The following is a 72,089-nucleotide window of genomic DNA, read 5'->3' as shown; positions in this document are numbered from 1 at the left end:
AACGAAGAAGACAGGAGGCAAGGCGTAGTGTGGACAGTAATACACTTAACGGAAACGATAAAAGAATGAAGAACGACGCCGAGACTGATGCAGACAAACGGACGGAACGATGTCAGGAAGGTGAGGATCAGCGGAGATGGAGGCTTCTCTTCCCTGCCTCATGCACGTTGGCCTATCATCAGAAGCTGCTGTGGACCGTCAAACTCGGAAGAGAACACCGCAAGTTCGAGCCCCTGCTGAAGGAAGGTGTAAACAGACCTTACTTAACGGTAGGTTCTAGGGAGGCAGTGACGTTTCTTAGCCAGCAAGGATATGATGGAATTCTTATGGAAATACCGGAGGGGAACGAGAAGCTGACGAAGGTAATTATCTATAAATACCCTCAGATTCTGGACCCCGAGTTTATACTCGACGACCAACGATTTGTGTGGGCCAAGCGTCACCTTATTAAAGGTGAAGCTAGGAGTCAGGTGGTGGCTCTAGTGAGAGGTGACGTACCCGAAAAAGTGTTCATCACCGGGGCTGGCTACAGGCATGTAGCAAAGTACGTGGAAGAGCCCATAATATGCCTGAAATGCTGCAGATGGGGGCATAAATCCTGGAGCTGTCAAAATGATCCACGATGTCGTTTCTGCGGAAAGTCTCACCTCTCTACTGTGTGTAGAAACAGACTGAATCTGGGTGAGAAAATAGTTCCCAGATGCTGCAACTGTGGAGGTGTTCACAATGCGAGCTCGGCTGTGTGTAGCAAGAGGCCGAGTATGGCTGTTCTCCGGCCGGTGAATGTTACAGAGCAAGCAAGAGCTCTTACCCAGACACCGGGAGCACAGCAAAACAGTCTGCCCCAAACAGTGCCAGTGAACCGGACGAATGCGTGGGTAAAGGAGTCTCCTTTACTTAGGCAGGCTCCAGCAACAAGCAGCCACGCCACCACTCAGGACTCCGGCGGTGACAGTGTAACGGTGAGTGAAGTGGCTACTGTGGCTCAGAGAGAGGGTCATAATAATATGGTCAAGGAAGTGTGGGCTGAACTTAAAAAAGTTGGTGAGTTCCTCCAAAATCTGGGGCAGAGAATCGAGTCCATCGAGGCTAAATTAAACGTTCAGGAGGTCAAGGAAAATCACAAAACGGTGAAGGATAGTCAGGATATAGTGGTTGAGGACAAAAATGAAATATTGAGTGATGAAATGAAGGAAAGTGAAGTGTGTGTGAATGATGGTAGTCGTAGTGAAAGGAAGAACCCTATAATTACACATGAAATGAAGGAATCATTTGGGCCAATAATGGACATCTCAGGGCTGAAAAAATCTCTTGAGAATCGCAATGTCGCTTTTACTGGTGAACTTGGGAGGAGGTGGGAGATGTTATACAAGGTATGGCTATCATTTAGTGAACTTATTGGGGATGACTTAGGCAATGAATTGATTAATAATGGATCACCCTAGACTGAAAGTGTTGTCATGGAATGTTAATGGTTTGAGAAACAGGGTTACAGATGTTCATTGTTATGTGATGGGAAATGATATTGATGTTGTAGCTCTCCAGGAGACAGGGGATAGGAATGAAGGATTATTGAAATTAAATGGCTATAAAGGGTTTCACCTCTTCGCTGCAAATAACATCAGAGGCACGTCGATTTATGTTAAGAACTCCATACCAGCAGAGTTAGTAGAACCGCCATCAAAAACGCAAGGTATAGAGAGTGTCTGTGTTAAATTATCATTAAGGGAAGGGGAATTTATTGTAGTTAATTTGTATGTATCCAGGAACTGCTTCGACGCTAACTATTTACCTGACTGCATTTATACTAATCCTTCACTGGTCATTGGGGACCTTAATGCTCGGCACACAAGCCTTGGGACAGTGGGTAGCATTAGTACTAATGGGGTCAAGTGGTTACAGTTTCTACAAGATCATCCAGATACCTGTCTATTGGGAAACAATGAACCAACTCACATCAGGGGAGGACGGCTTGACTATGCCTGCGTTTTAAACTCTCAGGGGATTATGGGGGAGGCTCGGGTTGTTCGGGAACTACTTAGTGACCACTTTGCCTTGAACGTTGAATTACCACTGGGGAAAAAACAAGTCCACTTTCAAAGGAAAAGGCTAAATATTAAGAAAGATATGAAAAATTATTTTATTCAAAATATGGGAGATTGGTATCAACATTACACGCCGCTCTGCGTTGATAGTTTTTACGAGGATATGGTCGAGAACATAGAGAAATTAGTACAGAGGGAAAATAACGGGGGCAGGGGAAGCAAGACGCACGGACCTAAGAAATTTAAATATTCCAATGATCAGCAAGTCAAGGGATGGGAGAGAATGCTACGGGGTGCGCATAAAGCATGGTTAAAAAATGGAATGAGGGATGAAGAGAAAAATACAATGTTGGAAGTGGCTAGGGAATGCAGTCAGGTGAGGAAGGAGGCGCGGGACAGATACTGGCAAGACTTTGCTCAGGCCATTGGTAATACTAAGAACCTTAAAGACATATGGAGAGCAGTAAATAAAGTCAGGGGTTGTAAGACCAAATTCATTGCTCACTCAGATCCAGGGAAAGTTGCTAATGAGTTAGTAGATAAATGGGCAAGTGCTGCTGGTATGGAGTCCTTACCTGCAGACACGAGAGTCACCATTGAGTCATGGGAAAATATTAGAAATGGAGTAACTTTATGTGCCCTAAATACAAGATCTATAGCATGCACTGAGATAACCCACGATGAGCTACTGGATGCTATAAAAAGTGGCAGCTCCACTGCTCCGGGAAAAGATGGAGTAACGTATGACATACTTAATTATTTAGCCGGTATGAAACCTAATCCCTTACTTGATTTGTTTAATATGAGTTATAGAGAGGGAAAGTTACCAAGAAAATGGAAAGAGGCTGTCATCATTCCTATCCCTAAGTCAAACGGAGGCTACAGACCTGTCTCCTTAATATCCTGCTTTTGTAAAATGATGGAAAGGATTTTGTTAAATAGGCTACTCTACCTTGTAGGTGATAACATGTCCAATAATCTCTTTGGTTTTATCAAAGGCAAAAGTACTGCGGATTGTCTCTTAAAGTGTTTGTCTAATGTGGATGACAATTGTAGAGTTTTTGTTGATCTACAAGGAGCGTTTGATAAAGCCAATGGGGAAGTAATCTTATACGAATTAGCCAATCTGGGAATAACAGGGAGATTGCTACACTGGATAAGGGATTACCTGCAAGGCAGAAAAGGTCAGGTGTATTACCAGGGATACATGTCTGAGGAACGGAGGTTTCAGTTAGGTACCCCACAAGGGGGAGTATTAAGTCCCACCTTATTCAATGTATTAATGAACAGATTAGCATCAGAGATGTATCCTCCAGGGGTCACGACGATCATATATGCTGATGACATTCTTATACAAGGCACTTCTGGGAACAAAATTCAAGATGCTCTTAACATACTTGGTACAACCTGTCACAAGTTAGGCTTAGTTATAAATGCAGATAAAACCAAATACGAGTATAGGAAACGAAGAAATATAACACTTACTCTAAATGGTGTGGAACTGAGCCGTGTACAGAAGTACAAGTATCTGGGCATGTATGTTGGATACACATGTGAGAGTAAAAATGCTGAAATAAATCATATCAGCACCTTATGTAAAGCCCGTCTGCATCCTCTAAAAGCACTGGCTTTTTCTGGTAAAGGTGTTGGGGTACCTATCTTGCGGATGTTATACATAAGCACTGTTCGATCCCTGATAGACTACGCAGCACCCGTATTGTCTTACACAGGCCAAGGCAGAATTCAAAAAATAGAGCTGATACAGAACGAGGCTATGAGGATTATTCTTGGATGTCAAAGAAATGCAATGATTGAAATAATGAGAATGGAATTAAATTTACAGAGTGTGTGTGATAGAGTCCGTGACATTAACACTAGAGTATCTATTCGTTTCATGCGGAGAAAAGGAGGGGATAAGCTGTTTGAGAGCGTTCAGACCTGCTTGAGTGACGTACACACTTCCAGGAAACTGAGGGAGACACGCTATACGAAAGGATTAGCTCATGACCTCAGGGAATACGACGTACTTGACTGCTGTAAACCCTCTCGAAAGTGTAATATGTCTGCTCCCTGGAAAGTACAGAAAATAGACGTCGAAATTGTACCCCTTAAGGTGAAAAAGATTCATCATGAACCGGGACAATTACGGTGTTTGTATGGAAGCATGATATCTCGGTTACCAAGAGGCAACAGTTTACATGTATATTGCGACGGGTCGGTGGCGGAGGATGGCAGGGCAGGGTGTGGTGTCCTAATAAGGGATTATACGGAGTTTGGGACTGTGGACAGGATAATTGAACTCCGGCTTAGTAATTATATATCATCCACACAAGCTGAACTACAGGCCATTCTGGCGTGTTTGGAGGAAGTACGTCATGACGACAAAAATGTTTTTGTATTTGTCGATAGCCGAGGAGCACTGGAGTCCTTAAACAGTCGAAACCCAGTCTTCATGTCTATAGTGGAGGACTGTAAGAGAAGAATAACTGAGATACAGCTGAAAGGTTATAGTGTGAAATTCATGTGGATTCCGTCTCATGTTGGAATAGTGCTCAACGAGGTGGCGGATGACTTGGCCAAACGTGCCACATCAAAACCACAAGTTGACATTGAATGTGAATTCACAATGAGACAAATAAGAAGCAAAATCAGAAATATTCAGGCACAGGCGGGAGTGGAGAGGAGAGAGATAATGTATGAGAGTAGTCAAACCATGCAACACTACATGTATGTGAGTCAAAACACCCATTTCACTTATGGTAAAAGGAGAAATGCTTGGAGTGACTCTGTGTACATGCGGCTCAGGCTTGGGTACAAATATTACTGGGAATATGGGATAGATGTTCATGGTAATGACACGAAGTGTAAACTATGTGGTATGTTAAGGTCTCACACCCTTGCCCATTATATTCTTGATTGTCCGTTGATTAGTGTATATAGAAACACTGAGATAAGGACTGTTCCTGAACAAATAGCCTGGATGTGTCACAACGGAAAGGTTGATGATATTCTTGAGAGATATAAGAATTTTGCACCAAGATTGTAATATTTTGTTGAATTATCTGCAGGTGTCTTGCAAATTGTCTATACAGTATACCTAGGTCATAAAAGTATTTGTGTGTACGTCTGATACCATACTACTTGTGAAGGAGGAAATGTATATGTTTACCTCTCAGAATGTTTGGTAATGTGTTTATTTGTGATGTGTGTCTATGTATATATTAACACGTTGTACTGAATGGGGTGAGAATAGCTTGAGCTACCTCATCCCTTTGTGTGTATTTTACCTCAATAAACTTATTTCAATTTCAATTCAATTTCAATTTCAATTTCAAAACCATCAGTGACGTCACGAATCGGATCTAACTTTTAAGGCGGAGTGACCGGCGGTCATAGGTCAGCAGGGTTGACATGTCTAATATTTCTCAAAGTTTTAATAACCATTTTTGTGATCGGGAACAGCTTTGCCGTTAGATGTTTGTGTAATCTAATCAAAGTAAAATAATTCAACCAGTCTGGATCAATTAAGTACAACAGAGTTTAATTGTTATAACTTAAACCTGGCTAGTAACTTGGTAAAACTTTGACTAGGCGGAAGGATACAAGGTTCTAGTCTGGGCTAGGCCAGACGAGGACAGATCAGTGTGGTCACGGAAGCAGCTAGGAGAGGTCAAACATCTTACCTCTCCCCTAGACCAGCCAAGACATCCAGCTGGTCGCCCAAGGTATAGTTGCTATTGTTAAGTATAGAAATAGTCTCATTTGCCACTCAGGTCAAGTAGGGGAACCGAACCCGTGTTACAATACGCCGGAGATGACGTGAGCAATGATGGAAGACGAGATTCACCTGTTCTGCAAACAAGCAACCCGCCTCTACGGCCTTCTAACATCACTCCTGCTAAGAGACACCGTTGGTACATCCAGTCCTGCTCTGCTGTGGTCATCTGCGACAAGTTTAACATCAAGACTACCGTGTGAACTGTGATTGATACGAAGGCGTGTGGACTGTCGAGAGCAAGATTAATGGCCGAAGTAACAGTATTCTACAGCTGTCACTTGGCACTCCGCTCTACTACACTCTGTCGTCATTCAGGAGTACCGGATGGGAGTACAAGAGGACCAGGTATTGATGTCTACACATGGGGAGAAGCAAGATCGACACCGTCATCGTCAGCGACTACATTCAGCATCCAGCAGCATCGATTTTTTTTTTTTCTCTTCGATTACTCAATATGAACAATTGATACAAACAACAAAGTGGCTCTGAACATCTGTGTAAAGAACATCTGGACACTTTTGTTTAAATGTTGAAAAACAGATTTAGAATCAATACTTTTTAAATGTTGAAAAACAGATTTAAAATAATTCTGGTATAATATATGAAAATTTTACACTATAAATTGGTCAGTAATCAAAATCGAAGCCCCTGTGTAATTGTCTCAGCCCAGAACAAACGGTTATGGAAAATTATGTTGTGCTATTTTTGCAGAATGTTTGAACACAGGAGAGGCGGACCAATATAAACATTGACACTTCTAGTGAGTGAGAACACTTGGCTGTACAGTCAGCTGAACCCTGTGATATAGTATAGGAATTTTTATTTTTAGATACATGTAATAAACGTTAGGTGTGTTCCTTGATGGGGAGTGGTTAGTACACGGATGTGAACTTGATAGTTCCGTAGTACGCTCCCGGATGACTGAAAGTTCAGTCTGAACTTATAACTTTAATGTTTGTTTGAGCACGGTGTGGCCGGCTCTAGAGGACACATGGACTTGGCTAGTGAAGAGCCAAGAGAGTTTAATAGCTAGTTTTGACGGTAGAGTAGGGACATGTTATTTAGCTATGTCAGTAAGGGTAGGATGTATGTTTCCTGATATTGGAGGATTGCTGTCAGTTGACAGCTGAGAAATTTATGAAATATGAACATGTTCATTATGATGTTGGACTATTATTTGTCAAATTTTATTAGTTAGGTTAGCTTTTGTTTGTGGCATGAGTTGAATTGTGGGTTTGGATACTAAACCTCGTGAATTTTAACAAATTAACAAGGTTTACTAAGTGCTTGTGCGGGGGGGTTGTAACAAACTAGGCTGTTGTAAGAATTATCCAGAGTGGTTTATCGACAAAAGAGAATGGGAAGCTGAGCCGCATGGTGACCTGACCCCCAGGGGAATTCGCGGTGGAAATAACCGACGCTTTGTTCATAGCTGCGTATAATGAACCATCCTATAGTATTCAGCAATTTAGAGAAAATTAGCCTTTATTCATTTTGCATTAAAATTGTATTGTATAATAGTACTGGATACAATATCAAGAGTATTCTAATTATTGAGTTTAAGTCACCATCAGTGACGTCACGAATCGGATCTAACTTTTAAGGCGGAGTGACCGGCGGTCATAGGTCAGCAGGGTTGACATGTCTAATATTTCTCAAAGTTTTAATAACCATTTTTGTGATCGGGAACAGCTTTGCCGTTAGATGTTTGTGTAATCTAATCAAAGTAAAATAATTCAACCAGTCTGGATCAATTAAGTACAACAGAGTTTAATTGTTATAACTTAAACCTGGCTAGTAACTTGGTAAAACTTTGACTAGGCGGAAGGATACAAGGTTCTAGTCTGGGCTAGGCCAGACGAGGACAGATCAGTGTGGTCACGGAAGCAGCTAGGAGAGGTCAAACATCTTACCTCTCCCCTAGACCAGCCAAGACATCCAGCTGGTCGCCCAAGGTATAGTTGCTATTGTTAAGTATAGAAATAGTCTCATTTGCCACTCAGGTCAAGTAGGGAGTGTTAAAGTGATAGGGAGTGAACATATTTAGATTTTGTTTTAGTTTTCTTTTAATAAATTAAATTTGTTATTAATTTGCATTTTATTGTTTCCATGTGTTTTATGTGTATACTTGTCCTGGTCACGTGGTCCACACGAGGCAGAGTTGCATTGGGCGCCGATTCTAACATCGAATCGGAATGATCATTACCGTGTAATTTATTCCACACTCAAGGTCATCGTTTATAGTGGGGATCAAGCCCCTAGGTTGATTAATTAGCGTGATCGATCCAGACCTCGATCATTGCTCTTGTATTACTGGTCTGGTGGTGGCAGCAGAGGTGACTCTAGGGTTTTGTTCAGAGCTTAGGTCACGTCATACTGGGTGTAGAATCCTAAGTCGGTCAATCGTCTTAGGACCACGTGGCGTGGAGTTGGCTTTGGTAAAAGTTTTGGAGTCCCTTGGTAGAGAATAAAAAGTAAGAATACGGGTAGAGGGAGTAGAAGGAAGAAGAGAGAGAGGAACCCAAACCCGTGTTACAGTTGCCTGGTCGTAGAATTCAATTAGCCCTGTGAGGCAGGACCTGCCATTCCTGAACCCATGTTGATGCTGTGTTACATAGTTCTTTCGCTCCAGATGCTCCACTAGCTTTCTTCGCACAATCTTCTCCATCAGCTTGCATGGTATGCAGGTTAGGGACACTGGCCTGTAGTTCAGTGCCTCCTGTCTATCCCCTTTCTTGTATATCGGGACTACGTTAGCTGCTTTCCAAATTTCTGGCAGTTCTCCTGTTGCTAGTAATTTGTTATACACTATGGAGAGTGGCATGTGCAGTGCTTCTGCTTCTTCCTTTAGTATCCAAGGGCAGATTCCATCTATAGCCTTTGTCACATCCAACTCTAGTAAACACTTCCTTACTTCCCCGCTGGTAATCTCAAACTCTTCTAGTGGTTCCTGGTTAAATATTCCCTCTGTGTATTCACCTAGTTGTGCTCACCTAGTTGTGTTCGCGGGGGTTGAGCTTTGCTCTTTCAGCCCGCCTCTCGACTGTCAATCAACTGTTTTTACTAACTACTTTTTTTCTCTCTCTACACACCACACACACACACACACACACACACCAGGAAGCAGCCCGTGACAGCTGACTAACTCCAAGGTACCTATTTACTGCTAGGTAACAGGGGCATTCAGGGTGAAAAAAACTTTGCCCATGTTTCTGCCTGGTGCGGGAATCGAACCACAGAATTTCTTCGCGCCACAAAATTACGAGTCCTGCGCTCTATCCACCAGGCTACCAGGCCCCTGTTGTGTGTGTGTGTACTCACCTAGTTGAGCTTGCGGGGGTTGAGCTCTGGCTCTTTGGTCCCGCCTCTCAACTGTCAATCAACTGGTGTACAGGTTCCTGAGCCTACTGGGCTCTATCATATCTACACTTGAAACTTTGTATGGAGTCAGCCTCCACCACATCACTTCCTAATGCATTCCACTTGTTAACTACTCTGACACTGAAAAAATATTATAATGTCTCTGTGGCTCATTTGGGTACTAAGTTTCCACCTGTGTCCCCTTGTTCGTGTTTCACCCGTGCTGAAGAGTTTGTCTTTGTCCACCCTGTCAATTCCCCTGAGAATTTTGTAGGTGGTTATCATGTCTCCCCTTACTCTTCTGTTTTCCAGGGATGTGAGGTTCAGCTCCCTTAGTCTTTCCTCGTAGCTCATTCTTCTCAGTTCCGGGACGAGTCTGGTGGCATACCTCTGAATCTTTTCTAACTTTGTCTTGTTTAACTAGGTATGGACTCCAGGCTGGAGCTGCATACTCCAGGATTGGTCTTAAGTGATAAAGAAGGTCCTGAATGATTCCTTACACAAGTTTTTAAAGGCAGTTCTTATGTTTGCCAGTCTTGCATATGCTGCTGATGATATCCTTTTATTGTGGGCCTCTGGGGACAGATTTGGTATGATATCAACCCCCAGATCTTTCTCTCTATTTGACTCTTGCTGGATTTCACCTCCCAGATGGTACCTTGTGTTCAGCCTCCTGCTCCCTTCGCCTAATTTTATTACTTTACATTTTCCTGAGTTGAAATTTAATAGCCATTTTCTAGACCATTCCACTAGTTTGTCCAGGTCGTCTTGTAGTCTCTGTCTATCTTCATCTGTCTTGATTCTTCTCATAACTTTTGCATCATTAGCAAACATTGTCTATACCCTCTGGAAGGTCGTTTACATATATTAGAAACAGGATGGGTCCAAGTACAGAGCCCTGTGGGACTCCGCTGGTGACATCTCGCCACTCTGATGTCTCTCCCCTCACAGTTACTCACTGTTTCCTGTTGCTTAAGTACTCCCTTATCCACTGGAGCACCCTACCTTTTACTCCTACCTGCTGGTCCAACTTTTGTAACAGCCTTGTATGGAGTATTGCATCAAAGGCTTTCTGACAGTCCAAGAAAAAACAGTCTGCCCACCCTTCTCTTTCTTGCCTAATTTGTGTTGCTTGGTCATAGAATTCTATTAAACTTGTGAGGCACGATTTAGCATCTCTGAACCCATGCTGGTGGAGTGCTACAAAGTTATTTCCCTCCAGATGCTCTACGAGACTTTTTCCTCGCGATCTTCTCCATCACCCTGGGGAACTGGCCAGGGGCCGGATTCAGGAAGGTACTTACGAAGGTTTTTCTTAGCTACGAATGTTTTCCTTCTTAGCGCCTTCGTGGCTGCTACGGCGGTATTCAGGTAGCTACACTAAGTGGAAAAACCTCCGTAAGTTCATTCTGGGATCTAAGTGTGGTTTCGACCACTCGTAGCTTTACGTAAACTGGATATAACTCATTTTAACTCTACTACATAACACTGGGATTGATTTTAAGATTTTGGAACATAAACAAAAGATTATAAAAATTGAATCTAGTGAAGAGGAGTCCTTCGTGTTAGTTATATATGCATTCTCTGCTTGAAACTTAAAGTAAATATGTCTTTTATGATAGTACAATTAGTTTTATAATAGCAAGATATTATACCCGTAGTTATTAAGTAAATAAACACAGGTGAACATGAAATATGAGAGGTGATGAGCCCTGCCTGATGGGATCATTTACTATCACCAAATGCCCCTGTTCACCTAGTAGTAAGGGTGTACCTTAGCTATACATACCCATTTCTAATTTATTTAGTTTGGTTTTATTTTGAAATTAAATCTGGGTGAGACATAAAATAAAAATATGCTGCACAAATGATGTTAGGTAAGGAGAAGGGTAAAAATGTCACAAACTTTATTCATTGAATACTTAAAGCTATAATTATGACTATATAGATTATTAAAAAAGAGAGAGGGAAGTAGGGGTCCAAGACCTCTTCCTGTTATACAATTTGGGTGTGGAACAAGTAATTATCAAAAGAAGGCACCATGCCGGGAAGGCTATGTAGCAGTAAGGCAGTGAGGTGAGGCAGCTACTTATTTGAGAAATGCTTATTTTATTTACCTTATAAGCTGAGGCAACTTATTTTATTTGAGGAATACTCAGCTGATTCCTCTACATTTAGCATGGAACAAATTTGTGTCCAAGACCTCTTCCTGTTACACAATTTGGCTGTGTGTAACCAAACTAGAAGTGCTCTACAAATCAAGGGACCCAGAATGTGGAATGACCTCCCGAATCATGTCAAAGGCTGTACCTCTCTCAACCAGTTTAAGAGTTAAACCAAGTACTGCCTAATTAACTCCATGTAACCTAACTTACCTCCTAAATGTCAACCCATGTCTTGCTATTTTTTAAACAACGCTGTTCACTAACATGTGCAATTGCTGATTTATGCTATGTTAACCCCCCTTTTTGTATTTTTTATTCCTTCTTTCAGCACAATTTATACCTAATCCCGATTACTATTAAGTTTTAGTCTGTGTTTTTTCCCCCCACACCTTGCCCGAAATGCTATGAGTATTAGTGGTTTTAGGTATTGTATGTACTAGCTCTGCCTATAAATCCAACATTATGTTTGTAAATCAACTGTATGTACTTTTCCTGAATAAAATGTATTTATTATTTATTTTTTAATCAGTAAGTATTAAAAGAAGGCACCAAGCTGGGAAGGCTATGTAGCACCATTGTGTGTAACAATAAACCAAATGTTTTTTAACAAATAATGCACCTGTATGGGAAAACAAATCTTGTCAGCTGTAAAAATATTGATGCAGTTATTTAAATGAAAAATATATTGAAAGAAATATTACTGGTTTATTTTTATCCTATCTTTTTGTACTGTACAGTATATCCAAGGAAGTGAAAAATTGAGACATAATGCACAATTTAATGAATGATTAGCATGGATTAGCAGTTCAAAAGAAATATGACTATTACATATCAACATGAGATCTTAATGATCCATGGTCAACATGATTTAATAAGGATAATACAGTACTGTATTTGTAATAATACAAACTATAATTTAAAATCTTTATTACTGATTTTTTTTATTAAGAAGATTAGGTATACACAGCAATGTGCTGCTACCCTATTCTATATGGAATATTACACAGTGTAGATAAAAAAACTAGCTATAAGTTTATCTAATACTCCCATCTCACAGGATAGTTAGACATACTGTACTGTACATGAAATCAATTTAGAAAATACCAGCCTCAATACAAAAAACAAATCAACTCTGACTAAACAACTCTTCGCGATTTTCACAAGAGGTAAGCACTGAATCATGGAAACATTATATTATAATTACTCTTACCAGTTTCTACAAGACTCCTCTCAAACAATGTATTTTTAAACATGTTTAGGTATACACAGCAATGTGCTGCTTCCCTATTCTGTATAAAGGACCACACAGTGTAGATCAAAAACCAGCTACAAGCTCATCCAACATCCTCACCTCACAGAATGGCCAGTCATACATGGAATTAGGAGAGAACAAAATACTTAATGTTGATCTATTAGCCCCCACTGGCAAAATCTGGGTGCAGCACAAGAATATCTTCCAATATTCCTGAGTGTATTAAGTAATTACAGAGCTCAAAATACCTCATACCATTTGGTATGAAGTCACTGATAACAGGACAATCACAGATATAGTGTTGGAGAGTATGTTCTCTCAAGTAAGACTGAAAACAGATGTTTTTTTCCACCAAGAGGGCTATAAACCCATGGAACCACCTACCCGCTGAAGCCGTAAATGCCAAATTCCAGCTAAAAAATATCATTAAGACAATTGGCGGGCCCTTTAACAAGCCGCCGGCTTTCTGTCCTCTTCGAGGCCACTAGATAGTTAGTGGCCCTTGGGTAAATTCAGTAAATATATACAATAATTGTCAGCGCATCTTCCGAGCAACAAGGACAGCTACACAGTATCTCTTAGAATTACGTAGGTAAACAACAAATGTAACATATTTGTTTACTACAATGTCGGTGCTGGCTGTAGAAGTTGAAAAAACATTGTTTTACTTCGAAATATACTAATTTTATAAGAAAATTCGACGTAAATAGGAGGCAGTAGAGCTCCGATAAGCCAGCGCTAAATCTTCAATATGAAGAATGTTGCTGCTCTCTGATTGGCCAAACGAAACACAGTAGTGACCTCTATCGGCACGCAGGTGAACCAACAAATTTCTTCCTAAGTGGACGTTATTGAATTGCACCTACGCATCTTCTTAGGGCGCACTTAGGAACCTTCGTAGCAAACCCACTTACGAAGAAATACACAGAGCTTCCTGAATCTAGGTCCTGTAGTTCAGTGCCTATAAGGCCTGTTACCCATTTTATATATTGGGACTACATTAGCTGTCTTCCATCTTTCCGGTAGGTCTCCTGTTTCCAGTGACCTGTTATACACCATAGAGAGTGGCACACTTAGTGCTTCTACACCTTCTTTTAGTATCCACGGTGAGATTCTGTCCGGCCCAATAACCTTTGTCACATTCACCTCCAGCAGACACCTTTTGACCTCGTCACTGGTGAGGTCAAATTCCTTCAAGGTTGCTTGGTTTGTCTCCTCATTTACTGCAGGGGCTTCTCTTTGCTCTATTGTGAAGACCTCATGGAATCTCTTGTTGAGTTCTTCACACACCTCCTTGTCATTCTCTGTATATCTGTTCTCCCCTTTTCGCAGTTTCATCACTTGTTCCTTCACCGCTGTTTTCCTCCTGATGTGGCTGTGGAGCAGCTTTGGTTGGGTCTTGGCTTTACTCGCGATGTCAGTTCATACTGTCTCTCTGCTTCTCTCCGCACTCTGAGGTACTCATTTCTGGCCCTCTGGTATCTCTCCCTGCTCTCTGGTGTTCTGTTATTCCTGTAGTTTCTCAAATGCTTCGCTACCTTACATACATGGTTGAACCATGGATTCTTCTGCTGCTTTCCATTTTTCTCCATTTCAGCCAGGATAAACCTGTCTGCAGCTTCCTGGCACTTCTGGGTGACATAAGCCATCATATCCTGTACAGTCTTCTCTCTGAGTTCTGTTTTCCATGGTATTCCCATTAGGAAGTTCCTCATCTCGTCATATTTTCAACTTCAGTAATTTAGTCTTTTCCCTTCCAATCCCATCCCAGGATAGGTTATCCCTACCTCCAGTGTGTGTCCCTGCCTATGTCCACACACTTTACACTTTACTTCCTCTAGATCCCTATACAAGCCGAACTGCCAGAGATACCTGTAGCCAAGTCTTATACGAGCTGTGACAACATCTGTTAGTCTACTGACTTTGTTACTTGCCCCATACACATGTTTTACTTCACACATTTCATTGTGATGAACAATGGACCTGCAAACTGGAACTAGCAGGTCCATTGTTCATCACAATGAAATGTGTGAAGTAAAACATGTGTATGGGGCAAGTAACAAAGTCAGTAGACTAACAGGTGTTGTCACAGCTCGTATAAGACTTGGCTACAGGTATCTCTGGCAGTTCGGCTTGTATAGGGATCTAGATGAAGTAAAGTGTAAAGTGTGTGGACATAGGCAGGGACACACACTCCAACACCATATCTTGGATTGTAGTAAAATTGAGCCTTTTAGAGATAAATCTAAGCTCACTCTGTATGATATGGCAACCTATCTTATCACCATGGATAAATTACCTGAAATCCTTGCACTGTATCCATATTTCGCTTCCAGTAGATGAACGACATATGAGATTCAGAAACAAGTAGTGTATTGTGAAGACTAATAATAATCAGAAGCTCCCTATGACTAATGTCCCCATTGGTCAAACTATTATGTATTAGCGATAAGACCTACCATTAATGTATGATGACTTACTGTAAATATGTAGCTCTTGTAATAGCACTTTCTCTGTAACTAGCTGACATTGAATCTATAAGGTGTGAAGGATTGAAGAAATTGTTTATGTAATAATCTAAGATGAGGTCTGATAAAGACCTTTTGTGCCCTCTGTAATGCTTTTGCGCTACCGCTCCCAGGATGAGTATGGGGTGCACAATAAACTAGCCGCCTTCGGCGGCAACAATCAATACCTCCACCAGATACTCAAATATCAATACACTGTGGTCACTCATTCCTATGGGGGCCTCAAATTTGACTTCTCTTATTTCTGACTCATTCAAGGTGAATACCAGGTCGACTCTAGCTGTTTCGTCATTGTCTCTCATTCTTGTGGGTCTCTTGACATATTGGCTCAGAAAGTTCCTTGTTGCCACTTCCAAGAGTTTAGCTCTCCATGTATCTGCACCTCCATGTGGGTCCCCATTCTCCCAGTCTATCTTTCCATGGTTGAAATCGCCCATGATTAAGAGTCTGGAACCATTCCTGCAGGCAAGTGAAGCTGCTCTCTCTATTATATTATTGGTTGCCATGTTGTTTCTGACGAACTCCTGTCTGGGTCTTCTGTCATTTAGTAGAAGGATGCAAATGACTGTCACTATAATCTTAGATCCACCCATTGTCATAGTTCGTATTATGTAATCTCTGAACCTGTCACAGCCCGGAATTTCCGTCTCATCAAAACTTCAGTCTTTCCTTATTAGCAGGACCATTCTCCTCCTCTCCCTTCCCTCTCTTTCCTTACTATATAAAAGTCCTTTGGAAACACAGCATTGGATATGACTCCTGACAATTTTGTTTCTGTGAGTCTTATTACATCCGGGTTTTCTTCCTGCGCCCGTTCTGCCAGTTCAATTGCTTTGTTTATTATGTGTACTCACCTAGTTGTGCTTGTGGGGGGTTGAGCTCTGGCTCTTTGGTCCCTCCTCTCAACTGTCAATCAACTGGTGTACAGGTTCCTGAGCCTACTGGGCTCTATCATATCTACATTTGAATCTGTGTTTGGAGTCAGCCTCCACCACATAACTTACAAGTGCATTCCACCTGTTAACTACTCTGACACTGAAAAAGTTCTTTCTAACATCCCTGTGGTTCATGTGGGTGCTCAGTTTCCACCTGTGTCCCCTTGTTTGCGTCCCACCCGTGTTAAACAGTTTATCCTTGTCAACCCTGTCAATTCCTCTGATAATTTTGTAGGTAGTGATCATGTCTTCCCCTTACTCTTCTGTCTTCCAGTGTCGTGAGGTGCATTTCCAGCAGACTTTCCAAAGAGTTATGCTCTTAAAACTACCACAAGGACCCTTGCATCTTGTCATCAGCAAGACTGTTCAATACAGTTTTATACACCAATCCTCGCGACGTTGAATACAAGACAGACACACTAACGCTTGTGTCTACCGTGAGTGAAGACTCTGTGCCTGAAGGTATATGAATGTGTAGAGTACTATAGAGTACTATAGTACTCTACAGAACTCTATTACTCTAGAGAGGTAACGACTGATAACAAGGACTTGAGTGGGAATGGTTTTCGAGCGTGTATCTTCTAAGCGTGCGTGCGCACGGGCTCGCGCCTCCACCTGGTCTCCAAGGCGCCGTCTCCTCCCACACCTCTTGAGCCTCTTATATAAGACAGAGGGAGAGGAGAGCTCGGCCATTACGCTCTCTCCTCTCCCGGGCCTCACCTCTCCTCTTCCTCCTCTCTCACCCAGTCAGCCACTGGCAGCCAACAGGTAAGGTCTCTCCCGCCCCTCCCTCTAGTGGAGCCCTCTAGTGGTTCCCAGGCGCTCTAGTGGTTCCCAGGTGCTCTAGTGGTTCCCAGGGGTTCTAGTGGTTCCCAGGTGCTCGAGTGGTTCCCAGGTGCTCTAGTGATCTCCAGGCGCTCTAGTGGTTCCCTGGGGCTCTAGTGGTTCCCTGGTGCTCTAGTGGTTCCCAGGTGCTCTAGTGGTTCCCAGGTGCTCTAGTGGTTCCCCAGGTGCTCTAGTGGTTCCCTGGTGCTCTAGTGGTTCCCTGGTGCTCTAGTGGTTCCCTGGTGCTCTAGTGGTTCCCAGGTGCTCTAGTGGTTCCCTGGGGCTCTAGTGGTTCCCTGGGGCTCTAGTGGTTCCCTCGTGCTCTAGTGGTTCCCAGGTGCTCTAGTGGTTCCCAGGCGCTCTAGTGGTTCCCAGGCGCTCTAGTGGTTCCCAGACGCTCTAGTGGTTCCCAGGTGCTCTAGTGGTTCCCAGGCGCTCTAGTGGTTCCCAGGCGCTCTAGTGGTTCCCAGGCGCTCTAGTGGTTCCCAGGTGCTCTAGTGGTTCCCAGGTGCTCTAGTGGTTCCCAGGGGCTCTAGTGGTTCCCAGGGGCTCTAGTGGTTCCCAGGGGCTCTAGTGGTTCCCAGGCGCTCTAATGGTTCCCCTGGCGCTCTAGTGGTTCCCAGGTGCTCTAATGGTTCCCAGGGGCTCTTTGTGGTTCCCAGGTGCTCTAGTGGTTCCCAGGTGCTCTAGTGGTTCCCCTGGCGCTCTAGTGGTTCCCCTGGCGCTCTAGCGGTTCCCTGGTGCTCTAGTGGTTCCCAGGTGCTCTAGTGGTTCCCAGGCGCTCTAGTGGTTCCCAAGTGCTCTAGTGGTTCCCTGGTGCTCTAGTGGTTCCCTGGTGCTCTAGTAGTTCCCTGGTGCTCTAGTGGTTCCCAGGCGCTCTAGTGGTTCCCAGGCGCTCTAGTGGTTCCCAGGTGCTCTAGTGGTTCCCCAGGTGCTCTAGTGGTTCCCCTGGCGCTCTAGTGGTTCCCTGAGGCTCTAGTGGTTCCCCTGGCGCTCTAGTGGTTCCCAGGCGCTCTAGTGGTTCCCCTGGCGCTCAAGTGGTTCCCAGGCGCTCTAGTGGTTCCCAGGCGCTCTAGTGGTTCCCAGGCGCTCTAGTGGTTCCCAGGCGCTCTAGTGGTTCCCCTGGCGCTCTAGTGGTTCCCAGGCGCTCTAGTGGTTCCCTGGCGCTCTAGTGGTTCCCTGGCGCTCTAGTGGTTCCCAGGCGCTCTAGTGGTTCCCAGGCGCTCTAGTGGTTCCCAGGCGCTCTAGTGGTTCTCCTGGCGCTCTAGTGGTTCCCTGGCGCTCTAGTGGTTCCCTGGCGCTCTAGTGGTTCCCCTGGCGCTCTAGCGGTTCCCTGGTGCTCTAGTGGTTCCCAGGTGCTCTAGTGGTTCCCAGGCGCTCTAGTGGTTCCCAAGTGCTCTAGTGGTTCCCTGGTGCTCTAGTGGTTCCCTGGTGCTCTAGTAGTTCCCTGGTGCTCTAGTGGTTTCCAGGCGCTCTAGTGGTTCCCAGGCGCTCTAGTGGTTCCCAGGTGCTCTAGTGGTTCCCCAGGTGCTCTAGTGGTTCCCCTGGCGCTCTAGTGGTTCCCTGAGGCTCTAGTGGTTCCCCTGGCGCTCTAGTGGTTCCCAGGCGCTCTAGTGGTTCCCCTGGCGCTCAAGTGGTTCCCAGGCGCTCTAGTGGTTCCCAGGCGCTCTAGTGGTTCCCAGGCGCTCTAGTGGTTCCCAGGCGCTCTAGTGGTTCCCCTGGCGCTCTAGTGGTTCCCAGGCGCTCTAGTGGTTCCCTGGCGCTCTAGTGGTTCCCTGGCGCTCTAGTGGTTCCCAGGCGCTCTAGTGGTTCCCAGGCGCTCTAGTGGTTCCCAGGCGCTCTAGTGGTTCTCCTGGCGCTCTAGTGGTTCCCTGGCGCTCTAGTGGTTCCCTGGCGCTCTAGTGGTTCCCAGGCGCTCTAATGGTTCCCAGGCGCTCTAGTGGTTCCCAGGCGCTCTAGTGGTTCCCAGGCGCTCTAGTGGTTCCCTGGCGCTCTAGGGGGGACCCTCACACCCCCCCCCCTGGATGCAGCCACCCACAACAGTTTACTAACTCCCGGGTACCTATTTCCTGCTAGGTGAACAGAGGCATGAGGTGATAGCAAACGCGCACAACCATTTTTTCGTCCCGGGTAGGGATTCGAACCCAGGATTCCCGATGGTGGGTCGAGAACGAACACAGCTGCCCTACTTGTAAATATCTGTCGGTGGAACGTTTGAAATCGAACTGTTGAGGCCTAATCGTTCACAGTGTGTACCTTTTTTCGAACACTTACCGCCAGAAAATGGAACAGTAGCGAGGCAACTCTCCGTGGGCGGTCGGGAGCCGGTCGGCCGAGCGGACAGCACGCTGGACTTGTGATCCTGGATTCGATCCCAGGCGCCGGCGAGAAACAATGGGTAGAGTTTCTTTTACCCTATACCCCTGTTACCTAGCAGTAAAATAGGTACCTGGGTGTTAGTCAGCTGTCACGGGCTGCTTCCTTGGGGTGGAGGCCTGGTCGAGGACCGGGCCGCGGGGACACTAAAGCCCCGAAATCATCTCAAGATAACCTCAAGATAAGGTAGAAGCTGAAGTGCATTAAATCGAGCCTAGATTTATGAAGCGTTTGTGCCGCCTCTGACGAAACCTGTTCATCCCTCCTTCATCATGGCGGCCGTGTTGACATTTACTCAACAGTTCACGGGTTTGTAAACTTCACAACCCCGAGGTTGTTATTGTTGTTGTAAACAACCTCGTGGCCCTTCAGAGCTCGTAAACTCTTTGATGTAAACAATGTCGCTGTCACTGAGGGAAGATGCAGAGGTTTCGTTACTGGTTGATGCTTTCCTGAGTCATGTATAAATTTCCCCTATTTATACGTCCTCGGGGTAGGTTAGTACTTCATTTTAGGGCCGTTGGGAACGCTGGAGAGGATGGGCTGGTCTGGGAGGCTCTTTGTGGCTCTCTCAGGTTGTAGGAGGACAGGTTGTGGGAGGACAGGTTGTAGGAGGACAGGTTGTGGGAGGATAGATTGTAGGAGGACAGGTTGTAGGAGGACAGGTTGTAGGAGGACAGGTTGTAGGAGGACAGGTTGTAGGAGGACAGGCTGTAGGAGGACAGGTTGTGGGAGGACAGGTTGTGGGAGGACAGGTTGTGGGAGGACAGGTTGGAGGAGGACAGATTGTGGGAGGACAGGTTGTAGGAGGACAGGCTGTAGGAGGACAGGCTGTAGGAGGACAGGCTGTAGGACAGGTTGTAGGAGGACAGGTTGTAGGAGGACAGGTTGTAGGAGGACAGGTTGTAGGAGGACAGGTTGTGGGAGGACAGGTTGGAGGAGGACAGATTGTGGGAGGACAGGTTGTAGGAGGACAGGCTGTAGGAGGACAGGTTGTAGGAGGACAGGTTGTAGGAGGACAGGTTGTAGGAGGACAGGTTGTATGAGGACAGGTTGTAGGAGGACAGGTTGTAGGAGGATAGGTTGTAGGAGGATAGGTTGTAGGAGGACAGGTTGTAGGAGGACAGGCTGTAGGAGGACAGGTTGTAGGAGGACAGGTTGTAGGAGGACAGGTTGTAGGACAGGTTGTAGGACAGGTTGTGGGAGGACAGGTTGTAGGAGGACAGGTTGTAGGACAGATTGTAGGACAGGTTGTAGGAGGACAGGTTGTAGGAGGACAGGTTGGAGGAAGACAGGTTGTAGGAGGACAGGTTGTAGGAGGACAGGTTGTAGGAGGACAGGTTGTGGGAGGACAGGTTGTAGGAGGACAGGTTGTGGGAGGACAGGTTGTAGGAGGACAGGTTGTAGGACAGATTGTAGGACAGGTTGTAGGAGGACAGGATGTAGGAGGACAGGTTGTAGGAGGACAGGTTGTAGGAGGACAGGATGTAGGAGGACAGGTTGTAGGACAGGTTGTAGGAGGACAGGATGTAGGAGGACAGGTTGTAGGACAGGTTGTAGGACAGGATGTAGGATAGGTTGTAGGAGGACAGGTTGTAGGAGGACAGGTTGTAGGAGGACAGGTTGTAGGAGGACAGGTTGTAGGAGGACAGGTTGTAGGACAGATTGTAGGAGGACAGGTTGAAGGAGGACAGGTTGTGGGAGGACAGGTTGTGGGAGGACAGGTTGTAGGAGGATAGGTTGTAGGAAGACAGGTTGTAGGAGGACAGGTTGTAGGAGGACAGGCTGTAGGAGGACAGGCTGTAGGAGGACAGGTTGTAGGAGGACAGGTTGTAGGAGGACAGGTTGTAGAAGGACAAGTTGTGGGAGGACAGGTTGTAGGAGGACAGGTTGTAGGAGGACAGGTTGTAGGACAGGTTGTAGGACAGATTGTAGGAGGACAGGTTGTAGGAGGACAGGATGTAGGAGGACAGGTTGTAGGAGGACAGGTTGTAGGAGGACAGGTTGTAGGAGGACAGGTTGTAGGAGGACAGGTTGTAGGAGGACAGGATGTAGGAGGACAGGATGTAGGAGGACAGGTTGTAGGAGGACAGGCTGTAGGAGGACACGTTGTAGGAGGACAGGTTGTAGGAGGACAGGTTGTAGGAGGACAGGTTGTGGGAGGACAGGTTGTAGGAGGACAGGTTGTAGGAGGACAGGTTGTAGGAGGACAGGTTGTAGGACAGGTTGTAGGAGGACAGGTTGTAGGAGGACAGGTTGTAGGACAGGTTGTAGGAGGACAGGTTGTAGGACAGGTTGTAGGAGGACAGGTTGTGGGAGGACAGGTTGTAGGACAGGTTGTAGGACAGGATGTAGGAGGACAGGTTGTAGGACAGATTGTAGGAGGACAGGTTGTAGGAGGACAGGTTGTAGGACAGGCTGTAGGAGGACAGGTTGTAGGACAGATTGTACGAGGACAGGTTGTAGGAGGACAGGCTGTAGGAGGACAGGCTGTAGGAGGACAGGTTGTAGGAGGACAGGTTGTAGGAGGACAGGTTGTAGGAGGACAGGTTGTAGGAGGACAGGTTGTAGGAGGACAGGTTGTAGGAGGACAGGTTGTAGGACAGATTGTAGGAGGACAGGTTGTAGGAGGACAGGTTGTAGGACAGGCTGTAGGAGGACAGGTTGTAGGACAGATTGTACGAGGACAGGTTGTAGGAGGACAGGCTGTAGGAGGACAGGCTGTAGGAGGACAGGTTGTAGGAGGACAGGTTGTAGGAGGACAGGTTGTAGGAGGACAGGTTGTAGGAGGACAGGTTGTAGGAGGACAGGTTGTAGGAGGACAGGTTGTAGGAGGACAGGATGTAGGAGGACAGGATGTAGGAGGACAGGTTGTAGGAGGACAGGTTGTAGGAGGACAGGATGTAGGAGGACAGGTTGTAGGAGGACCCGTTGATGTATGTTAAGTTGTGATCACACACGTACTACGCTGCCTACTCTGCTAAAATATGTAACCTACTCTATAAAATACAATAGGTAGCTGTCTGTCTCAATGTCTCTGTCAATCAGTCTGTCTGTCAATTAGTCTGTCTGGCGTTCCATGGTGGAAAGCCAAACGCATAGAGGTAGCCTCTAAAACTTTGCATAATGATTAGTGTTCGTAAGAGGGGATGAGGAGTGTCATAGGGGGTGTCAGAGTCGACCCCCCATGCCCCTCTTTAAGCAGGTTCGGCTCATATTGCGACTTCTATGAAGTCTATAATTGTCTTTTTATTTCCCACAGAATTTATTGTAAATTTTAAACAGGTGTTAAGATTGCACGTTCTGAGAGAGAGAGAGAGAGAGAGAGAGAGAGAGAGAGAGAGAGAGAGAGAGAGAGAGAGAGAGAGAGAGAGAGAGAGAGAGAGGGGGGGGGATAGAGTGTAGAGTACTGAGGGGAGAAACAGACCCGGGAGACGCCGGTTATCTAGCCATATATGTATGGAGTCATATGTGACATCACACATATATACCAGTAACATCACCAACAATATGTTGACCAGACCACACACTAGAAGGTGAAGGGACGACGACGTTTCGGTCCGTCCTGGCCCAGTTTCAAGTCGACAATCGACTTGAGAATGGTCCAGGACGGACCGAAACGTCGTCGTCCCTTCACCTTCTAGTGTGTGGTCTGATCAATATACTTTAGCCACGTTATTGTGACTCATCGCCTGCATCACCAACAATATCTTCAAGTGTACATACCCAACCCCAATAGTCTGCGTGATCAGATTTACACGCAAACCAGTACAGTTATAGCCTTATAAATTACTAGCAGTACCCGGCCACGCGTTGCTGTGGCTGAGCCACAGCAACCTTCCCTGTCCCCCACTCTTCCCCACCATGCCCTTACTCCCCTGTCCCTTTGTCCTCCCCAACATTCTCATTCCCCCATCACCTCGTCCCCACCATCCCAAACTTCCCCTTCCCCTCGTCCTCCCCACCATTCCCCCCTCCCTCGTCCGAAGCCTTCCCAAATGGTCTGATGTTCCCATCAGAAAATTGGGAACATCAAGAGATCTGATGTTCCCATCACTGAAATATAAGAAAAACAGATAAAAAGTGAAATGAAAATATTTAAAAAATAGAAAAAAAACTATACTCACGAAATAAACAGTATTGTAAACAACACAGCTCAATTCCAACGCAATTCACACAAAATAATTAAATCAAAATGAAAAAATCTATGAAAATTCAATTTATCAATGCAATCAGAAACATTGAAATGGAATTGTAACATATTTAGTATAGCATGTGTGTTGCTCTTACATGCAACAGATGGCGCTGTTTTTCAAGAAAAACATAGTTTTACCTGTCACAGGTGTGGCATCTATACTTATACTCACGAAATGAACGGTATGGTAAACAACACAGCTCAATTCCAACACAATGGCACACAAAATAATTCAATAAAAAATAAAATAAATCGAAATCTATAAAAATAAAATTTATCAATGCAATCGGAAACATTGAAATAGAATTCGTGACATATTTAGTATAGCGTGAATGTTGCTATTATGTGCAACAGATGGCGCTGTTTTTCAAAAACGCATGTTTTTACCTGTCACAGGTGTGGCATCTATATAGTAGGAATATATAAAAAGATGCGCCTATGCGAGTGCCACGTTGTGTCAAAATTTCAAAGCAATCGGTGAAGAACTTTCGAAGATTAGCGGTTATGCAGTCGGTCGGCCGAGCGGACAGCACGCTGGACTTGTGATCCTGTGGTCCTGGGATCGATCCCAGGCGCCGGCGACAAACAATGGGCAGAGTTTCTTTCACCCTATGCCCCTGTTACCTAGCAGTAAAATAGGTACCTGGGTGTTAGTCAGCTGTCACGGGCTGCTTCCTGGGGGTGGAGGCTTGGTCGAGGACCGGGCCGCGGGGACACTAAAGCCCCGAAATCATCTCAAGATAACCTCAAGATGCACAAGCGAACATTTCCATTTTTATCTATAAATAGAACGCCCACTAGAAAGTAGCTATAATTATCACGTAACTAATCATCAGGATGAATTGGTGAACATTTGACAAACCGCCGGCTACCTGTCCTCGTCGAGGCCACAGAGCACTGTAATGTTTACACAGATCTAGGTACTCTGTCTGTGTCCCCATGTTCATCGTTATTTGAGTAAACCTACCTGAGTTTACCTGTTGGCCCACCATCTCTCTCTAGTGGCCTCGGCGGGGACACCAAGCCGGCGGGTGCTTCCATTATAATGAGACAAGATGGTGACTGACAGATGTAGTAAGGATACATCCAGGTGTGTGAGCAGGTGTGTAGGTGGAGTGGTGGAAGCCATATATACAGGTGTGTTGTCCTAGCCACTAGTACAGATGCTAGGGCCGGCAGGTGTGTACAAGTGGCAACCGTACAGGTGTGTGTTACTAACACAGAGGGTTGTGCCCCCCACAGGTATGCAGGCGGGTGTACTGATGATGGTGGCGGCTGTTGTGGTTGGGAACGCGGCTGCGTGCTTCATCACTAACTGTCCTCCTGGGGGCAAGAGGTCCTCTTCTTCAGCACAAATTGGTCGTTCCAGGACTGTGAGTATGATCATTAACTACTTCAACACTCATAAACTACTTCAACACACTCATAAACTACTTCAACACACTCATAAACTACTTCAACACTCATAAACTACTTCAACACTCATAAACTACTTCAACACTCATAAACTACTTCAACACACTCATAAACTACTTCAACACACTCATAAACTACTTCAACACTCATAAACTACTTCAACACTCATACACTACTTCAACACACATAAACTACTTCAACACTCATAAACTACTCCAACACACTCATAAACTACTTCAACACTCATAAACTACTTCAACACTCATAAACTACTTCAACACTCATAAACTACTTCAACACTCATAAACTACTTCAACACTCTCATACACTACTTCAACACTCATAAACTACTTCAACACACTCATAAACTACTTCAACACTCATAAACTACTTCAAAACTCATAAACTACTTCAACACACTCATAAACTACTTCAACACTCATAAACTACTTCAACACTCATAAACTACTTCAACACTCATAAACTACTTCAACACTCATAAACTACTTCAACACTCATAAACTACTTCAACACTCATAAACTACTTCAACACACATAAACTACTTCAACACACATAAACTACTTCAACACACATAAACTACTTCAACACTCATAAACTACTTCAACACTCATAAACTACTTCAACACTCATAAACTACTTCAACACACTCATAAACTACTTCAACACACTCATAAACTACTTCAACACACTCATAAACTACTTCAACACACATAAACTACTTCAACACACATAAACTACTTCAACACTCATAAACTACTTCAACACTCATAAACTACTTCAACACTTATAAACTACTTCAACACTCATAAACTACTTCAACACTTATAAACTACTTCAACACTCAAACTATTTCAACACTTATAAACTACTTCAACACTCAAACTATTTCAACACTTATAAACTACTTCAACACTCATAAACTACTTCAACACACATAAACTACTTCAACACTCATAAACTACTTCAACACTCATAAACTACTTCAACACTCATAAACTACTTCAACACTCATAAACTACTTCAACACTCATAAACTACTTCAACACACTCATAAACTACTTCAACACTCATAAACTACTTCAACACTCATAAACTACTTCAACACTCATAAACTACTTCAACACTCATAAACTACTTCAACACTCATAAACTACTTCAACACTCATAAACTACTTCAACACACTCATAAACTACTTCAACACTCATAAACTACTTCAACACACTCATAAACTACTTCAACACTCATAAACTACTTCAACACTCATACACTACTTCAACACACTCATAAACTACTTCAACACACTCATAAACTACTTCAACACTCATAAACTACTTCAACACACTCATACACTACTTCAACACTCTCATAAACTACTTCAACACTCATAAACTACTTCAACACACTCATAAACTACTTCAACACTCATAAACTACTTCAACACACTCATACACTACTTCAACACTCTCATAAACTACTTCAACACACTCATAAACTACTTCAACACTCATAAACTACTTCAACACACATAAACTACTTCAACACTCATACACTACTTCAACACACTCATAAACTACTTCAACACACATAAACTACTTCAACACACTCATAAACTACTTCAATACACTCATAAACTACTTCAACACTCATAAACTACTTCAACACACTCATAAACTACTTCAACACACTCATAAACTACTTCAACACACATAAACTACTTCAACACTCATAAACTACTTCAACACACTCATAAACTACTTCAACACACATAAACTACTTCAACACACTCATAAACTACTTCAACACACTCATAAACTACTTCAACACACATAAACTACTTCAACACTCATAAACTACTTCAACACACTCATAAACTACTTCAACACTCATAAACTACTTCAATACTCATAAACTACTTCAACACACTCATAAACTACTTCAACACACATAAACTACTTCAACACTCATAAACTACTTCAACACACTCATAAACTACTTCAACACACATAAACTACTTCAACACACTCATAAACTACTTCAACACACTCATAAACTACTTCAACACACATAAACTACTTCAACACTCATAAACTACTTCAACACACTCATAAACTACTTCAACACACATAAACTACTTCAACACACTCATAAACTACTTCAACACTCATAAACTACTTCAACACTCATAAACTACTTCAACACACATAAACTACTTCAACACTCATAAACTACTTCAACACACTCATAAACTACTTCAACACTCATAAACTACTTCAATACTCATAAACTACTTCAACACACTCATAAACTACTTCAACACACTCATAAACTACTTCAACACACATAAACTACTTCAACACTCATAAACTACTTCAACACACTCATAAACTACTTCAACACTCATAAACTACTTCAATACTCATAAACTACTTCAACACACTCATAAACTACTTCAACACACTCATAAACTACTTCAACACACATAAACTACTACAACAGGTGTGTGTGTAACACTGCAGGGAGGTTTGGAGCAGTGTAAAGGTTAATACACATAACCTATCCTTGCAGTGTACCTCGTGTGGACCAGGACTCCGGGGGCGCTGTTTGGGGCCAGAGATCTGCTGTGGGCCCGGGATCGGCTGCTTCATGGGGACCCGGGAGGCCAGGATGTGCCGCGCCGAGAACCTGGTGCCCGTAACCTGCGCTAACACAGACCTGAACACCTGCGGCAGGCTGCGGGGAGGACGCTGTGCCGCTTCAGGACTCTGCTGCACAGAAAGTATGAAGTTACTCCACAGTGAACTCACAGTAGCGTGATATAGCTATGATTTTTTTCTTTGGAGACGGGCATTGTTTACACCATTGTTTACATTGTTAGGGGGCCTCGTAGCCTGGTGGATAGCGCGCAGGACTCTTAATTCTGTGGCGCGGGTTCGATTCCCGCACGAGGCAGAAACAAATGGGTAAAGTTTCTTTCACCCTGAATGCCCCTGTTACCTAGCAGTAAATAGGTACCTGGGAGTTAGTCAGCTGTCACGGGCTGCTTCCTGGGGGTGGAGGCCTGGTCGAGGACCGGGCCGCGGGGACACTAAAAAGCCCCGAAATCATCTCAAGATAACCTCAAGATAACCCCAGCACACCGCGGACCAGGCTGCGTGTCGGGGGGCACCCGGGACGCTGGGGTCTCGTACCCCAACCTTGCTCCAGAGATTTTATCTAGGACTGTGTACTGTCTTCATGCACAGTGGCTGGCACTGTGTACTGTCCTCATGCACAGTGGCTGGGACTGTGTACTCTCCTCATGCACAGTGGCTGGGACTGTGTACTGTCCTCATGCACAGTGGCTGGGACTGTGTACTGTCCTCATGCACAGTGGCTAGGACTGTGTACTCTCCTGGTGCACAGTGGCTGGGACTGTGTACTCTCCTGGTGCACAGTGGCTGGGACTGTGAACTCTCCTGGTGCACAGTGGCTGGGACTGTGTACTCTCCTCATGCACAGTGGCTGGGACTGTGTACTGTCTTCATGCACAGTGGCTGGGACTGTGTACTGTCTTCATGCACAGTGGCTGGGACTGTGTACTGTCTTCATGCACAGTGGCTGGGACTGTGTACTGTCTTCATGCACAGTGGCTGGGACTGTGTACTCTCCTCATGCACAGTGGCTGGGACTGTGTACTGTCCTCCTGCACAGTGGCTGGGACTGTGTACTCTCCTCATGCACAGTGGCTGGGACTGTGTACTCTCCTCATGCACAGTGGCTGGCACTGTGTACTCTCCTCATGCACAGTGGCTGGGACTGTGTACTCTCCTGCACAGTGGCTGGGACTGTGTACTCTCCTCATGCACAGTGGCTGGGACTGTGTACTCTCCTCATGCACAGTGGCTGGGACTGTGTACTGTCTTCATGCACAGTGGCTGGGACTGTGTACTCTCCTCATGCACAGTGGCTGGGACTGTGTACTCTCCTCATGCACAGTGGCTGGGACTGTGTACTGTCTTCATGCACAGTGGCTGGGACTGTGTACTCTCCTCATGCACAGTGGCTAGGACTGTGTACTGTCCTCCTGCACAGTGGCTGGGACTGTGTACTGTCTTCATGCACAGTGGCTGGGACTGTGTACTCTCCTCATGCACAGTGGCTGGGACTGTGTACTGTCCTCCTGCACAGTGGCTGGGACTGTGTACTGTCTTCATGCACAGTGGCTGGGACTGTGTACTCTCCTCATGCACAGTGGCTGGGACTGTGTACTGTCCTCCTGCACAGTGGCTGGGACTGTGTACTGTCTTCATGCACAGTGGCTGGGACTGTGTACTGTCCTCCTGCACAGTGGCTGGGACTGTGTACTCTCCTCATGCACAGTGGCTGGGACTGTGTACTCTCCTCATGCACAGTGGCTGGGACTGTGTACTGTCTTCATGCACAGTGGCTGGGACTGTGTACTCTCCTCCTGCACAGTGGCTGGGACTGTGTACTGTCTTCATGCACAGTGGCTGGGACTGTGTACTCTCCTCATGCACAGTGGCTGGCTCTGTGTACTCTCCTCCTGCACAGTGGCTGGCACTGTGTACTCTCCTGGTGCACAGTGGCTGGGACTGTGTACTGTCCTCCTGCACAGTGGCTGGGACTGTGTACTGTCCTCCTGCACAGTGGCTGGGACTGTGTACTCTCCTGGTGCACAGTGGCTGGGACTGTGTACTCTCCTGGTGCACAGTGGCTGCACTGTGTACTCTCCTCCTGCACAGTGGCTGGGACTGTGTACTCTCCTCCTGCACAGTGGCTAGGACTGTGTACTGTCTTCATGCACAGTGGCTGGGACTGTGTACTCTCCTCATGCACAGTGACTAGAACTGTGTACTCTCCTCCTGCACAGTGGCTGGGACTGTGTACTCTCCTCCTGCACAGTGGCTAGGACTGTGTACTGTCTTCATGCACAGTGGCTGGGACTGTGTACTCTCCTCATGCACAGTGACTAGAACTGTGTACTCTCCTCCTGCACAGTGGCTGGGACTGTGTACTCTCCTCCTGCACAGTGGCTGGCACTGTGTACTCTCCTGCACAGTGGCTGGCACTGTGTACTCTCCTGCACAGTGGCTGGGACTGTGTACTGTCCTCATGCACAGTGACTAGAACTGTGTACTCTCCTCCTGCACAGTGGCTGGGACTGTGTACTCTCCTGCTGCACAGTGGCTGGGACTGTGTACTCTCCTCCTGCAGAGTGGCTGGCACTGTGTACTCTCCTGCTGCACAGTGGCTGGGACTGTGTACTCTCCTCCTGCACAGTGACTGGCACTGTGTACTCTCCTCCTGCACAGTGACTGGCACTGTTTACTCTCCTCCTGCACAGTGACTGGCACTGTGTACTCTCCTGCTGCACAGTGACTGGCACTGTGTACTCTCCTCCTGCACAGTGGCTGGCACTGTGTACTCTCCTGCTGCACAGTGGCTGGCACTGTGTACTCTCCTCCTGCACAGTGGCTGGCACTGTGTACTCTCCTCATGCACAGTGGCTGGCACTGTGTACTCTCCTCATGCACAGTGGCTGGCACTGTGTACTCTCCTAAAATGTTCTTTCATTCAAGAATACTGTTCTTTTAAGCAGAACAACAACAGAAACTACATTAAATATACTATAGCCATGATTATACTGCCAACTGCAACTCCCTCTTTTCTAGGGAGCTCTTTTCTCCCTCTCCACAACAAACTGACTAACTCCTGAGTACCTACTTACTGCTAGGTGAACAGCTGCATAAGATGAAAGGAAATGTGCCCAATCGTTTCTGTCCCGCCTGGGATTCGAACCCGGAATTTTCTGTATTATGCGTCAAGAACCCGACTGTATTTCCGGGACCCGAATTACGTCCGGACGCTTGACCGTCAGAACCGTTGAAGCGAGGCGTTCTAATTGTATTCTATTCCACTACAATCATAGAACATACAGCAACTGTCAAACTACTGTATTATGAACAAATCCACATTTGTTCATTTGATACATCATGCTATTGTGATTTGTGTGTGTAGTGTTACTATATAATTATAAACGCACAAAACTCGATAGTTGGTCCTCAAAAAGTTTCCGTTTTCTATTATTGAATTAGCCCAAATGTCACACTAAAGAAAACGGAGAAGTAACTGATTTTAACTGACCATACCTGTGCATACAATCCTAGGCCTATTACGGTCTATTACTATTACTGTACACTGTGGTGTAACTTGTTCTAGTGGTGTACACTGTGGTGTAACTTGTTTTAGTGGTGTACACTGTGGTGTAACTTGTTCTAGTGGAGTACACTGTGGTGTAACTTGTTCTAGTGGTGTATACTGTGGTGTAACTTGTTCTAGTGGTGTACACTGTGGTGTAACTTGTTCTAGTGGAGTACACTGTGGTGTAACTTGTTCTAGTGGTGTACACTGTGGTGTAACTTGTTCTAGTGGTGTACACTGTGGTGTAACTTGTTCTAGTGGAGTACACTGTGGTGTAACTTGTTCTAGTGGTGTACACTGTGGTGTAACTTGTTCTAGTGGAGTACACTGTGGTGTAACTTGTTCTAGTGGTGTACACTGTGGTGTAACTTGTTCTAGTGGTGTATACTGTGGTGTAACTTGTTCTAGTGGTGTATACTGTGGTGTAACTTGTTCTAGTGGTGTACACTGTGGTGTAACTTGTTCTAGTGGTGTACACTGTGGTGTAACTTGTTCTAGTGGTGTACACTGTGGTGTAACTTGTTCTAGTGGTGTATACTGTTGTGTAACTTGTTCTAGTGGTGTACACTGTGGTGTAACTTGTTCTAGTGGTGTACACTGTGGTGTAACTTGTTCTAGTGGTGTACACTGTGGTGTAACTTGTTCTAGTGGTGTATACTGTGGTGTAACTTGTTCTAGTGGTGTACACTGTGGTGTAACTTGTTCTAGTGGTGTACACTGTGGTGTAACTTGTTCTAGTGGAGTATACTGTGGTGTAACTTGTTCTAGTGGTGTACACTGTGGTGTAACTTGTTCTAGTGGTGTACACTGTGGTGTAACTTGTTCTAGTGGTGTACACTGTGGTGTAACTTGTTCTAGTGGTGTACACTGTGGTGTAACTTGTTCTAGTGATGTACACTGTGGTGTAACTTGTTCTAGTGATGTACACTGTGGTGTAACTTGTTCTAGTGATGTACACTGTGGTGTAACTTGTTCTAGTGATGTACACTGTGGTGTAACTTGTTCTAGTGGTGTACACTGTGGTGTAACTTGTTCTAGTGGTGTATACTGTGGTGTAACTTGTTCTAGTGGTGTATACTGTGGTGTAACTTGTTCTAGTGGTGTATACTGTGGTGTAACTTGTTCTAGTGGTGTACACTGTGGTGTAACTTGTTCTAGTGATGTACACTGTGGTGTAACTTGTTCTAGTGATGTACACTGTGGTGTAACTTGTTCTAGTGGTGTATACTGTGGTGTAACTTGTTCTAGTGGTGTACACTGTGGTGTAACTTGTTCTAGTGGTGTATACTGTGGTGTAACTTGTTCTAGTGGTGTACACTGTGGTGTAACTTGTTCTAGTGGTGTATACTGTGGTGTAACTTGTTCTAGTGGTGTACACTGTGGTGTAACTTGTTCTAGTGGTGTATACTGTGGTGTAACTTGTTCTAGTGGTGTACACTGTGGTGTAACTTGTTCTAGTGGTGTACACTGTGGTGTAACTTGTTCTAGTGATGTACAGTGTAGTGTTAGTTGTTCACGCATGTTATAGATCACCTAGTTATACATGCGGGGGGTTGAGCTTCGGCTCTTTGGTCCCACCTCTCAACCGTAAATCAACTAGTGAACATACTCCTGAGCCTATTGGGCTATATCATATCTACATTTGAAACTGTGTATGGAGTCAGTCTCCACCGGTCTGGTCTGGTCAGAGACCGGGCCACGGTGACGTTGATCCCCGAAAACAAGACAAGGTAGCAAGGTAACCACCACATCACTTCCTAATGCAGTTCAATTATTAACTCTGGCACTGAAAAGTTTCTTTCAAGTGTCTCTTTAGCTCACTTGGGTTGTCAGTTTCCACCTGTGTTCCCCTTGTGTGAACCACTTGTGTTAGATAATGTGTCCTTATCTACCCTGTCAAGTCCCCTTGAGAATTATGTATGTGGTAATCATGTCTCCAGCGATGTTAGGTTTAGTTCATGTAGCCTTTCCTCGTAACTCATACCTTGTAGTTCTGGGACTAGTCTAGTTGCGTACCTTTAAACCTTCCCCCAGATTCGTCTTATGCTCGACTAAGTATGGATTCCACACTGGAGCCGCATACTCCAGGATTGGTCTCACGTATGTGGGAGACAAGGTTCTGAATGACTCCTTACACAAATTTGTGAAGACAATTCTGATGTTAGCCAGTCTCACATTCTCCGCTGATGATATCTTTTTGATGTGGGCTTCAGGAGACAGGTTTGGTGTGATATCAACTCCTAGATCTTTCTCTCTCTCCGTTTCATCGAGGACTTTGTTTCCCATTTGGTACCTTGAAACAAATGGGCAAAGTTTCTTTCACCCTGAATGCCCCTGTTACCTAGCAGTAAATAGGTACCTGGGTGTTAGTCAGCTGTCACGGGCTGCTTCCTGGGGGTGGAGGCCTGGTCAAGGACCGGGCCGCGGGGACACTAAAGCCCCGAAATCAACTCAAGATAACCTCAAGATAACCTTGTATCTGACTTCCTTCTCCCTCCACCTAGCTTTATTACTTTACATTTACTTGGGTTAAATTCTAGCAGCCATTTCTTGGACTATACTTTCAGTTCGTCCAGGTCATCTTGTAGCCTCTTGTTATCTTCCTCTCTCTCTCTCTCTTAATCCTCATTATTTTTTAAGCATCATCGAACTTTGAAAAGACTTATTCAATTCCCAAGATTGAAGATCTTTACGTATATGAGAAATAGGATTGGTCCGAGAATTGAACCTTGCGGGACTCCGCTGGTGACGCCTCGCCAATCTGAGACCTCCTCTCTCACGGCGACTCGCTGTCTTCTGTTGCTCAGGTACTCCCTTATGCAGTGGAGTACCTTTCCTGTCGCTCCTTCATGCCTCTCCAGCTTGTGTACTAGTACTTGTGTACTCTTATGTACTCTTGTAGCACTGTGTACTCTTGTGTACTCGTATGTAGCACTGTGTCAAAGGCTTTCTGGCAATCCAAACATATTCAGTCTGCCCACTCTTCTCTTTCTTGTCTAATTTGTGTCACCTGGTCATAGAATTCTATTAATCTTGTAAGGCAAGATTTGCCATCCCTGAACCCATGCTGGTGGTGTGGTACAAAGTTCTTTCTCTACAGATGTATCTTGAGGTTATCTTGAGATGATTTCGGGGCTTTTTAAGTGTCCCCGCGGCCCGGTCCTCGACCAGGCCTCCACCCCCAGGAAGCAGCCCGTGACAGCTGACTAACACCCAGGTACCTATTTTACTGCTAGGTAACAGGGGCATAGAGTGAAAGAAACTCTGCCCATTGTTTCTCGCCGGCGCCTGGGATCGAACCCAGGACCACAGGATCACAAGTCCAGCGTGCTGTCCGCTCGGCCGACCGGCTCCCTGCTCCCTGTACTACTAGTTCTTGCTCATAATCTTCTTCATCATTTTGTATGCAAGTTAAGAACACTGGGATGAGGTTGTGTCTGACTCCCTTCTTGGATATCGGTACTAAATTTGCTGTCTTTCAAGTTTTTGGTAGTTCTCTAGTTACCAGTGACCAGTACACCACAGAAATTGGTAAACATAGTGCTTCTGCCTCTTTCCTTTAGTATCCGTAGTGAGGATTTCATCTGGACAAACAGTCTTTGTCACGTGCAGGTCCTGGAGATCATTTCTTACCTCACCAACGCTACTACCAAATTTCTCCAGTGATTCCTTGTTTAACGACACCTCTCTTAGTTCAAGGACTTCCACTCCCTTTACTGTGAAGACCTCTTCTAACCTATTGAGCTCACACACACCTTTTCATTCTAGGTGAGCTTGTCCCCTCCTTTCCTCAGTTTCAGTACCAGTGTCATCACTGTTGTTTTCCTTCTTATAGTGGTTGTGAAGCAGTTTGGGTTGGGTCTTTATTTTATTTATGTATGTTGTGTTCTCTGCCCTTCTTCTCACACAGACGTACTCATTCCTGGCCCTCAGGTATATTCCTCTGCTCTCTGGTCTCATGTTATTCCTGTAGTTTCTCCACGTTCTTGAACTGTGTTGCTCTGCCACATTACGTCACTGATTAAACCATGGGTATCTACTTTGCATTTAATGTGTCCCTTTCTGGCCGGGACAAACTTGTCTGCTTCCTCCTTGCACTTCTGGGTGACGTAGTCCATCCGGTCTTGTCCATTCTTTCCTCTGAGTTCTGTTACTCAAGGAACTTCTGTTAGGTATTTTCTTACCTCCTCGTAGTTTCTCTTATGACATGGCAGCCTTTTGTTTTCTGATCCCATCCCTGGGTCGGGTAATCCTACTTACACCAGATTTTCAAATGTCAGGACACTGAGGTCACTCATTCCCGAGGGGGCTTCTGGTTTGACTTCCCTGAAGTCTGGTTCAGAGTGAATATCAGGTCAAGTTTTGCTGGTTAATCATCCCCTGGTATACTGATAAGTTGGCTATTCATAACTTATGATTACGTTTCTTGGTGTGAGGTGTAACTTGTTCATATGGTCGACAGTGTTGTTCGCGTGTTATACAGTGTGTGGTGTAACTTGTTCAGGTGTTATACAGTGTGTGGTGTAACTTGTTCAGGTGTTATACAGTGCGTGGTGTAACTTGTCCACGTGTTATACAGTGTGTGGTGTAACTTGTTCAGGTGTTATACAGTGTGTGGTGTAACTTGTTCGCGTGTTATACAGTGTGTGGTGTAACTTGTTCAGGTGTTATACAGTGTGTGGTGTAACTTGTTCAGGTGTTATACAGTGTGTGGTGTAACTTGTTCGCGTGTTATACAGTGTGTGGTGTAACTTGTTCAGGTGTTATACAGTGTGTGGTGTAACTTGTTCAGGTGTTATACAGTGTGTGGTGTAACTTGTCCACGTGTTATACAGTGTGTGGTGTAACTTGTTCAGGTGTTATACAGTGTGTGGTGTAACTTGTTCAGGTGGTATACAGTGTGTGGTGTAACTTGTTCACTTTTCTACAGTGTTATGTACTTTTTCGTGTGTTCTACAGTGAAGTGTGAATTCGACGGGAGTTGTGTGGATGGTGGCGAGGGGAGTCTTGAAGACCAGCAGACGGAGAGACAACGCTTTGCCCTCCTTCCCAACCTGTCGGACGACCAGTGGAGTCTCTGATCCCGCCCTCACTGCTACTGGACACTATATCCCGCCCCAAAGGACTAGCAGAGCCCGGGATCCAGACCCTGACAACCAGTGGACTATATCCCGCTTCCAAGGATTAGCAGAGCCTGGGATCCCACCCTGCTAGTAGACTCGTATATCCTGCCCCTACGGAGGACTAACAGAACCTGGGATACTGACTGCTACTGGACTCAACATCCCGCCCTGAAGGACTAGTGGAGCCTGGGCCTAGTCCTCCCCGCCCTCGGAGTATCCTCACACACACACACAGCTCCGCCACCAACGCCCTCAGACAATGGTGGCAGAACCAAGTCATTGTTTACGTCTCTAAGAGTGTGGTAGAAAACGTCGGGAATTCAGCCCTAACTCAACTATATGTATGCATTAAATTATTACCAAGAGGAAACTGACTTATAGCCGCCAAAATATAAGTTGTATAATTTGACCATGTAATATTTACATGACCCACAAACTAAGATATGAGAATCATATATAAGGTGAGGACTCAAGGAGTTGGATCTCTCTGTTTAGAACAAACATATTCACTTATGAATAATCCATCTTGACTCTAAACCGATGATGTCACTGAAACATGAAATAAAATATACAGTATTTATTCTCCTTGTTTCTTTGCATTTGCCATCAAGCCGTGCAAACCCTCGACGCTAACTACTGCTCAACCAACCTGTCATCCTAGAAAGAACGTCGCTTCTCGATCTATTCGTTACAAAAATTGTCGTGCTAGAAAATGAAAGCGACTCGCGAAAGCGACCTACTGTCCCGTTTTCTGTTTCGGGTCCTCTGGTAGGTTAGGAGACGATTCTTTAAATTGACTGTTTTCTTGACGCTGGGAAATCTTCGGAGGACGGGCTAACTATGAGACCTACACTGAATGATGGTTCCATAGTCAGTCAGTCAGTCAGTCAGTGAGGGCGTCGGCCTGCCGAGCCTAGTGGTCTGATCTGGGGAAAACCATTACTCAGTTAAGAATAAAATAGTTTAGATAATCTCCAGCTGTTGTCTAGGCCAATTCTGATTCTGAGGGCCGCCATCTGTCTAGTGGCCACGAAGGGGACAGGAAGCCCGTGGCTTGTCAAGGGTTTTTCCCACCCCAGTGTTCGTGAGGCGAATGGTTAATGAACATTGTAATATCATTAAAGAGGTGAATCATTAAAAGTTATAAACATTAATACTTAGCATTTTATAAAATAAAATATTATCACAAAAATGAATAAGCAAATATAAACCAAAAATATTATACTTAAAAACAAGACAAAATCTAAACAAGCCTAGGCCTTCTACCAAGATGGCCTATGAAAACTTTGCACCAATTTGATAGGGTTTTACGAAGTCCCCTTAGGCCTAGGCCAGCTATCCTGACCATGGCCAGGATCCTTGACATCCTGGTACCTTCTGCCTGCTAGGTGATGGTACTCACATCGGGGTGTAAGGCAATGTGGCCCAAACGCTTCTGGTCCTCCCAGGATGACACCCACCACAACGTCTTTGTGGACAAACAGCACAGAGCCACAGTATCCAGTGCTATTACTAAACATGTATTAAAGCAGCACTAAAATATACTCTGTTTGGTAAACAATGAATAGAAATCACTTAATATACAGAAAAAACATCAGAGTAGAGAAAGAGACAGATGGCATCCCCCCCCCCCCTTACCGTCCTCGTACAGGGTCGCTGTCTACCCCTCACTGGCCAGTAGTAGTAAGGGTGAAGCCTTAGCGACGATATTTGTTTTTTTTGGAATATAGTCGCTAATGCTTCAGGGTTTCCAGGTAAATTTTGTTGGTTATCGCTGCGTCGTATGGACGATTTTTTTAGGGGGGGAGAGGGAGCTAGAAAATAGACGCCATATGGACGATTTTTTGCTTTGACTTGACAGAGATCCATTTCCAGACTGATTTTCATCAGAGTTCAGTAAAAGACGGAAATAATTTCAGAGACCAAAATATTGTCAGAGGCTATTTATGACCGAAAATATGACAGAGTCCATTTAAGACCAAAATTAGTCAGAGTCCATTTTAAGACCTAAATATTTTAGTTTTACTTACACCTGCATTCTTAAAAAGAGTTCTTATGGAGGAAATTCAAATATTGTCAGAGTCCACTTTAAGACCGAAATTTATCAGAGTCCAGTTTGAGACCAAAATTTGTCAGAGACCGCATTTACAAGTGCATTTTTGCTACTAATAGCCCAATTTTAGCCCAATTTTAAACAGTCATATTTCAGACACAGTACAATAAATAAAAACAATTACTGAACTCTAGTTCATGTCACTGCTTTAGTCCCTGTTGTAGCTTCAATACTAAAAGTCTAATCTTCCTGAAATTTAGGACTGCTATATTTCAGACGTAGTACAATACAATAATTTAGTTACCAAACTCTAGTTCTTGTTCCCACCTTAGTTCCCTCTCGTATCTTCTTTAGTATCTAACCAAATCCATTGAGATTTAAAACATAGTTATTTCAGATGTAGTAAAATAGATCCAAATAGTTATCGAACTCTAGCTCCTGTTCTCCGCCTTAGATTACTCCTGTAAATTCACTACTAACAGTTCAATCCCCCTGTAATTTAAACCCGTTACGTTCCTATCTTATTAAAATAAATTAAAAACATTATCCAAGTTTAAGCTCTTGTCCTCCGCCTTAGTTTGCTCCTGTAAGTTAATTATTGCTAGCCCAAATCCCCTGAGATTTCAAAACCCAACTACATTTCAGACCTTGTAAAATAAATCAAAAGCAAATTATCGAGCTCCAATTCTCGTCCTCTGCCTTAGTTCATCAAACTAAATTATTTCAGATCAAGACGCTCTCCAGCCTATCACCTTTATCTAAAGTATATATATCCTCTCCGTCAATATGCTTGTTTACACGGTAATAAAAATCACACGGTCATATCGCACCTTTCCTTCAATACCCTTTGTTTACTCAGCTATGTAAATAATCATTCACATGATAATAAAACTCACATGGTCATAGTGCGCCTTACCTCTTCTTCCCATCTTCCTCCTTATAATAAATAATAAATGTTTATTCAGGTAAAGTACATACATACAAGAGGTTTTACAAAAATTGATAGATTTATAGATAGAACTAGTACATACAATGCCTAAAGCCACTATTACGCGAAGCGTTTCGGGCAGGAAATCTTCCCCATCTTATCTTACCCACCCCCCTAAACCCCTTATTCTGTGCACCCATTCGCTCACTTATCTCCCTCTTTCCCCTCCTATCTCTCCTTCCCCCTTACCCCACAAATGTCCCGCCCTCCACACCTTACTCCTTCCATACCCCCCTCTCTCCTCCATTTCCTGACCCCATCCTCTCCTATCTCCATCACCCCTTTTCTTCCCCCTCCCTTACCCCCCCCCCCTACTCCTGTGCATCTTACCTATTCCCCAACTTCACCCAAACCTCCCTCCCTCCCCATAATTTAAAGAAATACAGCTTTTATACTCATTATTCATGTTCACTCCATGTTCTGCAAATGTTCATCGCGTGGTCTCTGTGCAACGTTTATACTCACTATTCATGTTTTCTGCGTGTTCAAATCATATTTTTCACCTGTTTCTACATGTTCTTTGTCATATTCTCCATGTTTTCTGTGTTCTTTATCATGTTCTCATAATGTTCTTAGCATATTCTTCACAAGTTCATTGTTCATTCTTTGTTATGTTTTCTGTGTTCTTTGTCATGCTCCCTGCATGCTCACTGTGTTATCGCATTCTCTTGCATGTTCTTTAAAATCAAGTGTATAATTAATTTCTGCCGTTCAGTACAAATTTACCCAGACAAAATTTTCTTGTTGTTTTAGCTAAAAGTATTCGTCAATTAACTGAAAATAGTCAGGAGTAACCTCGTTCAACACTTGTTCTTAATTAAAATAACTTTTTCCTCTTATCTAAAAATAGTCAAAGGAAACGTTCCAACACTGTTCATAACTAACTTTATCCATCGTCATTCAACTAAAAATAGCCACGTTCATCATTTCTTAACTGAAATAATCATTCTCTTAGCTAAAAATAGTCAAAATGTAACTTCTTTCAACACTATTCTTAACTAAAATAACACTTCTCTTCGCTGAAAATAGTCAAATGTAACTTCGTTCAGCACTTTAACTAACATTATTCTTCGTGTAGTAAGAAAAATAGTCAAAAACACTCTTGGAGACATCAAGGACACACCCAAGGACATCAATGATACACTGAAACACATCAATAACGCACTCAAAGACATCAAAGACATCAATAACGCACTCAGACATAAAAAATACTACTCATGTCCTCAAACGTTATTCTCAGAGTCATCAAAAGTTATTCTCAGAGACATCAAAAGTTAATCTCAGTCATCAAAGCTATTCTCTAAGTCGCATTCATGCATAAAAGCTATTCTCTAACTCACCTTCATTCATCAAAGTTGTTCTCTAACTCTCTTTCAGTCATCAAAGTTGATCTCTAAGACATTAATGTTGTTCTGTAAGACATCTTCAGCATTAAATAACACTCCCAAATGTAACTAGTTCAGCTTTTCATATCAAACTTACACTTCTGTTAAAATATATTTTCTTAGTCACTTTATCTTAAAACTGTTCTCTGATCAACAATGCATCATCCTATCTAACCTAACCAATTCTAACCAATTCCTCCCCTACCTGATGTAACTTAAGTAATCAAACTTACCTACCCTAACCTAACCAAACCAAACCTAACCTTACCTTACTAAACTTAACTTACTTAACCTAACCTAACTTAACTAACCTAACCTTACCTTACTAAACTTAACTTACCTAACCTATCCTAACTAAACGTAACTTACCTAATCTAACTTAACTTACATAAAGTGGGGAAATCTGGCTCTAATTTAATTCTAATAAATGTATAATTCTATGAATGCAACTAAAGATTAAATCTAAGATAGCTCGAAGGACCATAAAATATGTTAAGTGAGAGAACCAGTGGCATATGGACCTCTATGATTATAGGTAATTAAATTCTATGATTCTATTCTGCAGTGACTAAATTCTATACATGCTAGAACCAGCTTCCCATGACACATTTTAGGGGATCTTCTATGAGGTTAGTCTACGTGAAACATATTTTATATGATTATAATAATGATAATATGCATACATATAGATTAAATAAAATGTAATGCAAAAAATATTACTGCACGATAAATATTAATGATAAATAATCAGCGCAATATAGTATGTATGTATGATTTTTACACTGAGAGAGAACTATCTACAATATGATGCCCGAAACGCTTTGCGTAATAGTGGCTTTAGGCATTGTATGTACTAGCTCTACCTATAAGTCAACCAATCCTTGTATAAATTTATTGTATGTATGTACCTTACCTAAATAAAATTGTATTGTATTGTATAATAACAACTAATTAAATCTCAGCTGTGACAGAAGAATGTAGTTGATTGACGTCCAATCTCTACAACAGTCTGGAGTCAGCTCTGAGATAATTTATTTATTTATATACAAGAAGGTACATTGGGTTTGTGAGAATACATAGCATAGTATTTACAATCTTGTAAAGCCACTAGTACGCGCAACATTTCAGGCACAAATGCAGAAAATAATGATCCTTGAAGCACGTCATCGTGGTGTACTTTGCTACTCCAGCTGAAATGTAAGTATTATATTAATTCCACTACAAAACCCTAGAATCATTCACTTAATAGTAAATTCTAAATGGATCTGGGGACCAGCCGGACACTTACGTAGGTTTTGTTGTCGCCAAACATCGTAACGAACAGGGAGGTAACCGAATTATATTTTAAAGGCCTCTAAAAACACAATTAAAGATACTAATCTTCCCTGCTGAACGTGGTGTCCGTAAAACTGAAGTTGAAGGATCAATCTGGAGTCTGTAGATGGCCAGATATCTCCGAAATTAAGACTAATCTTGATAAGCAGACTTCAGAACACCTATACAATGGCGGTTGTCTCGTGTGTCTCTCGACAGAATAGCGGCTTCTCTCCCTTCCTGCTCGAAAGTCGCGCATGCGCATAGCTCCCAGTAGGGGTTCCGAGCATAAATTATATGGAAGGAAATGCGTTGTGACGAATGTTTACGTCACAATAAAGGTATTATGTGGCGACTCCTCTTTTCTCGTGATGCAGTAAAATAATTTAGGCGATATTAAATGAACGAGAAAAGATCTGGAGTGGAGATACAATTTATCATTATATTCACTGACGCAGCAAATTGTGGCTGCATCAATTAATTCCAGTAAACAATGATAAATTTATTAACGAAAAGTGAATCTATTAATAAATGCTTATTCTTAATAAAAGACAAAATAAGGCTAGATTCTACTCGACATGTTAATATTTTCGAAATGTTGCTGGTGGCTTGCTGACTGACGCAACATTCACACGATTCTAAGGAAAATATATGACGCTCCACATCCTAATGTAATAAATTCTGTGATACTAAACTACGGATTAGTAGAGTTAGTTAATTATTACGCTTAGTACAGGAAATACATCCTATTGTACTAAGGATTAGTAAATGATTATAAAGCCTAATACAGGAAATACATCCTATTGTATTAGGGATGAAAATAACTGTTGGAAATTTCCAACACATACCCTAACCTAACTTAACTAAATTTAACTTGCATAACCTAACCTAACTTACATAACCTAACCTAACTTACATAACCTAACCTAACCTAACTTAACTAACCTCCCCCACCTAACCTTTAATTAGTTTATATTCTCTCATACATTTCACCCTTTAACTTAATTTCTTTTTGATCTTTGTTTAGTTATTGTTTGATATAATTGTTCTTATTATTCACCCATTAACCTAACCTCTTTTTGATCTTTGTGTATGCATTGTTGGACATAATGTGTTCTTATTCTTTGATCTTTAACCTAATCTTTCAGATTAGGCTATAATCCTAATCTTAGGTTATAACCTAATCTTTCAGATTAGGCTATAATCCTAATCTTAGGTTATAACCTAATCTTTCAGATTAGGCTATAATCCTAATCTTAGGTTATAACCTAATCTTTCAGATTAGGTTATAGTTTATTTGTTTCTGGTGTTTGGACGTATTTGTTGAATATATAATTCCATATGAAACACATACGAGCGAAAAGCGACGTTCTCTATAGAAGGCCAGATTGTACTAGCAGGGATAGAATAAATCTTGAAATTAAACCTTCATCTTAAATTTACATTCGTCAATTTGTATTCCCTGAGCACAATTTATGGTCTTTCAAAACAAAACTTTAAAGTTACAAAAAATGAACATTTGTAGCTGTAAACTTCTCTCCGTCAACCTGCCTCGGGGTACAGGAACCAAACTGTACCACTTCTGAGCAAAATGTACGGAAATTTGTACTTTTTGTGGAATATAAGACTTATAAGGAAGACTTATAAGAATATAAGGAAGCATTAGTAGCTTCAAACTCTACCGTTTTGGTACACTGGTACAGCAGGTGAACAACTGTACCTGAACTACATATACATTTCCGGTCCTGCCAGCATGCCCTCCCCCCTCCCCCCCCTAACAGAAAAAATACAAATTACGCAGCACAAACAAACCATTTTATGATGAAAAAAATCCAAGTATTTTGAAATAGTAACTACAGGCATTAACTAGTGTTCAAAGGTGTTCATGAGAGGATCATCTTGAGAGGGCTATCTTGAGATGATTTCGGGGCTTAGCGTCCCCGCGGCTCGGTCCTCGACCAGGCATTCTTTTTGTTACACATCCCCAGGAAGCAGCCCGTAGCAGCTGTCTAACTCCCAGGTACCTATTTACTGCTAGGCGAACGGGAGCATCAGGGTGAAACACACTCTGCCCATTTGTTTCCGCCTCCACCGGGGATCGAACCCGGAACCTTAGGGACTACGAATCCCGAGCGTTGTCCACTCAGCCGCCAGACTCCCTCTGTCGGGCTATACCGCAAACATACAACATAACGGTCTCTATTATTACCTTATAACACCTTGTCACAAAGTTGTTACATCTTGTTATACCGTCTATATGGACGGTTGGATAGTTGTTACAACTTGCTGGATACTTTATTTAGCAAGTCTCCGTGGTGTAGTGGTAAGACACTGGCCTGGCGTTCCGCGAGCGCTATGTCATGGGTTCGTATCCTGGCCGGGGAGGATTTACTGGGCGCAATTCCTTAACTGTAGCCTCTGTTTAACGCAACAGTAAAATGTGTACTTGGATGAAAAAACGATTCTTCGCGGCAGGGGATCGTATTCCAGGGACCATAGGATTAAGGACTTGCCCGAAACGCTACGCGTACTAGTGGCTCTACAAGAATGTAACAACTCTTGTATATATCTCAAAAAAAAATATATATATATATATATATACAAGAAGGTACATTGGGTTTGTGAGAATACATTGGATAGTACAGTATTTACATTCTTGTAAAGCCACTAGTACGCGCAGCGTTTCGGGCAGAGGTTACTTGTTACTACGTGGTACAGAAGTTGATACAAGTTATTCGTAGGTTGTAGCAACGTATACACATCAGAGGTCCGCGGCTGTTCAACGTCCTCCCAGCGACTATAAGAAATATTGCCGGAACAACCGTGGACATCTTCAAGAGGGAACTAGATTGTTTTCTAAAAGTATGTGCCGGACCAACCGGGCTGTGGTGGGTATGTGGGGCCTACGGGCCGCTCCAAGCAACAGCCTGGTGGACCAAACTCTCACAAGTCGAGGCGATGAATCACAATAACGTGGTTAAAGTATGTTGACCAGACTACACACTAGAAGGTGAAGGGACGACGACGTTTCAGTCCTTCCTGGACCATTCTTCATGGAGAGTAGTCCAAGACGGACCGAAACGTCGTCGTCCCTTCACCTTCTAGTATATTGTCTGGTCAATAAACTCTCACAAGTCAAGCCTGGCCTCGGGCCGGGCTTGGGGAGTAGAAGAACTCCCAGAACCCCATCAAGCAGGTATATGTGGGCCTGCGGGTCGCTCCAAGCAACAGCCTGGTGGACCAAACTCTCACAAGTCAAGCCTGGGCTCGGGCCGGGCTTGGGCAGTAGAACAACTCCCAGAACCCCATCAACCAGGTATATGTGGACCTGCGGGCCGCTCCAAGCAACAGCCTGGTGGACCAAACTCTCACAAGTCAAGCCTGGCCTCGGGCCGGGCTTGGGCAGTAGAACAACTCCCAGAACCCCATCAACCAGGTATATGTGGACCTGCGGGCCGCTCCAAGCAACAGCCTGGTGGACCAAGCTCTCACAAGTCAAGCCTGATCTCGGGCCGAGCTTGGGGAGTAGAAGAACTCCCAGAACCCCATCAACCAGGTATATGTGGACCTGCGGGTCGCTCCAAGCAACAGCCTGGTGGACCAAACTCTCACAAGTCAAGCCTGGCCTCGGGCCGGGCTTGAGGAGTAGAACAACTCCCAGAACCCCATCAACCAGGTATATGTGGACCTGCGGGCCGCTCCAAGCAACAGCCTGGTGGACCAAGCTCTCACAAGTCAAGCCTGATCTCGGGCCGAGCTTGGGGAGTAGAAGAACTCCCAGAACCCCATCAACCAGGTATATGTGGACCTGCGGGTCGCTCCAAGCAACAGCCTGGTGGACCAAACTCTCACAAGTCAAGCCTGGCCTCGGGCCGGGCTTGAGGAGTAGAAGAACTCCCAGAACCCCATCAACCAGGTATCAAGCAGGTCGTAGTTATTAAATATGGACCACCACAACAGCTCAGTGACCAGCCAGGAAGTATGCGTTAGTCCTGAACATAGTACAGGAACAAAGTCAACTCTCAAGAGTATATCTACTGATATACGGATGGGGGGGTCACTTTATGGGGGTACATACCCAATATATATGTGTCCGTCTACACAATATACTCACACATGGACTCCATCCATGTAAGTGCCCCGCCTCATGGAGAACTGTGACCCGTGGGAGTGCTTCACTAACTGTCCACTGTTTACAAGGTGGGGTACTTCCCTTTAAACTGTTTACAAAGTGGGAGTCTAACCTGTCACTGTTTGGCTACGGAGCGGGTTTGGGGATAGGAGGAAACAGTAGGGGATGGGAGTGGAACTTAACCCCCAGAGTGAAACTGGCACACATTAATTTGCATAGTAAATAGGCCCGGGGTAGATGGTTTGATCTGTGGCGCGAACTATGGAAGGTCAAGTGAGGTGAGGATGCTGGCCTTGATCTCCCTCGACTCCCGCGTAAAGTTCATGGTGTAGGTCTGGTGTATACTGTCCAAGGTGTAGGTCTGGTGTATACTGTCCAAGGTGTAGGTCTGGTGTATACTGTCCAAGGTGTAGGTCTGGTGTATACTGCCCAAGGTGTAGGTCTGGCATATACTGCCCAAGGTGTAGGCCTGGCACATACTGCCCAAGGTGTAGGCCTGGCACATACTGCCCAAGGTGTAGGCCTGGCACATACTGCCCAAGGTGTAGGCCTGGCACATACTACCCAAGGTGTAGGCCTGGCATATACTGCCCAAGGTGTAGGTCTGGTGTATACTGCCCAAGGTGTAGGCCTGGTGTATACTGTCCAAGGTGTAGGTCTAGTGTATACTGTCCAAGGTGTAGGTCTGGTGTATACTGTCCAAGGTGTAGGTCTGGTGTATACTGCCCAAGGTGTAGGTCTGGTGTATACTGACCAAGGTGTAGGTCTGGTGTATACTGCCCAAGGTGTAGGTCTGGTGTATACTGCCCAAGGTGTAGGCCTGGCACATACTGCCCAAGGTGTAGGCCTGGCACATACTGCCCAAGGTGTAGGCCTGGCACATACTGCCCAAGGTGTAGGCCTGGCACATACTACCCAAGGTGTAGGCCTGGCATATACTGCCCAAGGTGTAGGTCTGGTGTATACTGCCCAAGGTGTAGGCCTGGTGTATACTGTCCAAGGTGTAGGTCTGGTGTATACTGTCCAAGGTGTAGGTCTGGTGTATACTGCCCAAGGTGTAGGCCTGGCATATACTGCCCAAGGTGTAGGTCTGGCACATACTGCCCAAGGTGTAGGCCTGGCATATACTGCCCAAGGTGTAGGCCTGGCATATACTGCCCAAGGTGTAAGCCTGGCGTATACTGCCCAAGGTGTAGGCCTGGCATATACTGCCCAAGGTGTAGGCCTGGCATATACTGCCCAAGGTGTAGGCCTGGCATATACTGCCCAAGGTGTAGGCCTGGCATATACTGCCCAAGGTGTAGGCCTGGCACATACTGCCCAAGGTGTAGGCCTGGCATATACTGCCCAAGGTGTAGGCCTGGCATATACTGCCCAAGGTGTAGGCCTGGCATATACTGCCCAAGGTGTAGGCCTGGCATATACTGCCCAAGGTGTCGGCCAGCCGTCCTGCCCTGGGGGTCGCCAGAGGGCGCGGGCCTCCCCATCGTGCCCTGGGGGTCGCCAGAGGGCGCGGGCCTCCCCATCGTGCCCTGGGGGTCGCCAGAGGGCGCGGGCCTCCCCATCGTCCTCTGACATTCACTACTCCTCCTGCCCTGGAGGCCACGCTGGCCGCCCTCCACCTCACTCTTACCCTATCACGAACCCTCACAGATGACGCTCTGGCGTCCTCATCATATACCAAATGTCACCTGCTGACGTGTTGTTAAGATGAGTAATCCAGCCACAATTTATGGCCTTTTTTTTGTATTTTCGTGACAAATATTCGAACCCAGGCTTCCTGAACCTGCATATTTCTCAATATATATGTTTTTAGTGATCTATGGCTAGCTTGTCCACTAGCGCGCTTGCCACAGCGGCTACCTTCCTCTCTCCGTAGACACTACAAGTTTACAGCCACATAGACACTACAAACTTACAGCCACATAGACACTACAAACTTACAGCCACATAGACACTACAAACTTACAGCCACATAGACACTACAAACCTGTAGTTATAATGATACAAAAAGCCTGCAGCTTCATAATATCAACTCAGATGATGTGGTTGACTCACTTTAGGCAGGTAATCAATTATTACCATCTCCAATTGGGTGCTGTTGCATCGTTAAAGTGATTGCAAGACCCCACCGTTAACAAACAACGACTTAATATGAAAGTGTTGACAATATTATGAACACGGAATGCCAGATCCTGGTACTTATTTTCTTACAAAGGTGAAATGTAATTCTGACCAGCTTCCACATATCCTGTATACACATACATAATCATACATATACGTACATATTATATATATATATATATATATATATATATATATATATATATATATATATATATATATATATATATATATATATATATACATACATACATACATACATACATATATACACATTCACATATATACACACATACACATATATACATATATACACATACACATATACACTTACATACACAGATACACACACATACACACATATACACATACACAGATACACACACATACACATATATACATATATACACATACACATATATACACATACACATACATACACAGATACACACACATACACATATATACACATACACAGATACACACACACACACATATTCACACACATATTCACACACATTTATGTCCCTCCTACATTGACAGGGTAAGAAAGCTGCTAGAGAAACAAGCGTGTTAAGCACCCAACCACTGAAGGTGATTCAGATGCTTTTACAAGCTCAGGTTATAGTTACATCACATTGTATAACAGATGTATTACATATTGTATAGGTACAATACATTGTATAACAGATGTATTACATATTGTATAGGTACAATACATTGTATAACAGATGTATTACATATTGTATAGGTACAATACATTGTATAACAGATGTATTACATAGTCAAGCTTGGGTACAAGTCCAATATATCATCAAGTGTTCCAGTACTCATATAGTAGTTACATAGTTCAGCATACCTCAGTCCAGGAGGGCGAACGACAGTCACTATGGGACATTCTACAATATAATAAAAAGGGAGGATTGACTGGGCCGCAATCCTTACGCCTCTGTTCACCCAGCGGTAATTGGGCACTTGGTTGTTAACCAATTGGTGGGTTGTGTTCCAGGGGAACTAGTAGGGTAAGGCTTACCATGAGCTATGGGAAGGGAAAGCTCTCAGCCAGCTAACAGGAGTCAGCAGTCGTCTGCTCCTGTACCCACCTGTGTGTAAAACTAGTAGGGTAAGGCTTACCATGAGCTATGGGAAGGGAAAGCTCTCAGCCAGCTAACAGGAGTCAGCAGTCGTCTGCTCCTGTACCCACCTGTGTGTAAAACTAGTAGGGTAAGGCTTACCATGAGCTATGGGAAGGGAAAGCTCTCAGCCAGCTAACAGGAGTCAGCAGTCGTCTGCTCCTGTACCCTCCTGTGTGTAAAACTAGTAGGGTAAGGCTTACCATGAGCTATGGGAAGGGAAAGCTCTCAGCCAGCTAACAGGAGTCAGCAGTCGTCTGCTCCTGTACCCTCCTGTGTGTAAAACTAGTAGGGTAAGGCTTACCATGAGCTATGGGAAGGGAAAGCTCTCAGCCAGCTAACAGGAGTCAGCAGTCGTCTGCTCCTGTACCCTCCTGTGTGTAAAACTAGTAGGGTAAGGCTTACCATGAGCTATGGGAAGGGAAAGCTCTCAGCCAGCTAACAAGAGTCAGCAGTCGTCTGCTCCTGTACCCTCCTGTGTGTAAAACTAGTAGGGTAAGGCTTACCATGAGCTATGGGAAGGGAAAGCTCTCAGCCAGCTAACAGGAGTCAGCAGTCGTCTGCTCCTGTACCCTCCTGTGTGTAAAACTAGTAGGGTAAGGCTTACCATGAGCTATGGGAAGGGAAAGCTCTCAGCCAGCTAACAGGAGTCAGCAGTCGTCTGCTCCTGTACCCTCCTGTGTGTAAAACTAGTAGGGTAAGGCTTACCATGAGCTATGGGAAGGGAAAGCTCTCAGCCAGCTAACAGGAGTCAGCAGTCGTCTGCTCCTGTACCCTCCTGTGTGTAAAACTAGTAGGGTAAGGCTTACCATGAGCTATGGGAAGGGAAAGCTCTCAGCCAGCTAACAAGAGTCAGCAGTCGTCTGCTCCTGTACCCTCCTGTGTGTAAAACTAGTAGGGTAAGGCTTACCATGAGCTATGGGAAGGGAAAGCTCTCAGCCAGCTAACAGGAGTCAGCAGTCGTCTGCTCCTGTACCCTCCTGTGTGTAAAACTAGTAGGGTAAGGCTTACCATGAGCTATGGGAAGGGAAAGCTCTCAGCCAGCTAACAGGAGTCAGCAGTCGTCTGCTCCTGTACCCTCCTGTGTGTAAAACTAGTAGGGTAAGGCTTACCATGAGCTATGGGAAGGGAAAGCTCTCAGCCAGCTAACAGGAGTCAGCAGTCGTCTGCTCCTGTACCCTCCTGTGTGTAAAACTAGTAGGGTAAGGCTTACCATGAGCTATGGGAAGGGAAAGCTCTCAGCCAGCTAACAGGAGTCAGCAGTCGTCTGCTCCTGTACCCTCCTGTGTGTAAAACTAGTAGGGTAAGGCTTACCATGAGCTATGGGAAGGGAAAGCTCTCAGCCAGCTAACAGGAGTCAGCAGTCGTCTGCTCCTGTACCCTCCTGTGTGTAAAACTAGTAGGGTAAGGCTTACCATGTGCTATGGGAAGGGAAAGCTCTCAGCCAGCTAACAGGAGTCAGCAGTCGTCTGCTCCTGTACCCTCCTGTGTGTAAAACTAGTAGGGTAAGGCTTACCATGAGCTATGGGAAGGGAAAGCTCTCAGCCAGCTAACAGGAGTCAGCAGTCGTCTGCTCCTGTACCCTCCTGTGTGTAAAACTAGTAGGGTAAGGCTTACCATGAGCTATGGGAAGGGAAAGCTCTCAGCCAGCTAACATGAGTCAGCAGTCGTCTGCTCCTGTACCCTCCTGTGTGTAAAACTAGTAGGGTAAGGCTTACCATGAGCTATGGGAAGGGAAAGCTCTCAGCCAGCTAACAGGAGTCAGCAGTCGTCTGCTCCTGTACCCTCCTGTGTGTAAAACTAGTAGGGTAAGGCTTACCATGAGCTATGGGAAGCGAAAGCTCTCAGCCAGCTAACAGGAGTCAGCAGTCGTCTGCTCCTGTACCCACCTGTGTGTAAAACTAGTAGGGTAAGGCTTACCATGAGCTATGGGAAGGGAAAGCTCTCAGCCTGCTAACAGGAGTCAGCAGTCGTCTGCTCCTGTACCCACCTGTGTGTAAAACTAGTAGGGTAAGGCTTACCATGAGCTATGGGAAGGGAAAGCTCTCAGCCAGCTAACAGGAGTCAGCAGTCGTCTGCTCCTGTACCCTCCTGTGTGTAAAACTAGTAGGGTAAGGCTTACCATGAGCTATGGGAAGGGAAAGCTCTCAGCCAGCTAACAGGAGTCAGCAGTCGTCTGCTCCTGTACCCTCCTGTGTGTAAAACTAGTAGGGTAAGGCTTACCATGAGCTATGGGAAGGGAAAGCTCTCAGTCAGCTAACAGGAGTCGGCAGTCGTCTGCTCCTGTACCCTCCTGTGTGTAAAACTAGTAGGGTAAGGCTTACCATGAGCTATGGGAAGGGAAAGCTCTCAGCCAGCTAACAGGAGTCAGCAGTCGTCTGCTCCTGTACCCTCCTGTGTGTAAAACTAGTAGGGTAAGGCTTACCATGAGCTATGGGAAGGGAAAGCTCTCAGTCAGCTAACAGGAGTCAGCAGTCGTCTGCTCCTGTACCCTCCTGTGTGTAAAACTAGTAGGGTAAGGCTTACCATGAGCTATGGGAAGGGAAAGCTCTCAGTCAGCTAACAGGAGTCGGCAGTCGTCTGCTCCTGTACCCTCCTGTGTGTAAAACTAGTAGGGTAAGGCTTACCATGAGCTATGGGAAGGGAAAGCTCTCAGCCAGCTAACAGGAGTCAGCAGTCGTCTGCTCCTGTACCCTCCTGTGTGTAAAACTAGTAGGGTAAGGCTTACCATGAGCTATGGGAAGGGAAAGCTCTCAGTCAGCTAACAGGAGTCAGCAGTCGTCTGCTCCTGTACCCTCCTGTGTGTAAAACTAGTAGGGTAAGGCTTACCATGAGCTATGGGAAGGGAAAGCTCTCAGCCAGCTAACAGGAGTCAGCAGTCGTCTGCTCCTGTACCCTCCTGTGTGTAAAACTAGTAGGGTAAGGCTTACCATGAGCTATGGGAAGGGAAAGCTCTCAGCCAGCTAACAGGAGTCAGCAGTCGTCTGCTCCTGTACCCTCCTGTGTGTAAAACTAGTAGGGTAAGGCTTACCATGAGCTATGGGAAGGGAAAGCTCTGTCAGCTAACAGGAGTCAGCAGTCGTCTACTCCTGTACCCTCCTGTGTGTAAAACTAGTAGGGTAAGGCTTACCATGAGCTATGGGAAGGGAAAGCTCTCAGCCAGCTAACAGGAGTCAGCAGTCGTCTGCTCCTGTACCCTCCTGTGTGTAAAACTAGTAGGGTAAGGCTTACCATGAGCTATGGGAAGGGAAAGCTCTCAGCCAGCTAACAAGAGTCAGCAGTCGTCTGCTCCTGTACCCTCCTGTGTGTAAAACTAGTAGGGTAAGGCTTACCATGAGCTATGGGAAGGGAAAGCTCTCAGTCAGCTAACAGGAGTCAGCAGTCGTCTGCTCCTGTACCCTCCTGTGTGTAAAACTAGTAGGGTAAGGCTTACCATGAGCTATGGGAAGGGAAAGCTCTCAGCCAGCTAACAGGAGTCAGCAGTCGTCTGCTCCTGTACCCTCCTGTGTGTAAAACTAGTAGGGTAAGGCTTACCATGAGCTATGGGAAGGGAAAGCTCTCAGCCAGCTAACAGGAGTCAGCAGTCGTCTGCTCCTGTACCCTCCTGTGTGTAAAACTAGTAGGGTAAGGCTTACCATGAGCTATGGGAAGGGAAAGCTCTCAGCCAGCTAACAGGAGTCAGCAGTCGCCTGCTCCTGTACCCTCCTGTGTGTAAAACTAGTAGGGTAAGGCTTACCATGAGCTATGGGAAGGGAAAGCTCTCAGCCAGCTAACAGGAGTCAGCAGTCGTCTGCTCCTGTACCCTCCTGTGTGTAAAACTAGTAGGGTAAGGCTTACCATGAGCTATGGGAAGGGAAAGCTCTCAGCCTGCTAACAAGAGTCAGCAGTCGTCTGCTCCTGTACCCTCCTGTGTGCAAAACTAGTAGGGTAAGGCTCACCATGAGCTATGGGAAGGGAAAGCTCTCAGCCTGCTAACAGGAGTCAGCAGTCGTCTGCTCCTGTACCCTCCTGTGTGCAAAACTAGTAGGGTAAGGCTTACCATGAGCTATGGGAAGGGAAAGCTCTCAGCCTGCTAACAGGAGTCAGCAGTCGTCTGCTCCTGTACCCTCCTGTGTGTAAAACTAGTAGGGTAAGGCTTACCATGAGCTATGGGAAGGGAAAGCTCTCAGCCAGCTAACAGGAGTCAGCAGTCGTCTGCTCCTGTACCCACCTCAGTAGAGAGATAAAGAGGCCGGCGAACAACCCCAGTGGGCACAATATCCCAGAGTGACGTTGGTTCGAGGCTGAATCAACATTACTCTCGGATACTGTGCCCACTGCGACACAGATGACTGTGTGTCGGGGAGCGAGGGTCGGGCGCTGGGAATCACTCACCAGTGGACGAGTTTGTCGTCTCCAGCGGGGGGGGGGGGGGGTCATGCCGCTCGGCGCTGGCAATCCCACTAAAAGTTCTCTAATGATCGAAGGAACATTTGATTCCTGTCATCAGTGAGGGAATGTTGTCGCGGGATGCTGTCGGCGATATTGTACGTGTTGTAAAGTTGTTTCACTTGTAATGCTTCATTCCCTTCAAAGCTGTTTTCCCTTTAATGCTGTCTCCCCAGTAATGATGTCTCCCCAGTAATGCTGTCTCCCCAGTAATGATGTCTCCCCAGTAATGCTGTCTCCCCAGTAATGATGTCTCCCCAGTAATGCTGTCTCCCCAGTAATGATGTCTCCCCAGTAATGCTGTCTCCCCAGTAATGCTGTCTCCCCAGTAATGCTGTCTCCCCAGTAATGATGTCTCCCCAGTAATGATGTCTCCCCAGTAATGATGTCTCCCCAGTAATGCTGTCTCCCCAGTAACGCTGTCTCCCCAGTAACGCTGTCTCCCCAGTAATGATGTCTCCCCAGTAATGCTGTCTCCCCAGTAATGCTGTCTCCCCAGTAATGATGTCTCCCCAGTAATGCTGTCTCCCCCAGTAATGCTGTCTCCCCAGTAATGATGTCTCCCCAGTAATGCTGTCTCCCCAGTAATGATGTCTCCCCAGTAATGATGTCTCCCCAGTAATGCTGTCTCCCCAGTAATGATGTCTCCCCAGTAATGCTGTCTCCCCAGTAATGATGTCTCCCCAGTAATGCTGTCTCCCCAGTAATGCTGTCTCCCCAGTAATGCTGTCTCCCCAGTAATGATGTCTCCCCAGTAATGCTGTCTCCCCAGTAATGCTGTCTCCCCAGTAATGCTGTCTCCCCAGTAATGCTGTCTCCCCAGTAATGATGTCTCCCCAGTAATGATGTCTCCCCAGTAATGCTGTCTCCCCAGTTTCAGTAAAACTCTGAAAATAAATAGAGCCGGGTCCAAGAACTAACGTCTGATGAACTTTTTTCAAATATCTTCCTACTAAGTAGGAAGTTAATTTTCTCCATAAGAATTATTTAATACTGAAGTGAGGGTTAAACTCTGACAAAATTCAGACTTAAACTAGACTCTGAAAAAATTCAGTCTTCAATTAAATTTTCAATTTTCGTGCTAAATTAAAATATTTAGCACGAAACACTGTGACAGCGAGAACTAAATCTTTGAAAAAATCAGTCTTAATAAAATCAGGTGTGGTCTTAATAACCCTCCAGAGGTTGATAGGTCTTAAGTCCAACACCAAACTTGCTGGTTGGTCAGTAAGGTATTGTGGTGGTCTTAATAACCCTCCAGAGGTTGATAGGTCTTAAGTCCAACACCAAACTTGTTGGTTGGTCAGTAAGGTATTGTGGTGGTCTTAATAACCCTCCAGAGGTTGATAGGTCTTAAGTCCAACACCAAACTTGCTGGTTGGTCAGTAAGGTATTGTGGTGGTCTTAATAACCCTCCAGAGGTTGATAGATCTTAAGTCCAACACCAAACTTGCTGGTTGGTCAGTAAGGTATTGTGGTGGTCTTAATAACCCCTCCAGAGGTTGATAGATCTTAAGTCCAACACCAAACGAAAACCCTTGTGTCTTGTACCCTAACTAGTGATAAGATATACATTCATAACACATCGTCATTCCATTTGTGTAGATAAATTGTTTATTTTCTCTTATACAGACCCGCTACACCTTGCAGAGATTGCGTGGCCAGTGATAAGTCAATGCTTGAAAAAAAAAAATGCTATTGCAGATAGCTAGATTGTGGATGTCCTTTGTTAAGTTGGCGATGAGTTCTCAGCATTGCCTCCGATTGATTGATTGATGAAGATTAAGCCACCCAAGAGGTGGCACGGGCATGAATAGCCCGTAAGTGGTGGCCCTTTCGAGCCATTACCAGTATCAAAAGATGATACTGGAGATCTGTGGAGGCGCAATTGCACCCTGCGTGACGGGAGATGTCTCCCGGACCAAGTGGTGACCAAATGGTGCGGGGGCATTGCCTCCGAGACGGAGTTAGTCTTACTATGGTCAGCATTGCCTCCGAGACGGAGTTAGTCTTACTATGGTCAGCATTGCCTCCGAGACGGAGTTAGTCTTACTATGGTCAGCACTGCCTCCGAGACGGAGTTAGTCTTACTATGGCCAGCATTGCCTCCGAGACGGAGTTAGTCTTACTATGGTCAGCATTGCCTCCGAGACGGAGTTAGTCTTACTATGGTCAGCATTACACATATCCCCTTCTTCACTACCATATAAACTGAGACATTGCTTAACGCCCTTGTTGATGGGTTATTCATGCCCGTGCCACCTCTTGGGTGGCTTAGTCTTCATCAATCAATGCACTTACCATTGTGAAGTCAAACCAATGCTCACTTACCATTGTGAAGTCAAACCAATGCTCACTTGCCATTGTGAAGTCAAACCAATGCTCACTTGCCATTGTGAAGTCAAACCAATGCTCACTTGCCATTGTGAAGTCAAACCAATGCTCACTTGCCATTGTGAAGTCAAACCAATGCTCACTTGCCATTGTGAAGTCAAACCAATGCTCACTTACCATTGTGAAGTCAAACCAATGCTCACTTGCCATTGTGAAGTCAAACCAATGCTCACTTGCCATTGTGAAGTCAAACCAATGCTCACTTACCATTGTGAAGTCAAACCAATGCTCACTTGCCATTGTGAAGTCAAACCAATGCTCACTTGCCATTGTGAAGTCAAACCAATGCTCACTTGCCATTGTGAAGTCAAACCAATGCTCACTTGCCATTGTGAAGTCAAACCAATGCTCACTTGCCATTGTGAAGTCAAACCAATGATCACTTGCCATTGTGAAGTCAAAACAACGCCCTTAATAACCCATAATAACAGTAATTTCGACAAGGTAACAAGCTAACCTATCTTGAGGTTATCTTGAGGTTATCTTGAGATGATTTCGGGGCTTTAGTGTCCCAGCGGCCCGGTCCTCGACCAGGCCTCCAACCCCAAGAAGCAGCCCGTGACAGCTGACTAACACCCAGGTACCTATTTTACTGCTAGGTAACAGGGGCATAGGGTGAAAGAAACTCTGCCCATTGCAGGCGATGAGTCACAATAACGTGGCTGAAGTATGTTGACCAGACCACACACTAGAAATTGAAGGGACGACGACGTTTCGGTCCGTCCTGGACCATTCTCACAATCGACTTGAAAATGGTCCAGGACGGACCGAAACGTCGTCGTCCCTTCAATTTCTAGTGTGTGGTCTGGTCAACTCTGCCCATTGTTTCTCGCCGGCGCCTGGGATCGAACCCAGGACCACAGGATCACAAGTCCAGCGTGCTCTTTTCCGGCTCCCCCTAGAACCCTCTCGTCTTCACCAAGATCAGGGACCTGCAACTAGCTATTACGGGCCTTTTTTACGAAACCTGTACATCTTTCCTCAGTTAGGGAGGTTAACCCTGGAAACACAAACCGAAACTGTCTCTATTTTCCACTTGTTACAACTTGTAATAAAGTTGTTACATCTTGGCTTAACGTGTTTATGACGTATTAGAACGTTGTTACAACTTGCTATATTGGTTGTTATAACTGGTTAGGAAGTGTTAAAACTTGTTCGAACGTTGTACCAACGTCGTAATTTCGGTGTGTGTTTGGCGGGATTTAGCCTTTATTAAACAGTTCATAACTCCGAAGTCTTGCGAGGTTGTTTATAACAATAATAAGCTTGGGTTGTGAAGGTTCTTCTCAGACTTAGGTTCGAACCCTCGTCACGGCCCTTGTGGATTTGTTCATTTGTTGGGTTGTGAAGGTTTCAGCTCATAAACTCTTCAATAACAACAAACCGAGCCACAATTGATTGATTGATGAAGATTAAGCCACCCAAAAGGTGGCACGGGCATGAATAGCCCGTAAGTGGTGGCCCTTTTGAGCCATTACCAGTATCAAGAGCTGATACTGGAGATCTGTGGAGGTGCGACTGCACCCTGCGTGACGGGAGATGTCTCCCGAGCAAGCCACAATGATCGAAGACAGATGCACAGGCTTCGTAAGTGGACACATAAATGCTTGATAAATGGGGTGGGTGAGAGGAGCGGAGTGTGGGCATCATGCCCCACCTCAGGTACGTTGGGTAACCGGGCCTGCCAAAGGTGGGTCTCTGGGCGTCAAGAGATGCTGTATGTCAAATGAAATCGGATTCCTGTGGGTATTTACCTCGCCCTTCCTTAAAGGTCGTCTTGGACCAGCATTGTCATCGTCTGAAGGCAGCGTGTCTCAGTGTCTCACTCTCAGCGACATAGTGTTACTCTGGATCATATGTGTGTGTATTGCTTCGTAATTACAATTATTACTTAACCTATACCTATTATAGGTTAGGTAATAATTGTAATTACGAAGCTATAAGATGCTTATCTTAAGATACTAACAAGGTTAGGTAAGGTCGGTGTTTTCTATGAATCTTTTTAAGGGTATCTATTATGTTAAGTATGTCACCTATGCACATATTTAATAAGTCAATATTGACTTATTAAATTTGCGAGAACGGGTTGTACACGTAAATCACGAAAAATAAACACGTGAAAAAATGTGACAGTGTCAGACCACGGAGGAAAATTGAAACGGGAATTTCCTTAAGTACTTTCGTATATTAATACATCTTCAGAAGGAGATGTATCGACTTGAGAATGGTCCAGGACGGACCGAAACGTCGTCGTCCCTTCACCTTCTAGTGTGTAGTTTGGTCAACAGATGTATTAATATACGAATATTAATATTTCCTTAAGTACGAAAGTACTTAAGGAAATTCCTGTTTCAATTTTCCTCCGTGGTCTGACACTGTCACTGGATTATATAAATATATCGAGTTATTTCTCATGGCATTTATTTCAATCCCGTGAGAATTGAGCAATGCCAATTATTGTTCAATGGCATTTATTTCGAATAAATTTTAGTGATCGACTTTATATCCTAAACCGATTGGTAGTTTTCACCTGCCCTAATTTGATTGATCTATGAAGATTAAGCCACCCAAGCTTTGCTCCGTCTCTTGTGTAGAGGGGCTATGTCTGCTGATTTGAGCGCATCTGGTATTTCCCCTGTGTCCAAGCTCTTCCTCCCTTCCTCTTTCTGTCCACGGTTGTTCCGGCAATATTTCTTATGCTTGTTGGGATGATGTTGTACAACCGCGGACCTCTGATGTTTATACTCGCCTCCACGACCATCCTGGAGGTCGACCGAACCCGTCTCCGCGACCATCCCGGAGGTCGACCGGACCCGTCTCCGCGACCATCCTGGAGGTCGACCGGACCCGTCTCCGCGACCATCCTGGAGGTCGACCGGACCCGTCTCCGCGACCATCCCGGAGGTCGACCGGACCCGTCTCCGCGACCATCCCGGAGGTCGACCGGACCCGTCTCCGCGACCATCCCGGAGGTCGACCGGACCCGTCTCCGCGACCATCCTGGAGGTCGACCGGACCATCAAGGGAGCGTGGCCGGGCCGTAGTGCGCCCCTCGGCCCGGCAACACTCCACAGCCACTTTTTCAGGGAAAATTGACGGGTCGTGTTTAGCGGGTATAATGTGAGGGGTCGTGTGATGGACCTGGGTATATAAGGTGTGGCCGGGGCCTTCCTGCAGTAGTCAGTTGTGTGTGTCGTCGCGGCCAAGATGAAGCTTGTGGTCAGTATTGTCGAGTTGTTCATTGATATATTATACTCGGTTATTAAGGGTATAGTTGGTAGCGTAGTAGGCTACGTTGTCTGCTCACAACGAGGATCCCGGGGTCAATCCCCGAATGGAATAGAGACTGGCCTCTACTTTCAACTGATTGCATTTTCGGGCAGGTCACTGATTGGCCCGGGGAGGGGGGGGGGAACTAATACCTGTTGATGCTCTCTTAGATTTAGCTACTCAGAACGAAATGTCCTTGTATCGCGGGGTATAGTGAGCCTGTAATTGAGTTCAAATCTTCACGATAACATTGTTACTGTGATATCTGGGTCAAAGTTTTAAATGAAGGTAGAGTTTCTTTCTCTTCGCACCGGTTTTAGTCTTTTGTTTTAATAACATTATCTTGGTGGCGGATGTAGATGCACAGTGTTCACTAGTGTGTCCCGTTCTTCAACGGCTTTTCTAACCATTGTAGTCGCTGTGGATTTTGCATCTAATGCAGCTGCTGTCGTTGGATTAATGTTCAGTTTAATGCGCTGGGCTTCAGTTGCTTCACGTTCCAGTAAGTAGTGCAATAGTGGCGCCTCTGCTTCTGTTCCAGAGATACGACACTCTTTAACTATTGGATTCATTACCTCCCAGCAGCACTTGTAACCAAGACTGAGTCTGTGTATGGCTACTGCAATGTCTCTGGATATCTTTTTGCCAGACTTGAAAGAGTAGTTCCCAGTGGCTTGTTCGTACCATATCGCAGTGGATTTTCCTTCCGCTACTTTGGCTCTGTGGCGACTTTTGATAGTTGGGAGTATTTTCTTCTTGATTTGCTCCTTAATCTGTGAAAAACTTGGAGGTATTTGAACCTATACAACAGGTAGAGCAGTGGCAGTTTTTGCTAGCGAGTCTGCCTTTTCCTTACCATCTATGCCAATGTGACTTGGTGTCCAATTTAGGGTAATTGACAGCCCTAGATTGTGTGCTTCTTTTCCTATATGTAGGATTTCTGCGATGAGTTGTATATTATCTCTGTGCTGACTGGATAACAATGCCTGGAGCGAAGATTTAGAGTCCGTATGAATGATATCATGTAAATTATTCTCAACTGTATAATTTATGGTCTCCTTCAGGGCATATTATTCTGTTTGCAATGTTGAGCACCCACTATTCATGCTCCAGTAAGTTTCATGGTTGTTAGTATAGACTGCTGCCCCAGCAGAACCTCTTTCTTGATCAACTGATCCGTCTGTGAAGATGTTAGTGGTTGTAGGTCTAGAGATGATTTCCATTTGTTGTTCTACGACGGCTTTGAGCCTCTGCGGGTCACATGCAGATTTTTTAACTGGTAATCCTTCAATGATTATCTTCAGACTCGATTCTTCCCATGGAGGAGGCTGCCGAAAGTGTTGATATGGTCTATCTTCTCCTTTGTTTTTAATGGTCCGTTTCAAGTTCACCTTCTCTAGAATCTTGACCAGATTATCTGTCTATGCACTGGTTCTATATTGAAGGTTTCTGTGAAGTGATCTGTGTATGCTATCTTTGACTGACAGTCTGGCGGTGGTTCCATCAAGTTTCGCTGTTATGGTGGCTATCCTTTGTTTGATCCTGTTTTCTAAGGCTGACAAGTTGGTTTCCATTCTTAGAGTCTCTCGACGCGTCCATATAGGTACTCCCAGCATTGTTCTCAGAGTATCATTTTGAGACACTTCCAGTATCTCCCACTGGTTATCACTGAGGGATGTAGGAGCAGGAGCAGCATAGTCGATGAGTGACCTAACTGCTGGAACGTAGTACATTTTGAGTACTGGTAGAGATGCACCATCTCCAAGACTGGTCAGGGAGCGCAAAGCTGAGTTTCTGGCTTTACAGCATTGTCGAAGATATTCAATTTTTTGAGTGAATTTCAACTGGTTGTCTATTATGGCTCCAAGGTATTGAAAAGAGGTGACCCAATCAGTTTCGTGTCCTTGTATTGCTACTGTTTTTCTGATGCCTCTGTTCACCCAGCAGTAAATAGGTCCCCTGGAAACACAAACCGAAACTGTCTCTATTTTCCGCTTGTAACAACTTGTAATAAAGTTGTTACATCTTGGCTTAACGTGTTTATGACGTATTGGAACGTTGTTACAACTTGATATATTGGTTGTTATAACTGGTTAGGTGGTGTTAAAACTTGTTCGAACGTTGTACCAACGTCGTAGTTTCGGTGTGTGTTTGGAGGGTAGGTCCCCCGGGAGTCAGGGAGCTGTTGTGGGCTGCCTCCTGGGGAAGGTCAGTAGTTGGCCAACCAACCCGTCCTCGACACAAGTCCATTCCATCCAGCGGTCGACCCCACAGACGCATTCATAAATTTTTACATGCTGTTCATTCAAAACAGGAATTTTTTAAAATATAAATTAATATTATAATATATTAGCATGTAGAGGCATAGGTTAGGTTAAGTTAGGTGTTTAGGTTCTGTTGGCGATTATTTGTATTTGTAGTACGTGGGTGAAGCATTTATAGCGTTGTGGTTCGAACACAAGTCGTCAGTGAAGCACTTGTTCCGGAAGTGTTCGAACGTCATCAGTTGTGAATCGTGTGTAAACCGTTTTTCATTTATAAACATCGGATTTGGCGGGTGGATAGAATCCCTTTTTGGGTCTTTATTTGGAGGATGGACTGGGTCAATAGGCTTCCTGTCCCCGACTATGGGACCCACAACCATCAAGGTGCTCCAACAGCCTTGTTACAATTTAACCACCGACGATAGATTTTAGTGATAACCACAAGTGATAGTTCGACACCCGTTCTCTCATTTAATACATCACATTTGATACGGAATTTGAATACATTTGATATGCAAGCCTCACAATTGTCAATATTTTCCCATTACGCAAATTATTTTCACTTTCACTATTAGCTTTCCCAATTACAAGTCCTCCTCACCGTTACTGTATCCATTACAAGTCCTCCTCACCGTTACTGTATCCATTACAAGTCCTCCTCACCGTTACTGTACCCATTACAAGTCCTCCTCACTGTTACTGTACCCATTACAAGTCCTCCTCACCGTTACTGTACCCATTACAAGTCCTCCTCACCGTTACTGTACCCATTACAAGTCCTCCTCACCGTTACTGTACCCATTACAAGTCCTCCTCACCGTTACTGTACCCATTACAAGTCCTCCTCACCGTTACTGTACCCATTACAAGTCCTCCTCACCGTTACTGTACCCATTACAAGTCCTCCTCACCGTTACTGTACCCATGATAAACCTTCCAACTCACAGACAGGTACAGACAAGTTATGAAACACAAGAGGTAAACTTTGTGTGTATCATCATGTGTTTACAAAGGTAAACTCACTATTATTACTCTCACGAAGGTGTACCCGGGTATACTGTTCCTCTCCGCTCTCTCGGTTTACAACTCCGTGAAAAATCCAACCTGCTAACCCAACCAGAAGCGAACCCTAGCAACCCTCCCAACCTATTGAGTCCGATGCATAGAAAACAGGGATATTCGTGAGCCGTTACATATCACAGTAAGTTGGCTTTGTCACGTTAGTGACCACAACGTAACAAACGTGACCTATTAGTTGTGAAGACGGGTTGTAGCCTCGTTATGCTTGCACGGTAAAAATTTTTATGCTTGCGAAGGCGCTCTCGAGGGCCAACAGTGACAAACTAACCTCATTGTTGTTCATGAGATATGTTTGCAATATGTTGTTGTTGCAGATGTTGCTGTGTGTGGCGGTGGCGGTGACGGAGGCGCGGCCGCAGGTGTCGCCGCAGGCATCCCATGCGGCAGATGCGGCCAGCGTCCTAGCGGCACACGACGCCTTCCATCAGCTGTGGCTCGCTGAGGCCAGAAGGAACTCTATTCCACCCACGGCGCCTTATCTACAGCTGACGCAGCCGTCGGCGCAGACCTCTCAACTGGTGCAGCTGCCTCTGGAGGGACAGGCGGCTCAAGAACAGGCCCAGGAGGGACAGGTGGCGCAAGAACAGGCCCAGAAGGGACAGGCGGCTCAAGAACAGGCCCAGGAGGGACAGGTGGCGCAAGAACAGGCTCAGGAGGGACAGGCGGCTCAAGAACAGGCCCAAGAAGAACAGTTGGCGCAAGAACAGGCCCAGGTGGCGCAAGAACAGGCACAGGAGGGACAGGCGGCTCAAGAACAGGCCCAAGAAGAACAGTTGGCACAAGAACAGGCCCAAGAAGGACAGCAGGTGGCGCAAGAACAGGCCCAAGAAGGACAGCAGGTGCCGCAAGAACAGGCCCAAGAAGGACAGCAGGTGGCGCAAGAACAGGCGCAGGAGGAACAGTTGGCACAAGAACAGGCCCAAGGACAGGTGGCACAAGAACAGGCGCAGGAGGGACAGGTGGCACAGGAGGGACAGGTGGCGCAGGAGCCCCAGGTGGATCAAGCAGCAGAGCAAGCTGTGGTGGTGCTGACAGTTGAGACTCCGGCAGTAAGTACCACAGCAGCGCCTGATATAGCCGCAGCATTTAACAACTTCTTCGATCTGTGGGAAGCTCAGGCAGCCAGGAATGCAATTGCACCTGGGACAGTAATCCAATCAAATTCCGTGCAGCAGGCAGCGCCAGCACAGCAAGCAGCACCGACACAACAAGCAACATCGACACAGCAGCAACAACAGGAGACATTCGTGGAAACGCAGGCAGCGCCCACTGCCGGCGGCGTTCCCGACTTCCAGACAGAGTTCGCACCGTTCCACAACTTATGGGAGCAGGAGGCTGCGAGGAGCCACATCGCTTCTTCAGGGGCAGACCGTCGCCACCCAGCTCTAAGCTTACTGCCTCAGGTAAGTAAAGTTCCAGAGAGCTTTACCTGGTTTTATAATGCAACACTTTTAGCGTAACTGACAATGGAAGCAATGTGTTTGGGTGGGTATGTACAGAGATGGAGGGTATTCAGCAGTGGTAGAGCAGATGCAACAGTGGCTTCCACAACCCACAATTTTCTCTTGGGATTTTGGCTCGGCTTTTGTTAGTGTAATTTCTCATTCATCGTCTGTTCTTATTTCATTGTTTCACTCTTTTCTAATTTGTTAAGTGCATTGATATCATAACTTATCTTTTTATTTCATTTTAAGTATGCAAGAATGTAGCGGCATCAGTTAATTACTTAAGGAGCCAATGTTGAACACCTACCATTATATATTTAATAATCAACTTGATTCAATTTCCAAATATCTCTATATTTGTATTTCTTGAAGCATATAGATGCATTAAGCATCTAGCCTAATCAAATTTAACCTAGACTAGGCTAGTGTAGCCTAACCAAACTTAACCTATTCAAGCCTGACCTAACCTTGCCTGATCTAACTTAAAAGCTTAACCCAACCTGTGCATAAATGTGCAACTCTCCCATGCCCTGTATAAATACCCATACCCAGGCTTATACCCTCAAAAAGCTTACACCCTGACATACCCAAAATTGTCCGCTCTACTGACTCGGTTGAGGCTTTTGTACTGTATCTAAATCTTAACTGAAATCATGTGCTCATCATCATCAATAGTTGCTCATTTGGTATTTCAAACACCCTTACAGTACTAGAAGCTTAGTTATCAATCATAACTTGGCTATGGCTAAAACTAGGCCTACTGCACCGCACTAGTTACTCTATGTGATTACAGTGAATACGTCACTCGTGTAATATCTCATAGGTAAACGTAACTATTCTCAAATGTTAGTGTCGTACATATTTCATCAGTTGTGTACATTTATAAATTATTATGCTATTTTTGATATGCATTACGGATTGTTTTTTGCAGATGGAGGTGAGCGTTGTGAGAGACGGGCCCTCGGCGAGCCAAGCCGTGGTGGGCTTCCCTTCCGTGAGGTTTGGGACAACAAGCTGGAGTCCGGCAGCCTTGCAGTCGTCAAGCTTCGGTTCAGCCGGATTTGGTTCAACAAACTTCGGCTCATCAGGTTTTGGTCCAAGCCTGGGATCGACCGGTTTTAGTTCGTCAGGCTTTGCCTCGCCAGGTTTTGGCTCGCCAAGCTTAGGATCGGCAGCCTTTGGTTCGTCAAGCTTCGGTTCGCCAAGCTTGGGTTCAACAGGCTTCGGTTCGTCGAGTTTTGGATCTACCAGCGGTCTGCCGTACCTCGTAGTCATCCCTAACAACCCGGCGGTTGGCGGCCTTCGACACCCATACTAACTAGTACCCGTTGTTCACCTCCCTGTGTCCCGCCCCTCATCATCCTGGCGCTATGAGTGCTGCTTGCTACGGTAGCTGTGAGTGCTGCTTGCTACGGTAGCTGTGAGCGCTGCTTGCTACGGTAGCTGTGAGCGCTGCTTGCTACGGTAGCTGTGAGTGCTGCTTGCTACGGTAGCTGTGAGTGCTGCTTGCTACGGTAGCTGTGAGTGCTGCTTGCTACGGTAGCTGTGAGTGCTGCTTGCTACGGTAGCTGTGAGCGCTGCTTGCTACGGTAGCTGCGAGTGCTGCTTGCTACGGTAGCTGTGAGCGCTGCTTGCTACGGTAGCTGTGAGCGCTGCTTGCTACGGTAGCTGTGAGCGCTGCTTGCTACGGTAGCTGTGAGCGCTGCTTGCTACGGTAGCTGTGAGCGCTGCTTGCTACGGTAGCTGTGAGTGCTGCGAGTGCTGCTTGCTACGGTAGCTGTGAGTGCTGCTTGCTACGGTAGCTGTGAGCGCTGCTTGCTACGGTAGCTGTGAGTGCTGCTTGCTACGGTAGCTGCGAGTGCTGCTTGCTACGGTAGCTGCGAGTGCTGCTTGCTACGGTAGCTGATAGTGATGCTTGCTACGGTAGCTGCGAGTGCTGCTTGCTACGGTAGCTGTGAGTGCTGCTTGCTACGGTAGCTGTGAGTGCTGCTTGCTACGGTAGCTGTGAGTGCTGCTTGCTACGGTAGCTGCGAGTGCTGCTTGCTACGGTAGCTGCGAGTGCTGCTTGCTACGGTAGCTGTGAGTGCTGCTTGCTACGGTAGCTGATAGTGATGCTTGCTACGGTAGCTGATAGTGATGCTTGCTACGGTAGCTGTGAGTGCTGCTTGCTACGGTAGCTGCGAGTGCTGCTTGCTACGGTAACTGTGAGTGCTGCTTGCTACGGTAGCTGATAGTGATGCTTACTACGGTAGCTGTGAGCTCTGCTTGCTACGGTAGCTGTGAGCTCTGCTTGCTACGGTAGCTGATAGTGATGCTTGCTACGGTAGCTGCGAGTGCTGCTTGCTACGGTAGCTGTGAGTGCTGCTTTCTACTGTAGCTGCTTGCTACGGTAGCTGTGAGCTCTGCCTACTACGGTAGTTGTGAGCTCTGCTTGCTACGGTAGCTGCGAGTGCTGCTTGCTACGGTAGCTGTGAGTGCTGCTTGCTATGGTAGCTGCTCGTGATGCTTGCTACGGTAGCTGAGAGCGCTGCTTTCTACTGTAGCTGCTAATAATGCTTTCTACGGTAGCTGTGAGCGCTGCTTTTCACAGAAGCTGTGAGCGCTGCTTTCTACGGTAGCAGTGAGTGCTGCTTTGTACGATAGCTGTGAGTGGTGCCTTGTATGATAGCTGAGTGGTGCTTGCTACGATAGCTGTGAGTAGTGCTTTGTACGATAGCTGTGAGCGATGTTTTGTACGGTAGCTTGATTTATCTGAGGGTCACTAACCCTAGTGGCCTCGACGAGGACAGGAAGCCGGCAGCTTGTCAAAGGTCAAAGTACTTGAGTGGAGCCTTGTACGGTAGCTTGAATGGTGGTCTATACGATAGCTAGAGTGGTGCTCTGTACAGTAGTGTGATAGTGCTGTTATATACCTGGTTCCGTGAACGATATCCATTGGAGTACTTGTGTTGAAATTTAACTAAGTCATATTGCGCCAAACAATTATATATGATAGGAATGAAATCAGACATTCAAATGTCTGAAAGGACGGATATTAAGCATATGATTTCAAATTTAATATATATTTATATATGTATGTGGGGAGAAACGGCTACCAATATGGAATATTGATTTCCAGAATGAGGAGTTTTCGATACCTGTAGCTAGTGATTGTGAGTGATACTTCTCCCTGTAGCTAGTGATTGTGAGTGATACTTCTCCCTGTAGCTAGTGATTGTGAGTGATATCTCTCACAATCCCGAGTGCCCAATGAGTGTATTTCGACCAGGAACTTGATCTTGCACTTCAACATTATATTACTGCATAAAGTGCTATATAAAGTTCATTCATTAGACCCCCTCTCAGATCTGGTGGTATGAGGCACTTAGAACTTTGCACCTTTTTGATCTGTGGCCGTGCATTTTAATAATAATAATAATAATAATTTTTATTTAGGTAAGGTACATACATACAATAAATTTTTACAAAGATTGGTTGACTTATAGGTAGAGCTAGTACATACAATGCCTAAACTTTATATACAATGCCTACAGTACATACAATGCCTTATAATCTTTATAATGGTAAAGAGATTTCACGTTCTGTTTGGCAACCCATCCTGCGAGATGGGGATGTTAATAAAGAGTTAGCTCTTGATGTAAACATCTGTAACCCTTCGTGAAGTTTAGGATAGCACCATAGATGACGAGGCTGTTAACTCCGTTAATATTAGAGCTGGATGAGGCTGCTATGTCCGCAACTTGATGTCTGGATGAGGCTGCTATGTCCGCAACTTGATGTCTGGATGAGGCTGCTATGTCCGCAACTTGTTGTGTGGATGAGGCTGCTATGTCCGCAACTTGATGTCTGGATGAGGCTGCTATGTCCGCAACTTGATGTGTGGATGAGGCTGCTATGTCCGCAACTTGATGTGTGGATGAGGCTGCTATGTCCGCAACTTGATGTCTGGATGAGGCTGCTATGTCCGCAACTTGATGTCTGGATGAGGCTGCTATATCCGCAACTTGATGTCTGGATGAGGCTGCTATGTCCGCAACTTGATGTCTGGATGAGGCTGCTATGTCCGCAACTTGATGTCTGGATGAGGCTGCTATGTCCGCAACTTGATGTCTGGATGAGGCTGCTATGTCCGCAACTTGATGTCTGGATGAGGCTGCTATGTCCGCAACTTGATGTCTGGATGAGGCTGCTATGTCCGCAACTTGATGTCTGGATGAGGCTGCTATGTCCGCAACTTGATGTCTGGATGAGGCTGCTATGTCCGCAACTTGATGTGTGTATAAATGAGGAATGTGAGGCTCGTCAATTTGTCATGTCTGTCATTTGAAGCTGTTCTCGACATTGTTATAACCAATTTGTTGTAAAAAAATGAACTTATAAATACAATGTTGCAATATCCTGTATATTGTATAATTTTCCACGCAAAGAAATATTTCAAAGGACAAATTATCTCACAAGCTAGTAAAATACGATATAAAACATGGTTTATTTTAATTTGAATGTGCACTGACGCCCCCACCAGGATGATAAACAAAGTTATGAGAGGCTACGGGTTGTCTTTCAGCGTTGTAGAGCCCAAAGCATTCGTCGGGATTACACTTGTACTTGAGCTGTGCCGACCGACCTATTGCCGGTCGGTTGGCAATAGGGAGCTGGTCGGCCGAGCGGACAGCACACTGGACTTGTGATCCTGTGGTCCCGGGTTCGATCCCAGGCGCCAGCGAGAAACGATGGGCAGAGTTTCTTTCACCCTATGCCCCCCTGTTACCTAGCACTGAATAGGTACCTGGGAGTTAGTCAGCTGTCACGGGCTGCTTCCTAGGGGTGGAGGCCTGGTCAAGAACCGGGCCGCGGGGACACTAAAGCCCCGAAATCAACTCAAGATAACCTTAAGAGGCCCTGTACGGTTGCTCTCGTATTTTCTCTACTGATTCCGACAGCTTCGTGAAGCGTCTGCCACGTGTACATTGGTAACGTAAACATTGCTGTCGGGAAGACAAAATAGAAAACCCTTCACTGTGACTTGTATTTTTGTCTTTATTTGATATGAGAATAAGAAAAAGCAGTGTTTTTTTTTTTTTATTATTATTATTTTCTACCACAGACGTGGCCAGACATTTACAATGCAAACCAGCATATATACATTTTCTTCTGTCCTCCATGGACAGGGTTAGAGAAGTGTTAAACATACAGTTCAATGCAGTGGTGCAAGGACTGTACCCTGAAGTACAGAGCTTTTAACAACGCTTGGACTCGATTTTATTTGGTTGACTGTTACTCTGTGTGTTCTGTTCGACAGAAAACTGAGTATCCAGCGTCCTACTTTACCGGTCATTCCCATTGACCTCATTTTGTGTGCTATCACTCCATGGTCACATTTATCGAATGCCTTTGCGAAGTCCGTGTATACCACATCTGCATTCTGTTTTTCTTCGAATGCCTCAATGAGTTTGTCGTAGTGATCAAGTAGCTGTGAGAGGCATGATTTTCCCGCTCGAAATCCATGTTGGAACGGGTTGTGGAGGTCATTGGTCTCCATGAATTTAGTGACCTGACTCCTAATCACTCTCTCAAATACTTTTATTATGTGGGACGTTAGTGCAACTGTTCCAATATATATTATGGTCTTCATCGTTACTGTATGGACTACCAAAACAGGAGGATGAGCTGCGCGCGCACACACACGAGAGAGATAAAAGAGACAACATATAAGATATAAGATTCAGGGGAAATATAAGAAAGTAGACAAGGCAGCGGAGTCCAAAGCTAGGAACACCAGAACGAGGAGTCATAGATGGAGCCTGGAGACGCAAATGTGTGACAGAGACGTCAGAAATGACCTAATCAGTGTCAGAGCTGTCAATAAGTAGAACATGTTAGACGTAGAAGTCACTGAAGGTAATTCGATGCAAAATTTGATATGTAAATATGACGAAAGCGTGAGAAATGAGTCATTGCATTAGTTTAAGAACGTTCGGAAAATGGGGCTACGAGCCTAGCTCGATCTTGCAAGTACATCTAGGTGAGTACAGACTGGTGTATAGGTAAAAGAACTGAAGTGGATAAAGGAGAACCTCTCAGGAAGAAGACAAAGAGTCATGTTCAGAGAACTATCATAATGGAGAGAGGTAACGAGTGGGGTGCCTCAAGGTTCGGTGCTATGCCCCATCCTGTTCCTAATATATGCAAACGATGTGACTGAGGGAGTAAGTGCATTCCTATCCATGTTTGCTGACGATGGTAAACTAATGAGGCGAATCGGAACTGAGGAGGACTGCAGTTATCTTGAGGTTATCTTGAGATGACTTCGGGTCTCAGCGTTCCTGCTGCCCGGTCCTCGACCAGGCCTCCTTTGCCACACATCCCCCAGAAAGCAGCCCGCAGCAGCTGTCCAACTCACAGACACCCATCGCTTGAAGAAGTTTTCTATGTTGGTCCCATCTAGTGTACCTTAGTACACTAGACGGTACACTAGTACCTAGTGTACCTTAGTACAGGTGTGTGGCAACAACAGGTGATCAGCCACACTTCCAGCCACAACACGCTCTGGTGCGAAGCTCTCAGATCACCTTTTGTGAACGCTTTTTGTTGAGATATATACAAGAGTTGTTACATTCTTGTAGAGCCACTAGTACGCGTAGCGTTTCAGGCAGGTCCCTGGAGTACGATCCCCGCCGCGAAGAATCGTTGTTACAACCAAGTACACATTTTACTGTTGAGTTAAACAGAGGCTACAGTTAAGGAATTGCGCCCAGTAAATCCTCCCCGGCCAGGATACGAACCCATGACATAGCGCTCGCGGAACGCCAGGCGAGTGTCTTACCACTACACCATGGAGACTACGGAGAGGCCTAACGTGTATGAATACACTCTCGCTGCCTGTCCCCGAAACATTATTATTATTATTATTATTATTATTATTATTATTATTATTATTATTATTATATCCAGCATTCTTCTTTTATCCTATTTTGTATGCATGTACTTTTTCCTAAATAATAGTGCTAGTCCGAGTGGCGCAGTGGTAAAACACTCACCCCGGGCTTCGAGAGCGATTTGGCCTAGGTTCGTATCCTGGCCGAAGAGGATTGACTGGGCGCCAGTCCTCAGCTGTACGCCTCTGAATGGGTACCTGGTTGTAAACGATTTGGCGGGTCGTATTCCAGGGAAATTTAAGACCAATGACCTACCGGAAACGCTATACGTGTTAGTGGCTGTACAAGATTGTGAGAACTCTTGTATACATATAAATAAATACAAATAATAATACTATTTATTATTAAAATTATCATATAGTTCAGATGTTTCTAAAAAATCAAATTCCTCCTCCTAATATTTCTACGTCAATCAAATCTAAAAAATCAAATTCCTCCTCCTAATATTTCTACGTCAATCAAATCTAAAAAATCAAATTCCTCCTCCTAATATTTCTACGTCAAGAAACTGTCGAACTAAAGTGCCCTAATCCTAACCTAACTTATCCCATGGATAAGCACCTCCAAAGGATACCTGATCAACCAGGCTGTGACTCATACGTCAGGCTGCGAGCAGCCGCGTCCAACAGCCTGGTTGATCAGTCCGGCAACCAGGAGGCCTGGTCGACGACCGGGCGGCGGGGACGCTAAGCCCCGGAAGCACCTCAAGGTAACCTCAAGGTAACCTATCAGAGTGTAGAGCACAAGGTGTGCCACTCTCTATGGTGTATAACAGGTCACTGGAAACGGGAGACCTACCGGAAAGTTGGAAGACAGCTAATGTCGTCCCAATATACAAAAAGGGTGACAGGCAAGAGGCACTGAACTACAGGCCAGTTTCCCTAACTTGTATACCATGCAAGGTGATGGAGAAGATCGTGAC

The 72,089-nt window shown here is 45.1% G+C and overlaps 3 protein-coding genes across 3 annotated transcripts in view; 2 read left to right on the top strand and 1 right to left on the bottom strand.

The window, feature by feature from the left end:
• Nucleotides 1-16,636: 16,636 nt before the first annotated feature.
• LOC123772331 (oxytocin-neurophysin 1) lies at nucleotides 16,637-36,802 on the top strand. The gene is made up of 4 exons (XM_045765424.2): nucleotides 16,637-16,831; nucleotides 24,702-24,832; nucleotides 27,464-27,674; nucleotides 36,059-36,802. Exons 2-4 carry the CDS (start codon nucleotides 24,704-24,706, stop codon nucleotides 36,178-36,180), a joined length of 462 nt encoding a protein of 153 aa, XP_045621380.2. The 5' UTR covers nucleotides 16,637-16,831; nucleotides 24,702-24,703; the 3' UTR covers nucleotides 36,181-36,802.
• Nucleotides 36,803-58,981: 22,179 nt separating this feature from the next.
• On the top strand, nucleotides 58,982-68,326 carry LOC123772231 (transcription factor sma-9). Its single transcript, XM_045765304.2, has 3 exons — nucleotides 58,982-59,392; nucleotides 63,102-64,190; nucleotides 65,164-68,326. Exons 1-3 carry the CDS (start codon nucleotides 59,381-59,383, stop codon nucleotides 65,548-65,550), a joined length of 1,488 nt encoding a protein of 495 aa, XP_045621260.2. The 5' UTR covers nucleotides 58,982-59,380; the 3' UTR covers nucleotides 65,551-68,326.
• LOC123772293 (pneumococcal serine-rich repeat protein-like) overlaps nucleotides 67,847-72,089 on the bottom strand; it is an 8,619-nt gene continuing 4,376 nt past the window's right edge. The window contains exon 2 of the mRNA XM_069311377.1: nucleotides 67,847-68,484. Within this exon, the coding sequence (XP_069167478.1) occupies nucleotides 67,847-68,484 (638 nt within the window). The remainder of the gene's footprint in view (nucleotides 68,485-72,089) is intronic.

The sequence above is a fragment of the Procambarus clarkii genome, chromosome 69 (assembly GCF_040958095.1).
Source record: "Procambarus clarkii isolate CNS0578487 chromosome 69, FALCON_Pclarkii_2.0, whole genome shotgun sequence".
NCBI classification, from domain to species: domain Eukaryota; kingdom Metazoa; phylum Arthropoda; class Malacostraca; order Decapoda; family Cambaridae; genus Procambarus; species Procambarus clarkii.
Note: the sequence above shows the minus strand (reverse complement) of the source record. Positions and strands in the feature narration are given on the sequence as shown.

What these genes read in the sequence shown, in the direction of transcription:
- LOC123772331 (XM_045765424.2), top strand. Translation starts at nt 24,704, where the DNA reads ATGCAGGCGGGTGTACTGATGATGGTGGCGGCTGTTGTGGTTGGGAAC. An exon ending in AAATTGGTCGTTCCAGGACT is followed by an intron (nt 24,833 to 27,463) that starts GTGAGTATGATC and finishes CTATCCTTGCAG; the next exon opens with TGTACCTCGTGTGGACCAGG. An exon ending in AGGACTCTGCTGCACAGAAA is followed by an intron (nt 27,675 to 36,058) that starts GTATGAAGTTAC and finishes TGTGTTCTACAG; the next exon opens with TGAAGTGTGAATTCGACGGG.
- LOC123772231 (XM_045765304.2), top strand. An exon ending in CTCTAAGCTTACTGCCTCAG is followed by an intron (nt 64,191 to 65,163) that starts GTAAGTAAAGTT and finishes TGTTTTTTGCAG; the next exon opens with ATGGAGGTGAGCGTTGTGAG.